General features: G+C 47.7%; 1 protein-coding gene across 2 annotated transcripts; it reads right to left on the reverse strand.

The window, feature by feature from the left end:
- Positions 1 to 2,485: 2,485 nt before the first annotated feature.
- ACER3 (alkaline ceramidase 3) lies at positions 2,486 to 37,356 on the reverse strand. 2 transcript variants are annotated; one of them, XM_081326563.1, is made up of 10 exons: positions 36,699 to 37,356; positions 34,196 to 34,248; positions 32,504 to 32,556; positions 30,070 to 30,151; positions 25,156 to 25,191; positions 17,250 to 17,308; positions 15,469 to 15,570; positions 13,622 to 13,726; positions 11,397 to 11,442; positions 2,486 to 3,089 (listed from the first exon to the last, which is right to left on the reverse strand). In XM_081326563.1, exons 1-10 carry the CDS (start codon positions 36,718 to 36,720, stop codon positions 3,036 to 3,038), a joined length of 612 nt encoding a protein of 203 aa, XP_081182689.1. In that variant the 5' UTR covers positions 36,721 to 37,356; the 3' UTR covers positions 2,486 to 3,035. The 2 variants fall into 2 exon arrangements, with proteins under 2 accessions (XP_081182689.1, XP_081182690.1); XM_081326564.1 differs by lacking the exon at positions 2,486 to 3,089 and adding an exon at positions 11,052 to 11,264 and having other exon boundaries at positions 36,699 to 37,354.
- Between the last annotated feature and the right edge of the window lie 25,768 nt (positions 37,357 to 63,124).

The raw sequence follows: 63,124 nt of genomic DNA on the forward strand, positions 1-63,124 counted from the left end.
TTGCTGGGAACATCCCACTGAGCACGGCTAGGAAGATTGCGGGGGGGGGGGGGGGGAAACACCCGAATTTAGCAGCTTGAGTGGAAGTTGTTAAAAGATCTGCAAAGCCTTCTTTTACGTGGGGTGTCCGCCCTTGGCAACTTTTAAAACTTGTGGACTTCAACTCCCAGAATTCCTCCGCCAGCCATACATGGAATTCTGGGAGTTGAAGTCCACAAGTTTTAAAAGTTGCCCAAGCTGGAGAACCCTGCTTTATTTCCTTAAATGAGAACCCTCTTCCTGGGGAACTGTTTGCCTTCAAAAAGGTCTACTGGGGAAGAATTTGGAGCGAGTCTCTTGGACAAGGCCGACCCATCAGAAGTTGTGGGTGCTCCATCACTGGAGGTTTTTAAACAGAGGCTGGACAGCCATTTGTCTGGAATGGGATTGGGTCTCCTGCCTGAGCAGGGGGTTGGACTAGAAGACCTCCAAGGTCCCGTCCAGCTCTAGTTACTTCTGCTCACTGGAAAACGGGAAACGCACAGATTTCCCTACAAAGGCAAAGAGGAAAATGGTCCTCTTTCATCTTAAGAGGCTAACTTGATTGGCAGGTGACTTAGGGATTGCACCTGAGCAGGACAGGTTGGCTGGGAGCCAGGGGCACGAAACCCACGTAACTCCTTGGGCCCACCTTCTGCCATTGCTCTGCTTACCTGCCTTTAGCTCTGTGTAGTGCAGGGGTCTTCCAAAATGTGGCCCTTTGATGGCTTGTGGACTTCAAAGTCCCAGAATTCCTCAGCCAGGCAGGCTGGGAGTTGAAGTCCACAAGTCATCAAAGGGCCAAAGTTTGAAGACCCCTGACGTAATGTGAGGCAGAAATGCTAACTCAGAAAGAGCTAAACCGGTGTTTCTCAACCTCAGCCATTTTAAGAGGTGTGGACTTCAACTCCCAGAATTCCTCAGCCAGTGTGCCTGCCTGAGGAATTCTGGGAGATGAAGTCCACAAGTCATCAAAGGGCCAAAGTTTGAAGACCCTTGACGTAATGTGAGGGGGGAAATAATGCTAACTCAGAAAGGGCTAAAACGGGTGTTTCTGGCCATTTTAAGAGGTGTGGACTTCAACTCCCAGAATTCCTCAGCCAGTGTGCCTGCCTGAGGAATTCTGGGAGCTGAAGTCCACAAGTCATCAAAGGGCCAAAGTTTGAAGACCCTTGACGTAATGTGAGGGGGAAATAATGCTAACTCAGAAAAGGCTAAAACGGGTGTTTCTGGCCATTTTAAGAGGTGTGGACTTCAACTCCCAGAATTCCTCAGCCAGCGTGCCTGCCTGAGGAATTCTGGGAGTTGAGGTTCACAGGTCATCAAAGGGCCAAAGTTTGAAGACCCCTGTTCTAGGGCCTCACTCTGAAGTGGCTGCACTAATCCACGGGCTTCTTTCAAGCCGTCTCCTCCACCCTGACGCTCCCAGGAAGTGTCGGCTAACATCTTGCCATTAATTAGTTCAACCAATTTGGAAAGCATCACGGCTGGGAAGGAGTCACGAAAGAAGTTGAAAAACAAACGTTTCCCCCCTACCCTGATGATGTTACCTAGTTGAGTCATGAGACGTCTGCAAGGAAACACAGAAGCTCAGAGAGCACCAAGGGCCCCACAGTTCTCCTCCTCCTCCCTTCTAACACTGATGAGGTTACCTAGTTGGGTCATGAAAGGTCTGCAAGAAAACCACCAAGCTCAGAGAGAACCCAGGACTCCTCCATCCCCCTCCTACTTATTGCAAGGTCACAGTAACGAGGAACCAAATACTGAATCCCTTAGAGCAGGGGTCTTCAAACTCGGCCCATTTGTGACTCGTGGACTCCAACTCCCAGAATTCCTCAGCCAGGAATTCTGGGAGTTGAAGTCCACCAGTCATAAAAAGGGCCGAGTTTGAAGACACCCCCCCCCCGCCTTAGAGCAATGAGTCCCCAACCTCGGCCTCTTTAAGACTTGTGGACTTCAACTCCCAGAATCCCTCAGCCAGGAATTCTGGGAGTTGAAGTCCACCAGTCATAAAAAGGGCCGAGTTTGAAGACAACCCCCCCCCCCCGCCTTAGAGCAACAAGTCCCCAACCTCGGCCACTGTAAGACTTGTGGACTTCAACTCCCAGAATCCCTCAGCCAGGAATTCTGGGAGTTGAAGTCCACCAGTCATAAAAAGGGCCGAGTTTGAAGACAACCCCCCCCCCGCCTTAGAGCAACGAGTCCCCAGCCTCGGCCACTTTAAGACTTGTGGACTTCAACTCCCAGAATCCCTCAGCCAGGAATTCTGGGAGTTGAAGTCCACCAGTCATAAAAAGGGCCGAGTTTGAAGACACCCCCCCCCCCCCGCCTTAGAGCAACGAGTCCCCAACCTTGGCCTCTTTAAGACTTGTGGACTTCAACTCCCAGAATCCCTCAGCCAGGAATTCTGGGAGTTGAAGTCCACCAGTCATAAAAAGGGCCGGGTTTGAAGACACCACCACCCCCGCCTTAGAGCAACGAGTCCCCAGCCTCGGCCACTGTAAGACTTGTGGACTTCAACTCCCAGAATCCCCCAGCCAGGAATTCTGGGAGTTGAAGTCCAGCAGTCTTATAGCGGCTGAGTTTGGAGAGCTTAAGCCTTAAGAATTATCAAAGGCAGCATCTTTTGGATCCGACAAGTTTCTTGATCCAGACGGAAGCGTTTCGTCCCAACTATGGACCACTGGACCTCTTATCCAGTCAAAGGACAAATTCACGAATGACTCTTGGGGGTGGGGGGGGGGGAGAAACAAAGCACATATGTTGTTCGTGCCCCGGCACGCCTCCCCGGACCAAGCGCATCGTCGGCTTTCAAAGACCCAAATATTGTGACACAGCTTTAAGGTTGCAAACACAAGGAGAAACCTCCCCGCCCAGGGTGTGTACAGGTGCGTGGAGCTTGATCCGTCATTGTGATCGTTCCTCCCTCTGGGAGCAGAGAAAGAGAGGAAGGGGGGAATCTTGGGGTCGTGCCGAGAGCTTCCAAGGCAGCAGTCGAAGGCCTCCTGTTCCGATTCTTACGGCTTCTTCGTTGATTCTACTAAGAGAACAGGCCAAATCCCAAAGAGAAACTATCGGAAAGGAAGGGTGGGGAAAAAAAAAAAGGTTTTCTTAAGGTTGTCGGGTAAAGACAAAAGAAAAAAAAAAAGGGTGGGGGGAAACTTACTTCCCAGGAGCAGCTCACTGGTTCCTAGCGATCTACACTAATTACAGACAGTCCTCGGCTTACAACGATCCTTTTAGTGACCGCTGGAAGTTACAACGGCGCTGGAAGAAAGGGACTTACGACCCTTTTTTCACACTGGCGACCGCGGCAGCGTCCCCAGGGCCACCTGATCAAAATTCAGAGGCTTGGCGATGGACTCGTATTTATGACGGCTGCCGGGGTCGCGGGATCCCCTTTTGGTGACCTTCTGACAAGCCAAGTCGACAAGGAAGCCAGATCCGCTTAACGTCCCCGTTCCTAAGTTAACAACCGCAGCGGTTCAACTTAACAGCTGTGGCCAAGAAAGGCTGGAAAAATGGGGTAAAATTCACTTAACAACCGTCTCACCTGCCAAGAGAAATTCTGGGTTCAACTGAGGTCGTAAGCAGAGGACCACCTGTAGTTATATCTATATGTTTTATGCATGTACGGTTTTTACCCTAGGGAGAAAGTAACACAGATAGTCCTCGACTTACGACTGCAATAGCAATAGCACTTCTCTGCGGCTTTGCAGCGCTTTTACAGCCCCCTCTAAGCGGTTTTCAGAGTTTGCGTGTTGCCCCCAACTATCTGGGTCCTCGTTTTACCCACCTCGGAAGGACGGAAAGCTGAGTCAACCTGTGTGCCAGTTCAGGATCGAACTGAAGGCTGTGTGCAGAGTTTGCCCGCCCTACTGCATTCCAGCCGTTGTGTCGTCAGGGCTTAATGAGCCCAACATTTCCGTTTCTAAGCAACACATTTGTTAGGTGAGTTCCCCCCCCCCCCCCGTTTTTACGACCTTTCCTGCCACAGCAGGAATTAAGTGAATCACTGCAGCTGTTAAGTTAGCAATCCAGTTGTTAAGTGAATCAGGCTTGGATTGTCAGAAGGACGCCAAAGGGGATCACATGATCCCGGGACACCGCAGTCCTCATAAACAGCAGCCAATTGCCAACCATCCGAATTTTGATCACAGGACCATGTGGATACTATTACACAGGGGGTCCCCAACCCTCGGTCTACTGGGCTGTGGCATGCCAGCAACCGGTCCGCACAAACAAGCAAAACACCAATCTGTGGGACGCAGGCAGCACACAAAACCACACATCCCCTCCGGTCCACGGAAAAACCCCGCTCCACGGAAACGGTGGTCCCTGGTGCCCAAAAGGTTGGGGGCCTCTGTTCTACGTGGCCAGGACATCTTTGAATGGAGAAAGGAAAGGGGAGAGACCTTGATCATGTCAGTGAGAAACGGGCCATTCCTTTCTCGAGAGGAGACCTGCAGATTCGGCCTTCAGCTGGGGGAGACCAGTTATGGCTGGGAAGCTTAAAGAAAACTCCAGTGGGTTAAAAATGGGGGAGTCGATAAGAAGCTAAAATCTTGGTTCTCCTTCCATGTTATCTTCTCTGATTTAGCGCTCTTTATTTCCTATCCTTTCTGTCATTCTGTTAGACCGGGGGTCCCCGGGCCATGGACCGGAACCGGGCCATGGCATGCCAGCAACCGGTCCACACAAACAAGCAAAGCCCCATCCGTGGGATGCAGGCAGCACACAAAAACACACACCTTCCGGTCCGCGGAAAAACCTGTCTCCACGGAACCGGTGGTCCCTGGTGCCCAAAAGGTTGGGGGATCTCTGCTTATAACAGACGTTAAGTGTGAAAAACGGTCCTGAGTCACCTTTTCCGATGCTTTGGTTAACTTTGAACAGTCCCTAAACTGTCGTTAAGTCGAGGACTGCCTGTATCGTCATTCAGCTGGACGCAATGCAGTCAACATCCCCCAAACAAAACGAGATCCAAGCAGATGCTAATTATCCCCAAGGTGCGTTTTTTTTTTTTTTCTCTCCCCCTTTCCAAAAGGCAACTGGACGTTCTTGGTTTTTTTCCTTGAAGACCTTTCGCTTCTCATCCACGAAGCTTCTTCGGTTCAATCCTCCAGGTCAGAGCCGAAGAAGCGAAAGGTCTTCAAGGGGAGGAAAAAAAAAAAAAAAAGCAAGAATGTCCAGTTGCCTTTTGAAAAAAAAAAAAAAAGCGCCTTTGGGACAACCAGATTACTTCCGCTACATCCGATTGTTCCAATTTGGATTAAATCCTGTTCTGATTTTTTAAATAACCTCCTTGGCGAAGAGAGATCGGTGAACACATGAATTCAGGAGCTCCTTCTCCCGGTGAACAGAGCCCGCCAAACGGGTGCGTCTTGTCTAAACATTTGACAAACCTCGACAATTTTGGCCACCTTGGCACTGAATGTGCTTTGTACGTCCCGTTTCCAGCAAAAGGCCATTTGCAGAAATTCCTTTGTGAAGGGGGGGGGGGTTGTTCCTGCTTATTTTTCCCAGGTTTGCATATAGGAAGCGAGAGGATTTAATAGGTCACCAAGCACTGACGTTGCTACAGTTTCAGTCGGCAAAACTGGACTCGTAGATTCACCTGGCCTTTAATGCTGCCGGAAGCTGTTCCGATTTTGCCAGGGTGCGCTTAATCCGCAAGCAATTCCTAAAATTGGTTTCCAGAGACTTTTCTTTTCCGACGTAGTAGTAGGTGAAAGAAGACGTCATAAATTCATGTGTTGTGAACCAAGCTCATCTAGTTCAACGGTGGGCACACATCCTGGCCTTTGACAGCCGGGCTCTCCAAACTTGGTCACTTTTAAGACTAGCGGACTGCAAGGAATTCTGGGAGTTGAAGTCCACCAGTCTTAAAAGTTGCCCAGTTTGGAGACGACCCCCCCACCTATTTGAGAATAAAGATATGGGAGCCCTTTGGGAAATGTCAGAAGTCAGTTGCAGTATTCAAAACGTGAAGTCCATTAAGGACTTGTGGAAAGCAGGTTAAAAGATGTTTATTTTATTTTTAGCATCCATTTTACGAACAACTGAAGGTAAGAGAAATGGCCTGGGTAAGGGTCTTTATAATGCCCTGGGAAGATCACACTTGGAATGCTGCATCCGGTTTTGGTCGCCACAATATGAAAAAAAGAGGTTGAGACTCTGGAAAGAGTGCAGAGAAGAGCAACAAAGATGATCGGGGGACTGGAGGCTAAAACCTATAAGGAACGGCTGCTGGAATTGGGTGTGTCTAGTCTACTCCACGGCTTTTCAACCAGCGGTACGGGTACCACCTGTGGTACGTTGGCACCTGGCAGGTGGTACGGGACTATTCTAGAAAAGTGGTAGTGGGGGAGGGGAATGAACTGACCCGGCGGCAGCACCGCACAAGCCCGAGCGAGAGACGGCTGGAGCTGCAGGGCTGTCGGGGCTCAGCGGAAGCGCCAGGATCAGCGCCAGGATCCAGCTGGAGCTCAACGCTGATCCCGGCGCTTCTGCTGAGCCCAGAAGAAGCGCCGATCAGCCGGAATGTTGCAGCATCTCCAGGGTCTTGTGATTTACATTCAGATGCTTGGCAACCGATTCATATTTATGACGGTCACAGTGTCCCAGGGTCACGTGAAGTGACCAAAACCTGCTGCAACCACCCAGCAGAGGGGGGGGAAAATAAAAACCAAACACCCCCCACCCCACCGCCAATCCTCAACAGAAATGCTCACAACCATGAAAAGCTCGGACAGGAGGAAGAGCGTCGCCGGGCGGGCAGGTGTCTTCCTCAGCTGTGGCTTGGGGGGCACTTTGTTCAGGGCCATTGTGACTTCAAACAGTCACTAAGCGAACTGTTGTAAGTCGAGGACTACCTATACTTCATCACTTTTTTTCTTTTTTCTTTTTTTTTTTTGGTCATCAAGTTTTTGACACCTTGCTAGGCGACTGGTGGTCCTCGGATGTTGCCCTATCCTAAAAGTGGTACGGTGGGTGAAAAGGTTGAAAAGCCCTGGACTAGAGAGGGTTCACCCTATTCTCCAAAGCACCAGAAGAAGAAGCAACGGATGGAAATTAACCAAGGAGAGAAGCAACCTAGAGCTAAGGAGAAACTTCCTGACTGTTAGAACAATTAGCCAGTGGAACTACCTGCCTCCAGAAGCCGTGAATGCTCCAACAGTGGAAGTTTTTAAGAAGAGACTTGGACAGCCCCTTGTCTGAAATGGTATAGGGTCTCTCCTGCTTCAGCAGGGGGTTGGACTAGATGACCTCCAAGGTCCCTTCCAACTCTTGTCGTTCTGCTAGAGGCAGAATTTGCTTCTAAGAAAGCAAATACGTTTCAGTAAGGAAATGGCAACCCATTAACTTAACGTCCCGCCAGTAGTGTTGGCCTGGCCCCTTCGTGTCACATAGGAGACATGCTGTGGACCTTGTCAGTCAAGGAATTTTGACTGGGGGTATCTCCCCCCCCACCTTGAGGAAAAAAAGGCCCCCACCCTTTTGGCCTTCGGTCCGTCCCCCCCCCCGTGGAGTATCACGCTGGAGGTTTGTTACATGTTTTGTGCCAGCCATGGCAGTTCCCCAAATAGGTCATCAGATGGAGCAAAGAGGCTTCTTTGCTCCCCTGCAGCAGCCCCATTGGCGAGAGAGTTTTATGGCTAGGGAGGGGCCGAGACCCCCCATAAATACCTCTGCCCAGGGGCTGCTTCTTTGTTCTGCTTCTCTTTTTCTATCTTCTCACTTGCATGCATTCTCTATCATACAAGCATGGATGCTTCCATGCCATATAGCTCTTTTTATATAACCTATCGATGAATAAAGCTTCATAATGACTGCATCTCTGCATCCTGCCTCTTTTACTTGGAAGCACCTTAACGACCCATCGATCTCTCGTCAGAGCTGCTTTATCAAGGTTGTTGATCTTTCAATCATAACTTTATCCTTATGGCAATTCCATTTTTTATTACTTAGAAAACTATTTCCCTTTTAACGGCTTTCCTGCTTTCGATGCTGTGTGTCAGCCAGGCGGAGGAGGTGCTTCAAAATGAGACTTGCAAACCGATGCATCTAATTATAAAATTAGTAAAATAAAACAAACCAAGGGTCTTCCAACTTGGCCCTTTTACGACTTGTGGACTTCGACTGCCAGAATTCCTCAGCCAGGCACGAGTCGTAAAAGGGCCAAGTTGGAAGACCCCTGAAATAAACCAAACCGATAAAATAAAATTTTATTTTAGGATTTCCTCTGGCTCTGGTTGTTAAGCGATTCCTGCCGGGTTTTACAGCCCCCCCTTTTTTTTGCCCTGGGGTGTTAAGCAAATCACTGCAGTCGTTAAGTGAACCCTGCGGTCGTTAAGCAAATGCCCCCCCCCCATTGACTTCGTTTGTCAGAAGTCGGCTGGGAAGGATGCAAACGGCGATTGCGTGATCCCCCGGCACGTTGCAACCATCATGAATACACGCCTTGGTGCCAAGCACCTAAGTCTTGATCCCATGACCGCGGCGACGGTCGTACGTGCGAGGACTAGTCATAACTTACTTTTCCCAGTGCCGTTCTAACTTTGAGAGGCCACTAAACAAATGGCCTACGTGTGTGTTGCTCCTGGAGGAAAGGTGAGGTCTCCAGTTAAGGAATAAAAAGATCCGCTTATTTTTTTTTTTTACTCTCGGCCTGTTTTGAAGCAATAAAGCCGCGCTGAGCTTTATTGTTTATATATAAAAATAAAAATAAAAATGAAAGATCTGGCCTTTCTCACATAAAAGAGAAGTGGGGAAATAAGAGGCAGTCCTCGACTTACGACCACAACTGAGCCCCACGTTCTCTGCTGTTGAGGGAGATCTTTCTCACGGGGGCTTTGTCCCCGTTTTACGACCTTTCTTTCCCACGGTTGTTAAGCGAGACACAACAGTCGGTAACACACAGCTGGAAAGTCAATCAGGCGTTCTTCCCCCCCCCCTTCCGACTTTGCTGGTTGGAAGGTGGCAAAAGGGGGGGGATCACGTGACCTCGGGACACAGCGACCGTCGTAAGTATGAGTCGGCTGCCCAGCGTCTGAATTTTAATCACGTGACCTCGGGACACAGCGACCGTCGTAAGTATGAGTCGGCTGCCCAGCGTCTGAATTTTAATCACGTGATCTCGGGACACAGCGACCGTCGTAAGTATGAGTCGGCTGCCCAGCGTCTGAATTTTAATCACGTGACCTCGGGACACAGCGACCGTCGTAAGTATGAGTCGGCTGCCCAGCGTCTGAATTTTAATCACGTGATCTCGGGACACAGCGACCGTCGTAAGTATGAGTCGGCTGCCCAGCGTCTGAATTTTAATCACGTGACCTCGGGACACAGCGACCGTCGTAAGTATGAGTCGGCTGCCCAGCGTCTGAATTTTAATCACGTGACCTCGGGACACAGCGACCGTCGTAAGTATGAGTCGGCTGCCCAGCGTCTGAATTTTAATCACGTGATCTCGGGACACAGCGACCGTCGTAACTATGAGTCAGTTGCCAAAGTGTCTGAATTTTAATCACATGACTTTGGAGAGGCCGCGAAGGTCAGGAGCCGGTTACCCAAGCGTCTGAATTTTGATCACATGACCGTGGGGAGGCTGCAATGGTCGTAAGTATGAGTCGGTTGCCTAAGCGTCTGAATTTTGATCACGTGACCTCAGGACATGGCGACTGTCATAAGTATGAGTCGGTCGGTTGCCCAGGCATCTGAATTTTGATCACGTGACTGCGGGGAGGCTGCGACGGACATGAAGTGTGAAAAACGGCCATTAGTCGCTTTTTCCAGTGACGTGACTTCAAACGGTCACTAAATGAATGAGTGTAAGTCGAGGACCACCAATACTTCAAATGTTTCATCAGTTAAAGAATTCGTTTCTTAGAACATGAAGACCTTTTGGTAGGCTTCCTTAACCAAACTGGATTCCAGATTGGGAGTTACAAGTAATCCTGAACTTACAACCCTTTTTTGTTTAGTGACTGTTCGAAGTTACCACAGCTCTGAAAGAGTTAGGACCCTTTTTCACCCTTACGACCATTGCAGCCTCTGCCCAGGGTCACGTGATCCAAATTCAGATGCCTGGCAACTCTGACTTATGACGGTTGCTGTGTCCTGTGGGTCACGCGATCGATCCCCTTTTGGTGAGCTTCCGACAAACAAAGTCAATGGGGCAAGCCGGATTCATTTAACGACCACGTGTTGGCTAACTTAACCCCTGCAGCAATTCGCTGAATAACCATGGCAAGACAGGCAGTAAAATAGGGCAAAATTCACTTCACAAATGTTACACTCAGAGCAGGGGCCTTCAAACTTGGCCCTTTGATAACTTGTGGACTTCAACTCCCAGAATTCCTCAGCCAGGCACGCTTGCTGAGGAATTCTGGGAGTTGAAGTCCACAAGTCATGAAGGGGCCAAAGTTTCCTCCACGCTGGCTGAGGAATTCTGGGAGTTGAAGTCCACAAGTTATGAAGGGGCCATAGTTCCCCCATGCTGGCTTAGGAATTCTGGGAGTTGAAGTCCGCAAGTTATGAAGGGGCCATAATTCCCCTATGCTGGCTCAGGAATTCTGGGAGTTGAAGTCTGCAAGTTATGAAGGGGCCAAAGTTTCCTCCACGCTGGCTGAGGAATTCTGGGAGTTGAAGTAAACAAGTTATGAAGGGGCCATAATTCCCCCATGCTGGCTGAGGAATTCTGGGAGTTGAAGTCCACACCTCATAAAAGGGCCACATTTGAAGACCCCTGACATAATGTGAGGGGGAAATAATGCAGAAAGAGCTAAAACTGGTGTTTCTCAACCTCGGCCATTTTAAGAAGTCTGGACTTCAACTCCCAGAATTCCCCAGCCAGCGTGCCTGGCTGAGGAATTCTGGGAGTTGAAGTCCACAAGGGCCAAGTTTGAAGAACCCTGGGTTAGAAAAAGGTACAATTTTTTGTGGTTGTTAAGTTGAGGAGCACCTGTGGTAATAAATCAAACTACACAGCTGGGATCTAGCCCGCCGTCTTTCAGCTGAGGGGCTTTTCGGATAAAATTACAACTCAACAAATTCTGAGGGGAAAAAAAAAACCAGACACGGTTTATTCTGCTTTGGAATCGCAAACGCAAGCATTCAACGTTATCAATCTTTCAACGCAACGAGAGGAAATAAATAGGTTTCTGGAGGCAGGGCGCCCTTATATCTTCTCCTCAATGTTATATTGACTCTGCAGATTTTATGTATGCCATAACTTTTGTTTTTTTCTACAATAAACAAAAATAAAAAAAATATCACTTATCCGCTACTACAGGTTTGCCCTAAGAAACCTTTAGCTATTGGGGGGGGGGGGGCGTGGGGGAGGGGACACCCGCTGGACAGAGTCCTTAGCAGCTTACCTTGACCTTTGGCCTGTATTTCAGGTAAAGTGTCCGGGAATATAAACTAGAATCAGAAGAAGAAGAAGAGGGGGAGAAAATATTTTTTTAAAAAAACCAAAACATTTTGGTTAAATCATTTTGAGTCAATATCACCGCCTGGACCTCTCTGGAACTCAGCTCCACCTCTGGGACCAGCTGGGAGGCTGTGATCCTTCCTTCCCTCCCTCCTTCCTCCCTCTTTATTCCTTCCTTCCTTCCTTTCTTCCTCCCTCTTTTTCTTCCTTCCTCCCTCCCTCCCTCCCTGCCTCCTTACCCCTTCCTTCCTTTCCTTCATTCCTCCCTCCCTCCTTCCTTACCCCTTCCTCCCTCCTTTATTTCTTCCTTTCTTCCTCCCCTTTCCTTACCCCTTCCTTCCTCCCTCTTTATTCCTCCCTCCCTCCTTCCTTATCCCTTCCTTCCTCCCTGCCTCCTTACCCCTTCCTTCCTTTCCTTCATTCCTCCCTCCCTCCTTTCCTTACCCCTTCCTCCTTCTTTATTTCTTCCTTTCTTCCTCCCTTTCCTTACCCCTTCCTTCCTCCCTCTCTTTATTCCTCCCTCCCTCCTTCCTTATCCCTTCCTTCCTTTTCTTCTTCCCTTTCTTCCTCCCTCCCTCTTTATCCCTCCCTTCCTCCCTCCCTCCCTCCCTCCCTTCATTCCTTCTATTCTTCCTCCCTCCTTACCCCTCCCTCCCTCTCTCCCTCCCTTCCCTCCTCCTTCCCTCTCCAATGTCTGTCCATCCTTCTTTCTTTACTCGCTCGCTCACTCACTCACTCAATTTATTGGCTGCCCAACCCGATCCCAGACGAACACGGGGCCGCTTACAATATTAAAAAATATAAAATCTAAATAAAACACTACAAAAATATAAAACACACAAAACACAATAGCTAAAGGTTGGGGGGGAGGAGGGAGGCAGTAGGATGAACCGGGGGTGGGGGGGTGAGGGAGGTGGGGCCCGTTATTCATCTATCAACCCCCCCCCACCGTGGAAGTGTTAGTAAATTACCTTTAAAGCCCCTCCTTTGGAGCACGGCTTGGGCCCTGGGGAAGGCCGGGAGGGTGGGAGCTGACCTCACTGGGGGCGGTGGGGAAGACAGACCCCAAAGGGCAGGCGTCAAGGCCAGAGAAAGACCCCAACCACCAGAAGGCTGTGCCCAGGCTGATGGGGCCCCCCTGCCGCATGCCTCCTCGGCCAAGCCGGGTGGGGATGGGAGGGTCCCACAAGTAGCCAGGATCCGACAGCCTGAATTACATCCGGAATCAAACCGACAGCCGGGGAAACTCGCCGAGCAGCGGTGTTAACAGAGGCCGCTCTTGGGCCTCCCCAAAACTGCCCACCCTGTAGCAACTCTGGCTTCCGATTAGATTCTCAAAGCTCACAAAAAAAACAAGCCGTGATGGATGCCTCCGGAGGTTCTCTGTCCTCCGGGTCCTGGTTGTCCTCCAAGGTGCTTTTTCGAGGGGCAGCCGGACTTTGGTTTTTCCTGGAGGACGTGAAGCGGGGCCAAGAAGGCTCCAGAAGGCCCGCCTGCACGATCCGGTTGGCCCTGAGAAACATCCGAGTGGCCTCAAGTAACTCTCAGAGGGAGTACTAACGACCAGAGGACTGCCAGGAGGACAAATAAATCCTCCCATTCCTCCACTCGACGAGTAGCGGAAGGTCTTCAAGGAAGAACAAAGCCCAGTTGCCTTTTGAAAAAAGCACCTTTGGGTGTGACAAGGTGTGTGGTATGTGTCTGTGTGCGCATGCGCACGCGCGCAGGTGGGCCGTTCGGGGTTATTTCCGGGAGGGCTCGGTAAGGAGGTGAAAACAATTCTGAGTTTCAGGAACTTACAAAAAAGTACAGCTGATCGGTCTCGGCTGTTCAACGGCCACGAACAAAGACACGATCAAAGTAGCGTCGTAGTATCTTTGGGAAAATGAGTGATTTACACCAGGGGTCCTCAACCCCCCCGGTCCGTGGAACGGTACCGGGCCGCGGCGTGCCAGCAACCGGTCCACACAAAAAAGCACAGCCCCATCCACGGCATGCAGGCAGCACGCAAAAGCACGCACCCCTGGGCCACGGAAAAACCTTCCCCCGTGGAACTAGTCTCTGGTGCCCAAAAGGTTGGGGGCCTCTGATTCACACAACTGTGCTATCGAGGAGGAAGTCTTTCCCCCACCCCGCCCCGCAACCCACAGGAAAGGGAAGGGAACCTACCTGAACAGGATGTGAAGGTAGGAACCGAGTCCCGTGAATATGTGCCACCAAGCGTGAAACTGCGTGACAACGCTCACGAGCGGAGGCAGCCTCTCACGAAACCCCCTGGGGAGAGACACAATCACCAAGTCACACATTTGCTTCCCAAAGGGGAGGAAAGGAGAGGAGAGGAGAGGGAAAGAAGAAGAGAGAAGAGAGGAGAGAGGATTCTTTGAGGGAAGGAAAGGATTGTCTTGAGTTTGACATTGGGAATGAACATCTCCAAAATACTGCAGAACAAACAGATGGACGTTCCTATCGTATCTCCTGAGTGGAGAGAGAAGAGTAGGAGCTAGGCTGATCTCTGGGCGAAGAGGGGTCCAAGGCGGAAGTCTTCCATCCAAAAAGCCCGCCATCTAGCCCAGGCTCCACAAACCTCATGAGGAGGGGGATGCTCTTACTAGATGCCCTACTGGATGAGCAGAGTCCATTCTGTCAAGGGGGTGCCTGATAAATCCTGTGGTTTTCATTATCCTAATTAGTGATCATTAGCAGTTTGATTCGGAACCCAGAAGCCTGCTGATAACCTTCTCAGGGAGTTGAAGCTTCATGAGAAGAAGAAGAAGAAGAAGAAGAAGAAGAAGAAGAAGAAGAAGAAGAAGAAGAAGAAGAAGAAGAAGAAGAAGAAGAAGAAGAAGAAGAAGAAGAAGAAGAAGAAGAAGAAGAAGAAGAAGAAGAAGAAGAAGAAGAAGAAGAAGAAGAAGAAGAAGAAGAAGAAGAAGAAGAAGAAGAAGAAGAAGTGGAAGAGGAGGAGGAGGAGAAAGGTTAGTTGAGACAGGAGGAAAAAGGAAAGTAGAAGGAAGTGGAGGAGGAGGAGGAGGAGGAGAAGCAGAAGAAGCAGAAGCAGAAGCAGAAGCAGAAGCAGAAGAAGAAGAAGAAGAAGAAGAAGAAGAAGAAGAAGAAGAAGAAGAAGAAGAAGAAGAAGAAGAAGAAGAAGAAGAAGAAGAAGAAGAAGAAGAAGAAGAACAACAACAACAACAACAACAACTGGAAGAGGAGGAGGAGGAGGAGGAGGAGAAAGGTTAGTTGAGACAGGAGGAAAAAGGAAAGTGGAAGGAAGTGGAGGAGAAGAAGAAGAAGAAGAAGAAGAAGAAGAAGAAGAAGAAGAAGAAGAAGAAGAAGAAGAAGAAGAAGAAGAAGAAGAAGAAGAAGAAGAAGAAGAAGAAGAAGTGGAAGAGGAGGAGGAGGAGAAAGGTTAGTTGAGACAGGAGGAAAAAGGAAAGTAGAAGGAAGTGGAGGAGGAGGAGGAGGAGGAGAAGCAGAAGAAGCAGAAGCAGAAGCAGAAGCAGAAGCAGAAGAAGAAGAAGAAGAAGAAGAAGAAGAAGAAGAAGAAGAAGAAGAAGAAGAAGAAGAAGAAGAAGAAGAAGAAGAAGAAGAAGAAGAAGAAGAACAACAACAACAACAACAACAACAACAACAACAACTGGAAGAGGAGGAGGAGGAGGAGAAAGGTTAGTTGAGACAGGAGGAAAAAGGAAAGTGGAAGGAAGTGGAGGAGAAGAAGAAGAAGAAGAAGAAGAAGAAGAAGAAGAAGAAGAAGAAGAAGAAGAAGAAGAAGAAGAAGAAGAAGCAAGGAGGTGGAGTCAAGAGAGGCATCAGCCTGGAATCCTTACATTCCCACAAGCTATCCAAGTCCGCCCTCCTTTGAATCCCATTAACTTTTATCTAGTGCCAATTTAGGGCAGACCAGATTCTTGTGGATAGACATGCGCAAGGCATCAGCTTAACTGGAACGTCCCGTGTGGCCCCGATTCTTCCCGCCAGCCCAAAGAGGTCGGAGAAGCCACCGGCCTCTGAAATTCACCTACCTCAATTTCTCGCAGAAAATATTGTCCACGTTCCAAAGGAGGAAGCCCAGCAAAAAGATAGTCAGGGATGTATATCCCAGCCCTCGGAGCCAAGGGTAAACCCTGCAGGGAAGGAGGAACAGATAAAATAATAATAATAATAATAATAATAATAATAATAATAATAATAATAATAATAATAATAATAATAATAATAATAATAATAAAGTTGGAAGGGAACTTGGAGGTCATCTAGCCCAACCCCCTGCTCAGGCAGGAAACCCTACACCATTTCAGGCAAATGGCTGTCCAGTCTCTTCTTAAAAACTTCCAGTGTAAAGGCACTTCATGTTATTCTGCTATTTTGGGGGCAGGTCTTCATTGGGAAGATTCATTTGTATTCTTCGTGGCAGTTTGGGAAGGTGGGGTATTAACATCCTGCCTTTATTATGTTCACAAATCACTCCAGGCAGTACACCCAGTACTCCTTCCTCCTCCTGCTTTCCCCACAACAACAACCCTGTGAGGAGGGCTGAGCTGAGAGACAGAGAATGATTGGTCCAAAAAGCCACCCAGCTGGCTTTCACGCCTACGGCGGGACTAGAACTCGCCGTCTCCCAACATTTCCATCGTAAGGAAGGATGCTGTTCAGCGAGCTTAGTCCCATCTTGCCACCTTTTTTTTTGTTGCTGTGGTCATTAAGTGGATCACTGCCGTTGTTAAGTGAATCTGGCTAACACCACCCCCCGTCCACCACTGACTGGGTTGCCGGAAGCGACCTCGGAATAGCGCAACTGTCTTAAAGGACATGCCAGCTGCCAAGCGTCTGAATACAGATCACGTTACTTATGGGGACGGTGCAATGGTCGTTAAGTGTGAAAACTGGTCATAAGTCATTTTTATCGGTGCCGTTGTAATTTAGAGCAGTCGCTAAACGAATGTTTGTAAGTCGAGGACTACCTGTATTGGGGGCTTAAGAGGCCCAAATACAGGCAGTGCTCGACTTAGAAGCATAATTCGCCCCCCAAATTTCCCTTGCTAAGTTGGTAAGTGGCTTTTGCCCCATTTTACGACCCTGCTTGCCACAGCTGTAAAGCGAGACACTGCGGTTAGCAACGCGGTTGTTAAACGAATCCGGATTCCCCCCATTGACTTTGCTTGTCAGAAGGTCGCAAAAGGGGATGGGGTGATTTCCCCCCCCCCGGACGCTGCAACTGTCATAAGTACATGCCAGTTGCCGAGCCTCTGAATTTTGATCACATGACTGCGGGGACGCGGCAACCGTCGTAAATACGAGTCGGTTGCCAAGCGTCCGAATTTCGATGACGTGACGGTGGGGGAGAACGCTGCGGCGGTCGCCAAGTGTGAAAAACGGTCGTTAGGTCACTTTTTTCCAACGCTGCTGTCACTTTTGATGGTCACTATGCGAACTTTTATAAGTCGCACTCGACCGATAAAGACAGCGCCAAAGCAGCAACACGCGATTTTCCACGGAGAAGGTCCCTGGCGCTTTGCCAGGCGGGGGACTCGTGGAGCAAAATGGTGCTCCAGTCTTACCTTTGGAGCTGGGATGGCAATTACTTTGGAAGAGGCAAGAGAACAGGGGTTGTTGTTGACACACAAACAGCGGCGCCCTAAGCTATCTTTTTTTTTCTTTTCTTTTCCTGGTTACCAAACCCACAGAGCAAATTCCAAAGCAGCAGAAGGCAGGCTGAGCCTTATCGGGAAAATCAGCCATTCAAATTTCTCCCTCTGCAATTTAGATCTGTTGCATAGCTGCAAGGGCGGGTAGCCTTACTTACCATAATACTATATACACAGAGCGTAGGACAATAACAGCCACCAACACCCCATACATAACCTGGGGAGAGAGAGAGAGAGAGGAATTCTGATGAATGTGTTAGTACAACATGGCGCCCGCTTTTCCAGCAAAAGCAGGCAAGGTTACACCTCCTGGGTTATATTTTTACCCAGGGGTCTTCCAACTTGGCCCTTGGATGACTCGTGGACTTCAACTCCCAGAATTCCTCAGCCAGGCACGCGTGCCTGGCTGAGGAATTCTGGGAGTTGAAGTCCACGAGTCATCCAAGGGCCAAGTTGGAAGACTCCTGTTTTGACCCACCCCCCTCAACCAGCTTTTGAATGAAAATTTCATTTCATTATGAACGCAATTTCTTTTTTTTTATTAAAAAGTTTTACAAAAACAAGATTTTACAATATATCCCCAAATCCCCCCCACCCCAAACCCGCCCACTTCCCCCCCCCCACTTCCCAGAGCTAAATACAGGATTATAGTTATAATAATCATATTCTAAATAAAAATTATACATAATATACAATTAACCAAATTCATAATGTGCTTTAACTCCCCTTTAATATAACTACATACAAAGTACCAATAACAATATCCCTCTAAAATCTACTCATAAGCTAAATGGAATTTTTTAGTCCCATATTTATTCTGAATATAATCTATCCATCTCCTCCAAGGGACAAGGGACGCGGTGGCTCAGTAGGTTAGGACGCTGAGCTTGTCGATCGGAAGGTCGGCAGTTTGGCGGGTCGAATCCCGAGTGCTGCGTAGCAGAGTGAGCGCCTGTTACTCGTCCCAGCTTCTGCCAACCTAGCAGTTCGAAAGCACGTAAAAATGCAAGTAGGAAAATAGGGACCACTGCGGTGGGAAGGTAACAGCGTTCCGTGCGCCTTTGGCGTCTAGTCATGCCGGCCACATGACCACGGAGACGTCCTCGGACAAGCGCTGGCTCTTCGGCTTTGAAACGGAGATGAGCACCGGCCCCTAGAGTCGGAAACGACTAGCATGCATGTGCGGGGGAACCTTTACCTTTACCTTTTTATCTCCTCCAAACTGAAATATATCTTTCCTGTGAATGATCTTTCAAGTAAGCAGAAATCTTAGACATTTCTGCAAGATTCGAAACGTTCAACACCCATTCTTCTATAGTGGGCAAACTATCCTTCTTCCAATATTGTCCCACCAGTAACCGTGCTGCTGTTATCATATTCAACATCAAATTGGTTTCTTTAACATCACAATCTACAACAAATGAATGCAATTTCTGAATTCGGCTGAAACGGCAACGCTCCCATTGGGTTTATAGGTTCGTGTTGGAAATGCTAAGTCTTTTTTTTTTTTTTGAACTGAGATAAAACAACCAAGTCGCGTGGAACGTGTTTCGTGGCGAGTTTAGTCACTGGCGTGATTGCATCTCTTGGGTAACCGATAAGATTTAAGATTCTCGCTCATCCAGGTTCAGAGTTTGAGACAACTAGGTTACAGCTGCGACTAAACGCAGCTGACGGACCCCTCGGCTGAAAGGGGTTCCCTGGGTTGTTCCTAAGTGGGAAACCGCACAAAAGACAGGAAGCCACTTTTTCCTTGGGTGTGGGTGTGGAGAAGTCAGCTGAAGAACAGCAGCCCAGAGTTGCTTGATAGTGAGATGGACAGCGTGTAATTTTTAAAATAAATTTGGGGGTCCTTGGAGCTGGTTGCTTTCTTGCAGACGTTTGATTACCAAACTAGGTAACATTGTCAGTGCTAGCAGCAAGTGGGGCTGGAGGAGGAGGAGGAGGAGGAGGAGGAGGAGGAGGAGGAAGGAGGAGGAGGAGGAGGAGGAGGAGGGACTGTTGGTACTTTCAGAGCTTGTTTGTTTTCTTGCAGACATTTCATTACCCAACTAGGTAACATCATCAGGGTTAGTAGGGAGCGGGCTTTGCTCTTATTTTTATATAGTCGTGTCTTGCTCTGTCAATGTTTGTGAGTCTTCTTGGTAATTCCTTGATTAGGCTGTTCTTTACTTTTAGCTTGTTTTGTCTGAGTTGGTGGTTCCTTGACTGGGATATTGTTTACCAGTGTTCATCTTAGTGTTGGAAATTTAATCAATCAATCAATCAATCAATCAATCAATCAATCATCAATCAATCAATGCCTCTGCTAGATCTGAGAGTTGCCCAGTGCCTCCCCTGGATGAATCTGACAAGACCTCCAAGCCAGCCTGGAAAATGGCCTCAATTCCCTGCCACGGTTCAGCAATAGCAATCCGAGCCTGTTGTTTAGGATTTAGGGCAGGGATAGGCAACCTTGGCTCTTTTATGACTTGTGGACTTCAACTCCCAGAATTCCTGAGACAGCCGGGCTGAGGGAAAAGGGAGAGTTTCCAAGCTGAGCCATGCTGGCTGAGGAATTCTGGGAGTTGAAGTCCACGAGTCATGAAGGAGCCATAGTTCCCCCATGTTGGCTGAGGAATTCTGGGAGTTGAAGTCCACAAGTTATGAAGGAGCCATAGTTCCCCCAGGCTGGCTGAGGAATTCTGGGAGTTGAAGTCCACGAGTCATGAAGGGGCCATAGTTCCCCCAGGCTGGCTGAGGAATTCTGGGAGTTGAAGTCCACGAGTCATGAAGGAGCCATAGTTCCCCCATGCTGGCTCAGGAATTCTGGGAGTTGAAGTCCCCAGGTCATAAAAGAACCAAGGTTACCTACCCCTGATTTAGGGGGTAGTAAACAGGCATCTCAACTACAGGCTATCATCAGCCCCATTTAGGCCCTTCCTAAATTCAGCAGAAGTGCCAGGAGCAGCTTCCGCTATTTAACTCCATCCCGTGTTCAACTCCATCCCGTGTTCGTGCAGGGGTGGGAGATGCTGCCCCTGTGTGAAACACATAGGAATAATTCAAGCAGAACCACTCAGGAATATGCAAATGCTTCTCTTCTATTTGTATCTGCTAATTAGTGGGTATTACCTTTGGTTTGTAATAAGGCCTGGCTCTGGGACTCTGCCCGGGGCCTTGGGTGTGTAGCTAAGCCTCCATTATGATTGTACTGACTGTACGGATTTTATCTCGACTATTTATTGCTTTTGTCGTGGCGTGTTTAACTTGCTCTATTGCTTGCAGAGTTGGGCAAGCCCAATAAATTTGCCCCATTTTTACAACCTTTCTTGGCACAGGCGGATCACCGCAGCCGTCATTAACACCGTTCTTAAGTGAATCACTGCATTTGTTAAGTTAGTAAACAGGGTTGTTGAGTCAATCGGGCTTCCCCATTGGCTTGGCTTGTTGCCAAAAGGGGTCCGGTGATCCCGGGACACTGCAGCCATCATAAAGAGGAGCTTCTTTTCCTGTATCTTCTAATAAAATACAGGTAATCCTCAACTTAGGACGACAATGGAGCCGAAGATTTCTGTTGCTAAGTGAGACAGTTATTAAGCGAGTTTCCCCCCCCTCCATTTCACGACCTTTCTTGCCACGGTTGTTAAGTGAACCGCTGCAGTTGATAAGTTAGTAACCCGCTTGTGAAGTGACTCTGGCTTCCCCATTGAGTTTGCTGGTCAGAAGGTCACTAAAAGAGGATCACGCATGATCCCGGGGACGCTACGACCGTCGTAAGTATGAACCAGTTGCCAAGCTTCTGAATTTTGATGGTGATGATGATGATGATAATAGTAGTAGTAAAGTTGGAAGGGACCTTGGAGGTCATCTAGTCCAACCCCCTGCTGAGGCAGGAAACCCTAGATCATTTCAGACAAAGGGCTGTCCAGTCTCCTCTTAAAAACCTCCAGTGTTGGAGCATTCACCACTTCTGGAGGCAGGTGGTTCCACTGGTTAGTTGTTCTCACTGCGAGGAAGTTTCTCCTTAGTTCTAGGTTGCTTCTCTCCTTGACTAGTTTCCATCCGTTGCTTCTTGTCCTGCCCTTCAGGTGCTTTGGAGAACAGCTTGACTCCCTCTTCTTTGGGGCAGCCCCTGAGATACTGGAATGCTGCTATCCTGTCCCCCCTCGTCCTTCTCTTCATCAAACTAGACACCCCCAATTCCAGCAACCGTTCCTTGTATGATTCAACCTCCAATCCCCTGATCCTCTTTGTTGCTCTTCTCTGCACTCTTTCCAGAGTCTCAACATCTTTTTTATATCACGGATGACCAAAACGGGTCACCCAGTGAGACCATGAGGATGCTACAAGGGTCGTAAGTTGGAAAAGACAGCCACAGGTCACTTTTTTCAATGCCATTGTAATTTCCAACGAATGTTTTTAAGTCAAGGAACCACCTGTGTGGATCTACTCCAGGGTGGGGTGGGGGTGGGGGGGGCGTGAATCCTTGTGCAGCTTGTGGCGATATCCTTCAGTGGCCAAAAAGGGCGGTATATAAAACAAACAAATAAATAAATAAATAAATAAATAAATGAAATCTAGTACAGCTTAAGTCCTCGACTTACAACAGTCCATTTACTGACCGTTCAAAGTTACAACGGCACTGGAAAAAATGCGACTAATGGCCGTTTTTTCACACGACGGTTGCAGCGTTCCCTAGAGTCGCGCGATCAGAATTTGGGCACTCAGCAACTGACATATTTATGACGGTCGGAGTGTCCCCAGGGATGTGTGTGTGTGTGTGTGTGTGTGTGTGGGTGTGTGACGCGATCCCCTTTTGCGACCTTCCGACAAGCAAAGTCGATGGGGGAAGCTAGATTCCCTTTAACGATCCTTACGGACTTAAGAACTACAACTGTGGGTATAGAAAGGTCTGTAAAAATGGGGCCGGGGGGGGGAAAGGGGGGGCGCGAAACTCACTTCGCAAATGTCCCACTTAGCGACATAAATTTTGGGCTCCGCTGTGGTCCTACGTACAGGACTGCCTTGTACGACTTTAGGAAAAAAAAATATACAGTCTCCCTCCTCAAATCTGCCGGATTACGAATCCCACAGTGAGCCAACAGAGGCAAAAAAAAAGGCTTAGCAACGTAATGAGAAGACTTTTTAACAAAGTCAACACGCAATAATTGCAAAAGAGGTGCTAATAATTAAAGGGGGAAAAGGTTTCGAGTATGGGGTCCAAGGCTTTCTCAGGGTTATTTTATACTGTGCTTGCTACAGGCAGAATATTTAGAATAACTTAACACTGGGAGGGCAAAGTTTAATTGCTGCTAAATCATGCAAATTCTCTCCCCGCGGCACCAGTCCCACCGTCTCTGCTTGGCTTGGGAAAGTGGATTCGAGACTGCTGAGTGATTTGCTAATGTGGGCATGGCATCGCGGAACACCCACCCAATTATAATTCTGCTGAAAGACAGGTTCCTGTCCTTACCCACCCATGCGAAGGGATTTATTTAGAAATAAATAAAAAGTTAAGTGGGTTAAGTGACAGGTAAGCAGGAGGAAAACTGGAGCCAAGGAGAATTCTAGCCCATCGGTTTATCTGGGTGTTTAGAAATTCAAGGCAATTTTTTTTTCTTCCTAAGGCACAATCCACATCCTCTTCTTGGAAATGAAATTCGATGCAACTGGAGGATTTACTAAGTAAAGATAAAAGTTTACTATGTTTAGCAAACATGTCCGCTACTGGAAAAATGAGCCGGCTATTCGTGTTTTGTATTTTCCCATCTCAAAGGCCAAAAAATAAATTTTTCTCGTATTATTTCCCTCCCCCTCCTATTACTTAGGGGATGGAGGCTAAAACATAGGAAGAACGGCTGACAGAATTGGGTATAGGAGGGGGAATTGGCTGATGGAAGGGCTAGGAGGGGGTGACATGATTGCAGACTTCCAATTTTTGAGGGGCTGCCACAAAGAAGAGGGGGGGGGGTCAACCTCTTCTCCAAAGCGCCCGAAGCCAGGACAAGAAGCAACAGATGGAAACTAAGCAAGGAGAGAAGCAACCTAGAACTAAGGAGGAATTTCCTATCGGTGACAACCATTAACCAGCGGAATGACTTCCTTCAGAAGTCGCGGGTGACCCATCATCGCTGGAGGCTTTGAAGAAGAGACTGCACAGCCACTCGTCTGAAATGGTATAGGGCCTCCTGCTTGAGCAGGGGGTGGGACTAGATGACCTCCAAGGAACTGACACGTATCCACAATGACCCAAGGAATTTCCTGCATTAGGAAAACAGCACGGGACCGGGTGGGATGGGAAGAAGGCCCAAGGCAGGGAGGGGAAATGGGGAGAAGATAGATAGGCGGGCAGGCACCCCGGCTTCCCTGTAGCCGGTCGTAAGGGTGAATAACTGCAGGGCACTGCAGTGGCCGTTAACTGTGGGACCAGGTCGTAAGTAGCCTTTTGGACAGGGCCGTAACTTTGAATGGCTTGACAGCTCATAACTCAAGCACTACTTCTAATCTAGTTAAGATGCTAGGCTCGTAAAAGGAAAGCAATTCATCACAGGAACGCCGGGCTACACCTGCAGATCTGGGGTGTCTGTTAGTCTTTCCCCACAGCCTTAGCTAGGAGAGGCCGATTCTAGCTAAAAGAATCAGATTTAGAACATAGAATAACAGAGCTGGAAGGGACCTTGGGGGTCTTCTAGTCCAGCCCCCTGCTCAAGCAGGAGATCCTATACCAGAGGCCCCCAACCTTTCGGGCACCAGGGACCGGTTCCGTGGAGAGTGTTTCTCTGAGTACTGTAGGGTGCGTGGTTTTGTGTGCTGCCTGCATCCTGCGGATGGGGCTTTGCTTGTTTGTGCGGACCGGTTGCTGGCATGCCGCGGCCCGCTACCGGTCCAAGGACCAGGGGGGTTGGGGACCCCTGCCCTATACCATTCTGGACAAATGGCTGCCTCTTCTTGAAAATCTGCAGTGATGGAGCACCCGCAACGTCTGCAGACCAGCCGACTGATTGTTCTCACTGTCGGGAAATTTCTCCTTGGCTCTGTGTCTGATCTCTCTTTAACAAGCTTCCGCCCATTACTTCTTGTCCTGTCCTAAGAGGTCATCCAATCAACCCTGCTGAGAGCCGCCTGACCACCATCAGTGCAGGGAGCCACCCATTTTAATTTCAGTAAATATTTCTTTTTTTCCTCGCAACGTAACTGGGTGAGCCTTCCGAACGCTTTTTCTTCCCCCCCCCCCCCCCCACAAATGCAGGAAAAGTTGCTTTACGAAATGAAGCCGCTGTCTGCGTTTGAGTAAACGGGACGATCTTGAATTGTGCGTATGCGTGCAACGTGTGGAATTGTGCAATATGGACCTTCCCGGCCCGAAGGTCCACAATTAGTGCAGGTTCGCGTCCCACCAGGCTCAAGTTTGACTCAGCCTTCCATCCTTCCCAGGTAGGTAAAATGAGGACCCAGATTGTTGGGGGCAATTAAGCTGACTTTGTAATAATGCCGCTGGGGGGGGGGGGGAAAGCCCTAATAAGCAGGCATATACATAGAATGAAGGCTACTGCTAAGCACATTGGTTTGTGCTTAAATTGTAAGCCGCCCTGAGTCTTCGGAGAAGGGCGGGATATAAATGGGATTAAAATAAAATAAAATAAAATAAATTATGACGGAATGCCCGGCTGATTCAGTCAACGGAACTGGGGAATCCTGATATTAATATACAAAATTGTATCCAATGAGCATGTGAGCTCTCTAATTGCAAAAGCCCACTTGGACCGACGTATTGCGGGAGGAAGAGTGGCAGAATCTGGGGGCGGAGTCAAAAGAGGAATCAGCCTAGAATCCCTACGTAGTCACAAGGGAAATAAATCCACCTTCCCTTGGATTAAGCTGACCCTTATCTAAGTCTTAGCAGGTGCTGACTGCTAGTTGAGAAGCACAGGCTTTAAAGCAACAAATCGGCAACAAACCACGTGTAGTAGACCTTGTCTTTCACGCCTGACACATATCCACATTGACCAGACTAGGAGATTTTTTTAAAAAATGGACAAGTCAATAACATTTTCTAAGTTGAAACAAGAGATAAACAATTACCTGATGAAATACAGGCTGTTTCCAGTTTAGGTATACCTGCAAAAGGCAAACACAAGATATTATCATCCTCTAGGGACTGATGGATAAACAGTTGGGAAAAAGTCATGGGACACAGTGTGACAACCGCAACAGGAAGGTGGATAGATACGGCGATACCCTCCAACAGATGAATTTATTTTATTTATTTTATTTTATTTAGATTTATATACCGCCCTTTCCCGAAGGACTCAGGGCGGTTTACAGGGCATTTAAAAAACAGTCAATACAAACGTTAAAACAAATTAAAAGAGATTAAATAGAACCCTGAGAAAATTAAAACCCAGTTAAAATTAAAATTAAAAATATTCTCAGCCTGGGCCAGAGAGCTCGAAGAGCCAGGTCTTCAGGTCCCGGCGGAATGAACGGAGGTCGGGGGCTGTCCTAAGCTCCGCAGGCAGCTGGTTCCACAGGGCAGGCGCACCCACTGAGAAGGCCCTACCCCTGGGTGTTACCCGCCGGCAGTCTTTAACCGGCGGCACCCTGAGAAGACCCTCCCTGTGGGAGCGCACAGGACGATGGGAACTTGATGCCGGCAGCAGGTGTTCCCTCAAATATCCCGGACCCTCGCCATGTAGGGCTTTATAGGTCATCACTAGCACCTTGAATCTCACCCGGAGGGCAACCGGAAGCCAATGCAGCTCGCAGAGAAGAGGTGTTACACGGGAGTATCGGGAGACTTAAAGAGGTTAAAACTTGCCGAAACGGCCCGATTGGCTTGTTCGATTAGAGAGAAGACAATATCTAATGTTTAGTGGTAAGTGGAAACCCCCTGATGGTATTTTTGTGTAAAAAAAAAAAAGGGGGGGGGGGAGGGGAATAAACTTTATGGTTTTGACAATTAGGCAAGGTAGAGTACGGAAAGAAGAGGTTCACGATGTGACTTTAGAGAAAGAGGCATAAATGCACTTATTGCTACTGTAAAAATCAGAAGTCACTTCTTTATACCATTTTTTCCCCTTTTCTATTTCTCCCGCTAATCTCTTTTCTTTTTTGCACCTTTAGGTTTTTTTTTTCTTTCTTTCCTTTTATTCTTGGTCATTCTATTTCATTTGGCATTAGTCTTACTCTTTGGTGGTATTATTTATTTATTTATTATTTAAATTTACATACCGCCCTATTCCGGTAGGACTCAGGGCGGTTTACAGGGAAAATTAAAATACATAGCATACAAAATTAAAATCAGTTAAAACTATGATTAAATTACAGTCCCTGAAGTTAAACTAAAACCCAATTAAATTAAATTAGTTAAAACCCCTCAGTCTGGGCCAGACAGCTCGAAGAGCCAAGTTTCCAGGTCCCGGCGAAGGTCGGGGGCAGTCCTAAGTTCCGGGGGAAGTTGGTTCCATAGGGCCGGCGCGCCCACAGAGAACGCTCTTCCCCTGGGAATAACCCGCCGGCACTCCTTAACCGGCGGTACCCTGAGAAGGCCCTCCCTGTGGGAGCGCACAGGACGATGGGAAGTTGATGCCGGCAGCAGGTGTTCCCTTAGATAATCCGGACCCAAGCCATTTAGGGCTTTATAGGTCATTACCAGCACCTTGAATTATTAGTCTTACTCTTTTGTTTAAAATTGTTTATCTCTATATCTCTATAAAAGGTAAAGGTAAAGGTTCCCCCGCACATGCGTGCTAGTCGTTTCCGACTCTAGGGGCCGGTGCTCATCTCCGTTTCAAAGCCGAAGAGCCAGCGCTTGTCCGAGGACGTCTCCGTGGTCATGTGGCCGGCATGACTAGACGCCAAAGGCGCACAGAGCGCTCTTACCTTCCCACCGGAGTGGTCCCTATTTTTCTTCTTACATTGTTATGTGCTTTCGAACTGCTAGGTTGGCAGAAGCTGGGACGAGTAACAGGCGCTCACTCTGTTATGCGGCACTCGGGATTCGACCCACCAAACTGCCGACCTTCTGATCGACAAGCTCAGTGTCCTAACCCACTGAGCCACCGCGTCCCTTATCTATATCTATATCTATATCTATATCTATATCTACCGTATTTTTCGGACCATAAGACACACTTTTTTCCCCCAAAAGTGGGGGGGAAAATGAGGGTGCGTCTTATGGTCCGAAGGTGATCCGTATGGTCAGCCCCAACCTCTGCAAGTGGAGCACGAATCGGCACGTGCTGAGAAACGCCGATCTCGCGCTCCTGCACTCTCCCTTGCTCGGTTTCAGCTTCCCTTGCTAGAAAGCAGGCTGAAACGGAGTGAGGGAGATTGCCAGGAATGCGAATCGGCTGATCTCGCGCTCCTGCAATCTGCCTCGTTTCAGCCTGCTTTCTCTTGTAGCAAGGGAAGCTGAAACCGAGCAAGGGAGTTTGCAGGAGCGCGAGATCAGCCGATTCGCATTTCTGGCAATCTCCCTCACTCCATTTCAGCTTGCTTTCTGCAAGAGAAAGCCGGGCTGCAGGGCCGCCTCCGCGGGTGCTGCTCTAATGCAGAGAGGGAAGGACAAAGAGGGAAGGAAGGAAGGAAGGAAGGAAGGAAGGAAGGAAGGGACAATGGGAGAGGGAGGGAGAGTAAGAGAGCGAGAGAGAGAAAGAGAGGGAGAGATAGAGAAGGAGAAAGAATTTTTTTTCTTGTTTTCCTGCTCTAAAAACTGGGTGCGTCTTATGGTCCGGTGCGTCTTATGGTCCGAAAAATACGGTATATCTATCTCCCTAATTACTTTACAAATACGAATCCCAGGTATATCCATATTAGCAGTAGAAAAATCATCGACCTCCTTCTACTGCTAATATATATGCCAAGGCACATGGAATGCTGTTACCTTCCCACCGACGTGGTACCTATTAATCTACTGGCAATTGCGTGCTTTCGAACTGCTAGGTCGGCAGGAGCTGGGGCAAGGAACAGGAGCTCACCCCATCGCATGGAGCTCAGGACTCAAACCCGGGCTACCAGCTTTCCAACTGACAAGCTCAGCGTCTTTAACCGCTGAGCCATCACGCCCTCTTGTCTAGCTAGCTGGAAGTTAAAATATATCCAGAGGGGTTCATTTCTTACGCTCCCGGATGGATCTGCAGCAATCATAAATTAAAATATACCTGAGATGACAGCTTAGGACAATGTGTGTCTCAACCGTGACAACTTAAAAAGTTGTGTGGACTGCATGCCGGTAGAGGAATTCTGGGAGTTGCAGTCCCAAGGTTGAGAAACATCACTTTAGAGCACATTACATTACTTTACTGCTGTGTGGACCAGTACCGGGCCACGGCATGCCAGGAGCCGGTCCGCACAAACAAGCAAAGCCCCATCCGCAAGATGCAAGCAGCACACAAAACCACGCACCCTCCGGTCCGTGGAAAAACCTCTCTCCACGAAACCGGTCCCCGGTGCCCAAAAGTTTGGGGATCTCTGCTTTAGAAGAGGAAACCAAGCTACCGAGATGTGTCCTTCTGCATTACTCGGGCCACATTTTATCCCCTTTCTTCCCCCCCCTTTTTTTAAAAAGTAATTCTTTACTCAAAGCCCCCGCCTGCCGCCCCTGGCCGCCATGATGTCTACGATAATTCCTAGACACTCACTGGTCACATTAACACTACAATGTTTACTGACTCACTTATTTTCTGGTCTGAACCAAAAGTTGAACAAATTAGTCATTAACTAAGCAAGGTGGGTTAGCCTGACACATTAAGACACACACACACACACATACACACACCCAAGTTAATCACGGTTCAAATTAAACAAGCCTAGCAAACTCTGGCAAGGCAGCTGTTTAAATCTTCAATCTTCAGGAAGGTGTCAAGAGAGAGATGGAAGGAAAAGGGCTTGGCAGACCCAGCCTTTGTGAAGTTATGATTCCCCTCCTACAAACTATAGATCAGTGTTGTTGTTGTTTTTCAACCTCTACAACTTTAGGCTGGATGGACTTCAATTCTCAGAATTCTCCAGCCAGTCATGGCTGGCTAAGGAATTCTGGGAGTTGAAGTCCACCACCACCACCCCAGCTTAAAGTTTGAAGAGGTTGAGAAACTCTCGTTTAGGAAAATTCACCATTACTGCAACAAAACAAAGCAGGCTTTTTTCTATACCACAGTACAGGCAGTCCTTGACTTACAACCATTTGTTTAGTGAGAGTTTAAAGTTACAACAGCACTGGGGGGAAAAAATGACTTAGGACCGTTTTTCACACCGCTGTTGCGGCATCCCCACGGGCACAGGATCAAAATTTGGTCGCTTGGCAACTGATTCATATTTATGATGGTTGCTGTGTCCCCGGGGATACATATGATCCCCTTTTACGACTTTCTGACCAGGACATGGAAGCCAGATTCCCTTGACAACCGGGTTACTAATTACTTAACAACCGGGTTGCAACGATTCACTTTAGTGTGGGAAGAAAGGTCACGAAATGCGGCAAAACTCACTTAATAAGTTAGTGGCGGACATGATGCTAAATGAAATGGTAATAGGGTTTCCTGGCTGAGCAGGGGGTTGGACTAGATGACCTCCAAGCTCCCTTCCAACTATTCTATTCTATTCTATTCTATTCTATTCTATTCTATTCTATTCTATTCTATTCTATTCTATTCTACTCTACTCTACTCTACTCTACTCTACTCTACTCTACTCTACTCTACTCTACTCTACTCTACTCTACTCTATTCTCCACTTACGACCAACTGCAGTGATTCACAGGGATTTGTCTGAAATGGTATAGGGTTTCCTGCCTGAGCAGGGGGTTGGACTAGATGACCTCCAAGGTCCCTTCCAACATCATCATCATCATCATCTTCATTATTTTGAGCTCAGTTATGGTCGTTAAGTCGAGGACTACCTGAAATGCAGACGAGAAAGGAACACCAGAGCACCGTGTGCAAGCACCCCATCCTCCTTATAAAAACAGCCTGGGTAAGAGAAACCTTGCTTACTTACTATGCTAACACCAATGCTGTAGGTGAGTAGTAGGAAGATGAGAGGGTAGTTGACTGTTTTCTTGTGCTTGAAACATTCGTACCTGAAACAAACACACAAACGAGGATTAAGGAGTCCGAAGGAAGACAAAAGAAATCCTTAATGCACAAGGCTTTCAAACAGAAGCTTTTCGCGAGACTGGGAGCCACAAAACACTCCGTGGCCACTTTAAATTCTCCGTGGCATGTAGGATCCAAATAGTAAGGGGACTCGGTTGCAAGTTCCTGCTGATGCAGGATGACGATGATTCACTAAATTGATAGGCCGCCCGTCTCTGTCCAAAGTGACTCTGGGTGGCTTGCATTTTTTTTTTATTCCATTTATATCCCGCCCTTCTCCGAAGACTCAGGGCGGCTTACAAGCTTAGCAGTAGCCTTCATTCTATGTATATGCCTGCTTATTAGGGCTTTCACACACACCCCAAGCGGCATTATTACAAAGTCAGCTTATTGCCCCCAACAATCTGGGTCCTCATTTTACCTACCTCGGAAGGATGGAAGGCTGAGTCAACCTTGAGCCTGGTGGGACTCGAACCTGCACTAATTGCAGGCAGCTGGTGTTACTTAAGGAGGCATTAGCCCACTGCTCCACCAAGGCTCATTATAATAAAAACATAGGCACGTATGAAAACAAATACCCAAACAATTAAAATGTCAAAAGAATACAGGCTGAATCTGGCGGGAGGTGGCTCAGATTCTGCCAGTTCCTTGTACGATTCAGCAGAAATGCTGAGAATTTTCAAAGCCGTGGTAATATGGGAGGGGAAAAAAAAAACAAACCTTAAGGTTACGCCTTTTCCAAATGAAGGTGATCTGAAATAGGAATAAAATATTCCTGCCTGCAGATAGATCTCTGCGTTATACAAACTCGGCAAACTTGTTTCAGTAAGAGGCATAAACTATCTTCGTCATTCTTAAAAGAACACTCAGAACAAAAGAATGTTTTGTGCTTCCCCCCCCTCCCTTCTCTAAAATTAGATCCACGTACAATAAAGCAAGAGGCAAAGTATATTAAGAAAAAACTGCTTCACCTTACCAAAAGCATTGTTTTATGAAGAAATGCTCTCTCCCCCGCTTATATTATATTAACCACTATAATAAAGAAGGAGAGACCCCGATGATTGTACATTTTAGTACAGCTTAAGATTAGAGGGGGAAAAAATTGGAAAATCAAACGTTCAAAGGACATTATGGGCTTTGCAGTTCCATCAAATTGTCCCAAGAGCACAGACTTTAATGTTTTGATAAATTTAGTACTGAAGAAACTCATCATCAGTTTATTGGGGGAGAAAAAAAAGTGGTTTCAGCAATTTTAAAGAAAAAGGGTTGAGTTTATTTGGGAGTTACTGGGGGAAAAAAATAGGATGTCAAATACAGATGGTTATTCTTCTCTCAGAGTTACCAATGTCCAGAATCAACATTCAATTCTCTAGCCGCTTTACTTTGCAGAAAAAAATCAATCTAAGTGTGAAGGCTAAAAGTTATTTTTTTAAAAAATCAAGCAAGTGAAAAGTACGTTTTGTGTAAAGAAATCTTAGGTTTCTTTGTTGGCATAAAAGTTACAGCCAGCTGGGTGACTTTGGGCCAATCACCAGGAGATGGTGAGTTCTAGTCCCAACTTAGACATGATAGCCGGTTGGGTCAATCACTAGGAGATGGTGAGTTGTAGTTTCACCTTAGCCATGAAAGCCGGCTGGGTGACTTTGAGCCAACCACCAGGAGATGGTGAGTTCTAGTCCCACCTTAGCCATGAAAGCCAGTTGGGTGACTTTAGGCCAAATCACCAGGAGATGGTGAGTTGTACTTTCACCTTAGCCATGAAAGCTAACTGTGTGACTTTGGGTCAATCAGCAGGAGATGGTGAGTTCTAGTCCCAACTTAGACATGAAAGCCAGTTGGGTCAATCACTAGGAGATGGTGAGTTGTAGTTTCACCTTAGCCATGAAAGCCGGCTAGGTGACTTTGAGCCAACCACCAGGAGATGGTGAGTACTAGTCCCACCTTAGCCATGAAAGCCAGTTGGGTGACTTTAGGCCAAATCACCAGGAGATGGTGAGTTCTAGTTTCACCTTAGCCATGAAAGCTAGCAGTGTGACTTTGGGCCAATCACCAGGAGATGGTGAGTTCTAGTCCCAACTTAGACATGAAAGCCGGCTGGGTGACTTTGAGCCAACCACCACCAGGAGATGGTGAGTTCTAGTCCAGCCTTAGCCACGGAAGCCAGTTGGATGACTGGGCCAATTACCAGGAGATGGAGAATTCTAGTCCCTCCCTGCAAATTCAGTACTGTACCTCCAATAGCTATTTCAGCACCCATGTCTATGCGAGTGAAATAAAATTTTAAGTCTGTGAATTGTTAATCAGTCATGAAAGAGAAACGGATGACAGATACTTACAGGCAGTAGACAAAAACGCAACAACTGTAGATCATGGGTAGCTCGTCCAACAGCTGCAAACAGCAGAACAAAAAGGTTATTTGTGCGTAGAGAAAAAAATTCAAAGAAAGATGGCGGGCCCAAATCAAAATGGTCAGAGCAGGACAGCTTTTACTGAAAACGGTCAGCATTATTATTATTTTAATGAGGGAGGGAGCTAAGAACTGCAATGGAGAAGAAGATGCATAGAGGTTGGACCCAAAGTTTTCCATACTGGAAGACTGCTGGTCCCCTCCTTTTCATTAAACTAGACCAGGGGTAGGCAACCTTGGCTCTTTTATGACTCGTGGACTTCAACTCCCAGAATTCCTGAGTCAGCATGGCTCAGCTTGGAAACCTCTCCCTTTCCCCTCAGCATGGCTGGCTGAGGAATTCTGGGAGTTGAAGTCCACGAGTCATAAAAGAGCCAAGGTTGCCTACCCCTGAAATAGACCTGCCCAATGCCTGCAATTGTTCTTCGTATGTTTCGGCCTCCAGTCCCCTAATCATCTTTGTTGCTCTTCTCTGCACTCTTTCCAGAGTCTCAACATCTTGTTTACCGTATTTTCCGGCGTATAAAACGACTGGGTGTATAAGACGACCCCCTACATTTCCTGTTAAATTATAGGGTTTGGGCTATACGCACCGTATAAGACTACCCCTCTTCCAACGCACACCAAATAAAAATTAAAAACATCAGATTTGATTTTAATATGGTAATTTTAATTCAAACGCTTATGACATGCAGGTACTTAGTAGGAAAACTGTCACTTATAAACATAAGGCTGTTTGTCATCAAACATGTAAACATAAAACAGTGCAAGTGGATTAAACTTTTCCTAATTCACTCTAAAGCTTTCCCAAATGGGAGATCCGCTCCAGGTTTTCCAGCCAGCCCGCCCAGTTCCTGAGTCAAATGTGTCCTTAGAGGTAAGCAGCTGCTCTGGCTGCTGCATTCCCCACCTGCCTTTCAAGTTGGGATAGACTGCAGCTGCTCTTCAACTTTAGAAGGAAAGACGCCCAGACCCCAGCCTGTAAAAAATCACAGACTGCAGCTTCTTCTCCAATTGGTCCTGCTTTCCCTGCGCAGACCTAATGGGAGATCTGCTCCAGGTTTTCCAGCCAGCCCTGTCCCTAAAGTTTCAGCACCGGGCATATAAGACAACCCCTGACTTTTGAGAAGATTTTCATTGGTTAAAAAGTCATCTTATACGCCAGAAAATACGGTATATTGTGGTGGCCAAAACTGGATGCCGTATTCCAAGTGTGGCTTTACCAAGGCCTTATAAAGCGGTACCAACACTTCACGTGATCTTGATTCTCTCCCTCTGTTAATGCAGCCTAGGACTGCGTTGGCTCTTTTGGCAGCTGCAGCACACGGTTGGCTCCTATTTCGGTGACTGCCCACCAATTATGTGTAGGCAGATTTTATTCTAGATTAGTCAATCCTCCTATATTGCTGTCTGGACTCCTGGATAAAGTATTTTAACTATCCACAGCAGTTGTTACTGGCATCTTTGGTCACTAGGAGTTCAAAATAATAGCCCATAATCAATCCAAAGCAAAACGCGCTATGAATGCACCCCTATCAACCAACCAGGGAAGCAAAACGGATCCAAGCATGTCCCTTTCCCACGGACACAAAAGGTGCATACTTTTTCAAGGGCTACTGACCTGCATTTCATACTTCAGGGTCATGTGGAAGCACCAGGAGCCCAGGCCCACGGCTGAAATCCAAATAAGAAAGGATTATATATATATATGTTGTATGTAGTATGTTTAGGTGTGCGTCATGTATGTGTTTCACTTTGAGAGCGGGCAACTAAATTTCATTTTTGAAGTGTCCCGTTGTAACCACAGTAAAAAAAAAATGAAATAAAGGTTATCTTATCGATGAGAGGAATTCCACATAGGTGACAGAATGAAATGCATATGCCCTCTCACCAATAAGGCGACTCTTGAGTGGCTTACCAATGGTAAAAGGATGTATGCAGGTAGTTCTCTACTTACAACATTTTGTTTAGTGACCGTTCAAAGTTAACAGCAGCACTAAAAAAAGTGACTTATAACCGTTTTTCGCACTTAGGACTTCGTAAGTAGAGGACTACCTGTAGGTTGATCTATTGTCACACGGAGTCCTGGAAAATACAGGTAGCCCTTGCTATACCAACCACAACTGATAGATTGATAGATTTTTGGCTCATCACAGCCTGTTGCTGAACAGAACAAATTTTGGCTCTCTTCTTGGAACAGAAGTGGATAGGCTGGTTGACTGAGCCAAGTCTTTGCCCTATTTTAGAAAGTAAATTACTTCAAGGGTTGTGGCCAGGGCGTTATCAGAGCCTAAAGCAGGGGTAGGCAACCTTGGCCCCTTCATGACTTGTGGACTTCAACTCCCAGAATTCCTGAGCCAGCATGGGGGAAACTATGGCCCCTTCATGACTTGTGGACTTCAACTCCCAGAATTCCTCAGCCAGCATGGGGAAACTGTGGCCCCCCTCATGACTTGTGGACTTCAACTCCCAGAATTCCTCAGCCAGCATGGGGGAACTATGGCCCTTTCATGACTTGTGGACTTCAACTCCCAGAATTCCTCAGCCAGCATGGGGAAACTATGGCCCCTTCATGACTTGTGGACTTCAACTCCCAGAATTCCTGAGCCAGCATGGGGGAAACTATGGCCCCTTCATGACTTGTGGACTTCAACTCCCAGAATTCCTCAGCCAGCATGGGGAAACTGTGGCCCCCCTCATGACTTGTGGACTTCAACTCCCAGAATTCCTCAGCCAGCATGGGGGAACTGTGGCCCCCCTCATGACTTGTGGACTTCAACACCAAGAAGAACAACTTTTAAATTCTTCTTAAAGAACTCAAGAAGTACTTTTGAAGAAGAGATTGGACAACCGTTTGCCTGAGATGGTCTAGGGCAGGCATGTCAAACTCATGACGTTGTGTGACGTATTGCAACTTTCCCCCCATTGCCGGCAATGGGGTGGGCGCAGTTCTGGCATGAGGGATTCGGCCCACGGACCGGCAGTTTGACATGCCTGGTCTAGGGTCTCCTGCTTGAGCAGGGGGTTAGACTAGAAGATCTCCAAGGTCCCTTCCAGCTCTGTTGTTCTGTTAAGAAGGGTGGACTTCAACTCCCAGAATTCCCTAGCCCCAAGGTAGGCAACCTTGGCTCTTTTATGACTCATGGCCTTCAACTCCCAGAATTCCTCAGCCAGCATGGGGGAATTATGGCCCCTTCATGGCTTGTGGACTTCAACTCCCACAATTCCTGAGCCAGCATGGGACAGCTTGGAAACCTCTTTCCCCTCAGCATGGCTGGCTCAGGAATTCTGGGAGTTGAAGTCCACGAGTCATAAAAGAGCCAAGGTTGCCTACCCCTGAACTAGACATACCCAATTCCAGCAATCCTTCCCAGCTGACAAACAAAATCAGTGGGGGAAGCCAGGTTTGTTTAACTAGTGAATGTTTCGCTTAACGGCCATGGCCAAAAGACTTATGGAACCCAGTGCGACTCACTTAATGACCGCATCGCTTAGCAACAGACGTTCTGGAGCCAATTGTGATTGGAAGTCAAGGACTATCTGCACAGCAAAAGGATGGGGGAGGAAAAACTGGAGGGACAAGCCAGCTGGCAGGCTTTGTTGGAAGCATGAAAAATGGAGGTTAAACAATAATATACCTCACTCTACTCCATCACTGCTCCCCCCGTGTGTCATCAGATTTTAATGCTTAGCTTTAATTTATGTTTTAATATATAAACACATTTTTCCGACGGTAAGAGAGCCCAGAGTTACCCTGTGGTAAGATGGGTGGCCAATAAATTTTAGAAAAAAATAAATACCTATATACATAGACAGATTAGACAGGCAGGCACGCAGCTAGGCAGACAAGACAGACAGACACAAAAATGTCCTGAAATTCTAAACAGGTTTTTTTTGGGGGGGGGGGGGGAAAGCTGTTGGATACAAAAAATTTCCTTAGAACAGCTCACATTATTCTTCACAGCTCACATTATTCTTCAGGGCTGAAATGTCACCCTCTTCAAGCCGCGTTTCGTGCGTGGGCACACAGGCTGGGCATTCAAACTCAAAGATCCCGCTAAAAAAAAAGGCGAAGCAAAACCGTCGGATGGGACGCCGTCGTAGAAGGAAAGCAGCCCACGTACCTGTGACACACAAGTATGCCATTATATAGCGCTTCTCAAGGCCGTCTTTGAAACTCTGAATTGCACCGTAGATGGGAGGGAGGATGAAAATCAAGTTGCTGACGGTGTTCCCTGCAGAGAAAAAACAAAACAAATAACAAAAAACAAAGCACAAGGCATGAACAAAACTTTAGAAGATTATTACAGCCTATTCATTAAAAAAAAAGGACATTTCTGAGAGGAGAACTAGCCAGGCTCTCCTAAGGCCCTGTCGGCTCTTTTCCTACAATTAGGCCAGGGGTAGGCAACCTCCGCTCTTTTATGACTCATGGACTTCAACTCCCAGAATTCCTGAGCCAGCATGGGGGAACTTTGGCCCCTTCATCACTCGAGGACTTCAACTCCCAGAATTCCTCTGCCAGCATGGGGGAACTATGGCCCCTTCATGACTTGGGGACTTCAACTCCCAGAATTCCCGAGTCAGCATGGGGGAAACTATGGCCCCTTCATGACTCGTGGACTTCAACTCCCATGGCCCCTTCATGACTCGTGGACTTCAACTCCCAGAATTCCTGAGCCAGCATGGGGGAACTTTGGCCCCTTCATCACTCGAGGACTTCAACTCCCAGAATTCCTGAGCCAGCATGACTTAGCTTGGAAACCTCTCCCTTTCCCCTCAGCATGGCTGGCTCAGGAATTCTGGGAGTTGAAGTCCATGAGTCATAAAAGAGCCGAGGTTGCCTACCCCTGAATTAGGCAATGTATTGTAGGTTATAAATACATAAATGAATGACGGGGGAGGAGGGGAGAGCAGAGAAGCTTCGAATGACCTCAGCGGGAGCGGCGGTAGACAATATATATTTCAGTCACCTTTGACAACAAAATCATTCCCTTTACAAAAGTAAGGGAAACGAATTGTTGTTCTTCCCCATTCCGCATTAAAAGAAACCGGTGCAGTCATTTTTAAAAGCGGTTTTATGAACCTTGGCTAACAGGCAGGACAATGAGGTCATTTTAAGTGGTGTTTCAACCCATTTTTAAACATTTGGGGCGGGGGGGGGAAATATATTTTTTTAAAAAATTGCTGCCTACTCCCAAAGGTTCTGGACAGCTAACACAAGATAGTCCTCGAATCACGACCGAAATTGAGCCCCAAATTTTCACTGCTAAGCCAGGCCGTTGTTAAATGAGTTTTTTCCCCCCATTCTACCTTTTTTTTAAAAAAAAAAATCACAGTTGTTAAGCGAATCACAACGGCCATGAACTGAACCGTACGGTCATTAAGCGAATCGAGGGCTTCCCCCACTACTGACTCGGTTCTCGGAAACCGAATGGGACGGTTGCAAAAGGGGATCGCGTGAACCTGGGACACTGCAGCCGTCGTAAATACACGCCAGTTGCCAAGCGCCCAAATTTGATCATGTGACCTGGGCGGGGTGCTACATGAATCGTTAAGTGTGAAAAAAATGCTCATAAGTCACTTTTTCAGTGCTGTTGTAACTTCATACGTCACTAAAAGAATGTAAATCGAGAACCCAGATATGTTGACTTTGTAAACTGCTTGGAGTAAAGCACTATATAAGTCTAAGTGCTCTTTCTTTCTTTCTTTCTCTCTCTCTCTTTCTTTCTTTTCTTTTTTCTTTGTTTCCTCTTTCTCCTTTCCCTTCTTCTCTTTCTTCTTTCTTTCCTTCCCTTTCTTTCTCTTGTTTTTCTTTCTTCTTTCTTTCCTTCCCTTTTTTCTTGTTTTCCTTCCTTCCTTCCTTCCTTCCTTCCTTCCTTCCTTCCTTCCTTCCTTCCTTCCTTCCTTCCTTCTCTCTCCTTCCTTCCTGTGGCACAGTGTTTAGAATGCAGGATTGCAGGCTAACACACTGCCCACAGCCAGGAGTTTGATCCTGACCGGCTCAAAGTGGACTCAGCCTTCCATCCTTCCGAGGTCGGTAAAACGAGGAGCCGGATTGTTGGGGGCAAATAGGCCGACTCTGTAAACTGCTCAGAGAGGGCTGTAAAGCGGCATATAAGTCTTAAGTGCTATCGCTATTTACCTCTATGAGAGCTATGTTTGCCACCTTGCATCGACCAAACTATATAAAAGCTGGGATAAAAATCTAATAAAAATAACAACAACAAGAACAATATCCAGTCGTAGAAATCAGAGATCAGGCACGTATAATTTTAGACCTCGTTGCTTTCTCTCCCTTGCCGGGTTCTGATGACGAAACACTTTTCAAAAAGCCACACTAAGCAACTCGGCGTAATCTCGACACCTTGTGATGTTGTGCTTGTGGGCGGTGATTAAGAAAGTATACCATCAAACTATCTGGGGAAGTATAATTAACTCCAAAGTCAAGTAGCCACAGAGATGACGTTCAACTGAGCTCTAGACGGATAAAAGACCGGGAGGAAAAGGCCGCAGGAATAACATTTACGGGATTGAGCAAGGGACCCCATTGTCTTGCAAGCTCGCTTTGATGCAAATTTCCTCTCTTCCCAAGCGGGGAAACTATGGAGGATATTTCTAGCTCTGGACTGAACGATTATCGGTAGCCCTGGACTTAAGCAACAGTTCGTCTTCATGACCCTCCAAACTTACAACGGTACTGGGGGAGAAAAAAGCGACACGAGTGTTCCTCACCCTTACGACCGTTGCAGCGTCCCTGGGATCACGGGATCAAAATTCAGACGCTTGGCAATTGATTCGTATTTATGACCGCCGCGGCGTCCCTGAGGTCACGTGATCCCCTCTGGCGACCTTCTGACCAGCAAAGTCAACGGGGAAGCTGGCTTCGCTTAACTGCCTTTCTAGAACCGGGGATGCACGACGGTTAGGATGCAGAATTGCAAGCTAATTCACTGCTCGCTGACGGGAGTTCGATCCCGACCGGGTCAAGCTTGACTCGGCCATCCATCCTTCCGCGGTCGGTCAAAGGAGGACCCAGATTGTTGGAATCAACAGGCTGACTCTGTAAACCGCTGAGAGAGGGCTGGGAAGCACCGGGAAGCAGCCTATAAGTCGAAGGGCTATTGCTATCGCTACTAAGAATCAGAATACCGCTGGAAGGGACCTTGGAGGTCTTCTAGTCCAGCCCCCTGCTCAGGCAGGAGACCCTATACCATTTCAGACAAATGGCTGTCCAGTCTCTTCTTGAAAGCCTCCAGTAGATGAAGCACCCACAACTTCTGGAGGCAAGGAGTTCCACTGGTTAATTGTCCTCGCTGTCGGGAAGTTTCTCCTTTATTTATTTATTTATTTGTTTTATATACCGCCCTTCTCCCGGAGGACTCAGGGCGGTGTACAGAGCAATAAAGTAAGAATACTGTACAATAAAGCAACAGAGTGAGAAAATTGTAAAACCCAAATCCATCAGGCCAGGCCGGCTTGTTGGAATAGATAAGTTTTTAGATCACGCCGGAAGGAGCGAAGGTCGGGGGCCATCCGGATTTCAGCTGGTAAGCGGTTCCAAAGGATTGGCGCACCCACCGAGGATGCTCTCCCCCTGGGGGTCACCAGCTGACATTCTCTGACCGGTGGCACCCTGAGGAGGCCCTCTCTGTGGGAGCGCACAGGACGGAGGGACGTTGACGCTGGCAGTAGGTGCTCCTGTAGGTAATCTGGACCCACGTCATGTAGGGCTTTGTATGTCATCACTAGCACCTTGAATTTCACCCGGAAGGCAACTGGAAGCCAGTGCAGCTCACGGAGCAGAGGTGTAATATGGGAGTATCGGGAAACCCCCAAAAGCATTCGTGCAGCTGCACTCTGCACCAGCTGAAGCTTCCGAGTGGTTCTCAAGGGCAGCCCCATGTAAAGAGCGTTGCAGTAGTCAAGACGAGAGGTCACAAGTGCATGGGTGACTGTACGCAAGGCATCCAGGTCCAGATAGGGTCGCAGCTGGTGCACCAGACGAACCTGAGCGAAGGCCCCTCTAGTCACAGCTCCTATATGATCTTCTAAGGAGAGCTGTGAATCTAAGAGGACGCCCAGATTGCGAGCCTTATCTACGGGGGGTAGTAACTCGCCCCCGATATTAAGAGATGGAATACTCTGAATACCCTGACATGCCGGTATGTACAGCCATTCAGTCTTGTCCGGGTTGAGTTGAAGCCTGTTCCTCCCCATCCATTCCCAGACCGCTTCCAGGCAACGGGACATCACGTCGAGGGCATCACTGATGTGGTTTGGGGTCGAGATGAAAAGCTGGGTGTCATCAGCATACTGATGATAACCCACTCCAAAACCACGAATGATCTCACCCAGCGGTTTCATGTAGATGTTGAACAGGATCCAGGTTGCTTCTCTCCTTGAGGAGTTTCCATCCGTCGTTTCTTGTCCTGCCCTCTGGGAAGCTAACTTAACTAACAACTGTAGTGACTCAGTGAAAAAAGATGTAAACCGGGGCAAATTTCACAGCTTAGCAACCGCAATGTAGGCCTCAATTGTGAATGTAAGTTGCGTTGCCCAGATAGGCGCACTCACTTCTCGCTTGTCAAAACAGGAAAGCGGTCACGGGGCGATAAGAGAAAAGCTGAAGCACTTGTCACCTAGGCTGGGAACGCAACCCTGCAGGAAAACAACCAAGCTCAGAGAACTCAACAACAACGCCTCGACAAAGCCACAACTGCAAGCAAAGAAGGACTCAGATCATCAGCCACTTCTATCACGGTGAGCTGTCCACCCCGTCAAGAGATAGAGACTGAACAATTGGAAGTTTTAGGAGGCTAATGGATTTTTTTAAAAAAAAAATTTGCTTAACAGAACTGGTTACTCATCGTTGGAAACGGTTTAAATTTAAATTTAGAAAGCTTTTTTTTTTAAAAAAGAAAAAAGACATATAAGGCTGCCCAGCTCAAAAAACATGACACTGGGCAGTGCACGGCCAAAACCAAACCAAACCAATAAACCAACCACCGGTCCCCATGTAAGATGAAACGTATACCGGGTATAAATACAGAACATAAAAAGGCAACCCAGCAACAGAACAAAACGGGGGGGAAAATTCACATTAATGTATAAATAATATCATCGCTGGGTGTTCTGGATAGAATTGCTAACAAATTCACAACCTACAGCTTGAGCAAAATATAGTAATAATCAGTCTGGCTGTAAAATACTGATCTCGTTTCAAAATACGCTGGCTTTCAACTTCAGATGGCAAGATTAAATCCAGTTTTTGAGTCTTATCAACCGTACAAAGCAACCTCGGCTCTTTTATGACTCGTGGACTTCAACTCCCAGAATTCCTGAGCCAGCCATGCTGAGGGGAAAGGGAGAGGTTTCCAAACTGAGCCATGCTGGCTGAGGAATTCTGGGAGTTGAAGTCCATGAGTCATGAGGGGGCCAAAGTTTTCCCCACGCAGGCTGAGGAATTCTGGGAGTTGAAGTCCGCAAGTCATGAAGGTGCCACATGTTCTGAACCAGCCCTCTTCTAGCAAACCCCTATTCAAAAGAAGAGACTGGAGAGCGTCCAAGGCTAAAAGGCTTCTGCCAAGATTTAATTACGCAGTTAACAAAAACACTAGAGCTTGTCTTCTCAAGCGGAAAAGTTGCTTTCAGCAACCAGCCCCTCCCCAAACACTCCTTTTATAGAGAGCTCAGGGCGTGGTCTCCCGAGGAGTCCCATAACCTTTCTTTGTTTGTTCCTGCTCGACTGCCTCCTGCGTCGGGCGTCCTTGAACAGGGCCAGCTGTGGGTCATCATCCTCCGCACTCTCGGGCTCACGCAGCTGAGAAGAGGTCCCCGGCTGAGGACTCTGCAAAGCCTCCAAACCATCATCAGCCGGTTCGTCTCCCTCCTCCCCCTCATCTGAGTCCTCCGATACATCGGACCCGGCTGTCGGACCCACAGGCTGGCCCTGAGTCACAACACTATCCCGCACCGCAGGGCCCTTCCCCCGGGTCTGCCGATCCGGATGCGGTCGGGATGGGAACTGTTCGTGAAACGCAGTCACCAACGCAGGGGCATGAACGGCGGTCGCGTCTTCCCATGTGAAGTCCTCCGGCCCGTACCCTTTCCACTCGATCAGGTACTGGAAGCGACCTTTCAGCCAGCGGGAATCCCTGATGCTGGCGACCTCGTACTCGGGGGTGCTGCCTCCATCACGAGTTCCTGATGGGGGAGGTTCCGCTTGGCGAAGTGGACAGGCCGGTTGTTCGGGGACCAACAAGGACCGATGGAAGACGGGGTGCACGCGCAGGGAACGTGGCAGAGTTAAACGATAGGCGACCGGATTGATGACGGCCTCGACTGGGAACGGTCCAAGGTAACGGTGGTCCAGCTTCTTCGCCGGCCGAGTGGATGGTAGGTCCCTGGTGGACAGCCAGACCCGATCCCCCACCGATAGTGGAGGCGTATCCCTTCTCGACCGATCGGCGAACCTCTTGTAGTCGGCCTTGGCCTTCCCCAGCTGCCGTCGCACCAACCGATGGATCGCCTGTAACTCCGCCATGAATTCGTTCGCTGCCGGCTCCGGTGAGTCCACGGGAGAAAGGGGGAAAAACCTGGGGTGATAACCCACGTTGGCCAAGAACGGTGTCATCTGCGTGGAGGTGTGTTGCGAGTTATTAAAGGCAAACTCGGCTATGGCCAAATAGTCCACCCAATTGTCCTGCTGCAGGTTAACATAGCAGCGCAGATACTGCTCTAAGATGCCGATGACCTTCTCGGTACCCCCGTCGGTCTGAGGATGATGCGCGGACGAGAGGCAAACCTTAATGTCCAACGCCCGCATCAACTCCTGCCAGAAGCGGGCTGTAAACTGGGCCCCCCTATCGGAGACGACCCTATCGGGAAGGCCGTGCAGCCGGAACACCTGTTGGATGAACATGCGACTAGTGGCGCGAGCTGACGGTAAGCCGCGACAGGGGATGAAGTGCGCCATCTTGGTCAACATGTCCACTCCACAAACACTGTCGTGAAGCCGGAGGATGGGGGTAGATCCGTCAGAAAGTCCATGGACACAGCCCCCCAGGGTCTCTTGGGCGTTGGCAAAGGCTGCAGTAAACCAGGCGGGGCCCCTGTCGCTGACTTGGCCTGCCTGCATGGGACGCAGGAGGTGACATAAGACTGGACATCGTGTCGGACTCGGGGCCACCAGAAAGTACGGGAGACCAGGTTCAGAGTCTTGAACAGGCCAAAATGCCCCGCAGCCGGGTTATCATGACATTGGCTGAGGACGAGTCCCCTGAGTGGCCCTCCTGGAACATAGAGCCGGTCACGATAATACAGGAGTCCATCCGCGACCGACCAAGGCGAATCTGGCCCCACCTCTTCCTTCCGCTGAGCCACCCACGCCTCCTGCTGCTGCGCCTCCCGGATCCGAGCCCGTATATCCACCGGCTCCCGCACTGCAGCAAAAGACTCGACGGGGATCACTGTCCTGGGCGGAAGCTTGTCTTCCACTCGGGTGTACTCGGGCTTCCTGGACAGAGCATCCGCTCTCTGGTTGTGCCCGCTTGGTATGTACCGCACCCGGAAGTCAAACCTCGCAAAGAAGAGGGACCACCGGATCTGGCGTTGATTCAAATTCCGAGCGGTCTGCAGGCTTTCCAGATTCTTGTGGTCCGTCCGGACCTCGATCTGATGCCGCGCCCCCTCCAGATGATGCCTCCAAGCCTCGAACGCCGCCTTGATGGCCAGCAGCTCCTTCTCCCAGATGGTATAGTTGCGCTCCGAAGGGTTCAATTTCCGAGAGTGATACGCGCAAGGGAAAAGGGTACCGCTGGGCGTCGTTGCCTGGAGTAACACGGCCCCAATGGCAATGTCGGAGGCGTCCGCCTCCACGACAAATGGCCGTTGCGGGTCGGGATGTTTCAAGATGGGCTCCTTCATGAAGGCGTCCTTCAAAGCCTGGAACGCCTGTTGTTCAGGGGCGTTCCACTGGAACCGAGTCTTCTTTTGCAGGAGCCGGGTGAGGGGGGCTGTCAAGGCAGCAAAGCCAGGGATGAATGTCCGATAGTAGTTGGCAAATCCAAGGAGTCGCTGAACGTCCTTCACGCGACGCGGGGGTTGCCAACTCTGCAATGACTCGACTTTACTCGGCTCCATGGCGATGCCCTCAGGAGAAATGCGGTGACCCAGGAAATCGATGGTCACCTGATAGAACTGGCACTTCTCCAACTTGGCAAACAACCGATGTTCCCGGAGGCGCTGCAGGACCTGACGGAGGTGCTGATGATGCGCTTCACGCGACGGGGAGTAAATCAGGATGTCGTCCAGGTAAATCACGACAAACTGGTCCAACAGATCCCGAAAGATATCGTTCATAAAATGCTGAAACACAGCGGGGGCGTTGGTCAGGCCAAACGGCATCACCGTGTACTCGAAATGTCCATAGCGAGTACCAAACGCCGTCTTCCACTCATCACCCGGCCGAACCCTGACGAGGTTGTAAGCTCCACGCAGGTCCAGTTTCGTGAAGATCCTAGCCTCCCGGAGTCGGTCCAAGAGCTCGGGGATGAGGGGCAGCGGGTAGCGGTTACGCACCGTGATGGCGTTGAGTTTCCGGTAGTCACAGCAAAGCCGTAACTCGCCCGACTTCTTTTTGACGAAAAGCACGGGCACAGACACTGGCGAGGACGAGGGCCGGATGAAACCGCGAGCCAAATTCTTTGTCAGGAAGTCCCGCAATGCAGCCAACTCGGGCTCCGACATGGAGTACAAACGCCCCACTGGGAGAGGCGCATCAGGGACTAGGTCAATGGAGCAGTCGTAGGGCCTGTGCGGGGGTAATTGGTCCGCCTCTGACTCGCTGAACACGTCAGCAAAGTCGGACAGTTCGGGAGGCAAGGAAACCCCTGGGGAACCCTCCACCTGGCCGGCACAGATATGGCGGGTGTGGTCCACGCACTGCAAACTTGGGAAGGTGACCAAGTTCTGAGACCAATAGATCTGTGGATCATGCGCCCGGAGCCACGCCAGTCCCAAGACCACGGGGAAATGCAGATCCGAAGTGACGTAGAACTGGATGGCCTCCACATGGGTACTGATGGCCATACACACGGGTTGCGTGGCGGCCGTAATAGGCCCGGACAGGAGCACTCGACCATCGATGGTCTCCACAAGCATGGGCGGATCCACTGGACACTGGGGAACAGCCCATTTGGCCACGAAGGCCGAGTCCATAAAGTTAGTGGTAGCCCCAGAGTCAATTAAGGCATGGACCGGAATCCCCTCTGGCTTGCCAGGAAGGATCAGACGTGCCTCCAAAATCAAATGCCGTGGAGGTTCACAGGCACCGTCGGAACGGCGTCGCTCGGCGTGGTCGTTGTGGGTTGCCCGATCTTTCACACCGTCTAGATCGGGCTCGGGCCGTTTCCCGACAGCAAAGCAGGGGACTTTCTCGGGGCAGGCTTGGTCACTGACGCCCGCTGACGCTTCTTCGGGCAAGAAGCAGCCAAATGTCCAGGGTCCCCACAGTAAAAACACAACCCCCCCGATCGTCGTCTGTCCATTTCCGTCACCGATAGACGGGACCTGGCGGCACCCAGCTCCATTGGCTCCTCCCTCTGGACTGGGGGCTCACGCTCAACAGGAGCGGCAGGGGTCTGTGGGGTAGCACGGCGACTCTTTCGCTGCTGCAGCCGGGCATCGATCCGCAGACAAAGATGGATCAGCCCATTCAGGTCTGAGGGAATGTCCACGCGGGCCAGCTCATCCAACATCTCCTCCGACAAGCCATCCTGGAAGGGATCCACGAGCGCAGCCTCATTCCAGGCGGAATCCTGGCTAAGCAGCCGGAAATCGCTGATGTAGGCCTGTAGGGGGCGCTGACCCTGCCTCAAAGCTTTCAGGCGTCGGGTGGCAGTCTGCGCCTTAATTGGGTCCTCATACATGAGGCGCATATGGTCACAAAACCCCCCAAAGTTATCCAACAATGGGCTAGGCTGTGCCAACAGAGGCGTGCCCCAACGAGCTGCATCTCCCGACAGAAGGCTCAACACGAATCCCACCTTATCTCGGTCAGTGGGGAAATCAGCCGCCCGCACGCTGATAAAAAGCTGGCATTGTCCCAGGAAGGCAGGAAACAGTTCTGGATTACCAGCAAATTTATCCGGCATAGCTATCTGACATTTCCTCCTGGGTGGGGGTGCAGCATGTACCTGAGCTTGCAGTTGTGCCACCTGAGCTGCCAGCAAAGTGAGTTGCTGGGTGAGCTGGGCATTCTCGGCAAGAAGCTGCTCCATCGTAGTAATAAGGGGTGGGTGGCTGAAAGCAAACTGTTCTGAACCAGCCCTCTTCTAGCAAACCCCTATTCAAAAGAAGAGACTGGAGAGCGTCCAAGGCTAAAAGGCTTCTGCCAAGATTTAATTACGCAGTTAACAAAAACACTAGAGCTTGTCTTCTCAAGCTGAAAAGTTGCTTTCAGCAACCAGCCCCTCCCCAAACACTCCTTTTATAGAGAGCTCAGGGCGTGGTCTCCCTGTGCCTCCTCCCGAGGAGTCCCATAACCTTTCTTTGTTTGTTCCTGCTCGACTGCCTCCTGCGTCGGGCGTCCTTGAACAGGGCCAGCTGTGGGTCATCATCCTCCGCACTCTCGGGCTCACGCAGCTGAGAAGAGGTCCCCGGCTGAGGACTCTGCAAAGCCTCCAAACCATCATCAGCCGGTTCGTCTCCCTCCTCCCCCTCATCTGAGTCCTCCGATACATCGGACCCGGCTGTCGGACCCACAGGCTGGCCCTGAGTCACAACACCATAGTTCCCCCATGCTGGCTGAGGTATTCTGGGAGTTGAAGTCCCCAGATCACGAAGGGGCCATAGTTCCCCCATGCTGGCTCAGGAATTCTGGGAGTTGAAGTCCGCGAGTCATGAAGGAGCCATAGTTCCCCCATGCTGGCTGAGGAATTCTGGGAGTTGAAGTCCACAAGTCATGAAGGGGCCATAGCTCCCCCATGCTGGCTCAGGAATTCTGGGAGTTGAAGTCCATGAGTCATGAGGGGGCCAAAGTTTTCCCCATGCTGGCTGAGGAATTCTGGGAGTTGAAGTCCACGAGTCATGAAGGGGCCATAGTTCCCCCATGCTGGCTCAGGAATTCTGGGAGTTGAAATCCACAAGTCATGAAGGGGCCATAGTTCCCCCATGCTGGCTGAGGAATTCTGGGAGTTGAAGTCCACGAGTCATAAAAGAGCCAAGGTTGCCTAGCCCTGGTATAAAGCCATAAATATTCTAAAACTGAGAAAGCAGAAAGGTTAGCTTCTTGAATGTGAACTTATCTAGCGTTTTGTTAATTCTAGAATTCTCTTTGTAGGCAGGTTACACTTCAGATTCTAGCGAGCGCTTCAAGTAATCCTCGAATTAAGGTCACAACTGAGCGCGCAATTTCCATTGCTAGGCAGGACGGTCGTTAAGTGAATTTTGCCTAGTTTTACGACCTTCCTTGCCACAGTTGTTAAGTGAGTGTGCCTCCCCCGTTGACTTTGTCAGAAGGTTGCAAAAGGGACACTGCAACTGTCATAAAATAGGAGCCGAGTTGCCAAGTGTCCGAATTTTGATCGTGTGGCCGTGGAGATGCTGCAATGGTTGTCAGTGTGAAAAACGGTCATAAGCCCCTTTTTTCAGTGCCTTTGTCGTTAAATTTTATTTTATTTTTATTTTATATCTTAATTCCATTTATATCCCGCCCTTCTCCGAAGACTCAGGGCGGCTTACAAGCTCGACTTGGGTTGCAAGTTGAGAATTATGCATTTGCCTTTCAATTCCAAAACAAGCACTTTAAAAGCAAAACCTCGGTTAAGATGCTAAGGATTCTATTTCTCTCCCTCTTTTCGCTGTCGGCTTTACGCTGACACCTTTGACATAAAATGTGTACACCAGAACTGCTTTAATTTTAGTCCTACAGTCATTTTTCAATGGGTGCGCGTTCTTTGTTTGGCCTGACAACGAAGACGGCAGAAATCCCAATTATCTCAATGGGGACTTACTTGACTTAAATATCTCAAAGACTTAAAATGGCCACTTAACATCAAAGATGTCATCCAAAAAAAAAAAAAAAGCACAAGGCGGCCATTTTTTCCCACACTAACACAGAAAAGCTCAGATCGCCCAAGGAACTGCTGATTCAGTTCTACAGAGGAATTACTGAGTCTGTCATTTGCACCTCTGTAATTGTCCATTTTGGCACAGCAAACAAACAACAGACACAGACTTCGGCGGATAGTTAGAACTGCAGGAAAAGAAAAAAAAAACTATTACAACCAGCCTGCCTTCCACTGAGGGCTTATATTCAAAATACTGGAAATTTTTAAGAGACTGGACAGCCATTTGTCTGAAATGACATAGGGCCGTGGTAGCGAACCTATGGCACGTGTGCCACAGGCGGCACGCAGAGCCCTCTCTGTGGGCACGCACGCCGTCGCCCCAGTCCTAGGCCCTCAGCTGGGTTTTATAAAATCTTTTCGCTTTAGGCCTCCGCCGCCGTGTGCAAAAAAAAAAAAAAGTTCAATCAATCAATTTCAACTTGACTCAGCCTTCCATCCTTCCCAGGTAGGTAAAATGAGGACCCGGATTGTTGGGGGCAATAAGCTGACTTTGTAATAATGCCGCTTGGGGGGGTGCGTGTGAAAGCCCTAATAAGTAGGCATATACATAGAATGAAGGCTATTGCTAAGCTTGTAAGCCGCCCTGAGTCTTCGGAGAAGAAGGGCGGGATATAAATGGGATTAAAATAAAAATAAAATAAAACTTCTCGTGGGGGGAAAAAAAGTTCTCGCAAAGTTGGAATTGTTTGATTGAACTTTTTAGTCCCACCCAGTCTGCCGTTATCACCGCAGGCACGCCCACCCATATGCCCACCCAATTGGCCATGCCCACCCCATGGGCCACGCCCACCTAGACACTGATGATACATAAGTGGGTTTTGGGTTGCAGTTTGGGCACACAGTCTCTAAAAGGTTTGCCATCACTGGTATAGGGTTTTCTGCCTGAGCAGGGGGTTGGACTAGATGACCTCCAAGGTCCCTTCCAACTTTATATTATTGATCATCGCACAGTAAGCTAGATGTTCAGACTGGATTTAGCACTTTTGTCTACCTATCAAGTCTTTACCAAGGACCTTGGGATAGGCAGATGTGGATGTTTGATGGTATTATAGATATTGTCGCAGGATGGAAGCAGTTCCTAGTAAGGCCGCCTTTCGCAATTGACTAATGGCGAATTTGTCAGTGCCAACAGTGTCCAAGTGGTGCTCCAGTTATTTTGGGATTGCACCCAAGGCGCCTATTACTATTGGCACTACCCTTGCTTGCCTTTGCCACAGTCTTTCTATTTCTATTTGTAGGTCTTTGCATTTTGTTATCTTCTCCAGTTCTTCCTCGTCTATTCTGCTGTCTCCAGGCGCTGCCACGTCCACTATCCAGACTTTTTCGTCTTTCTTATCGGCAATTGTTATGTCCGGGATGTTATGTTGTTATTACTATTACTATATTATACGAACCAGAAAGAGGGCTGAGATAATATCAACATCCTCTTTCAGCTCATCCCCTCAGATCGTCGCTGTGTAGCTTTGCATGCTAAAACAATTAAGACACAAAGATAGTTCCCGTTCCCAAACCCACCCACCCCCAGTGACATCACTCTGCTAAACAACTACTTCCCACAACACTGTCTCATGCCTCTGGGATGTCAAACCACCTAGTAAGGCTGTATTACTATTATCCTCCTCACCTTTCCTATTAACCTGTTTCCTTAGCTTCAGATAGGATGCTTTATTCTGCTCCGATCTATAACAGAACAGAATAGCAGAGTTGGAAGGGACCTTGGAGGTCATCTAGTCCAGCCCCCTGCTCAGGCAGGAAACCCTATCCCATTTCAGACAAATGGCTGTCCAGTCTCTTCTCGGAAAAACTCCAGTGTTGGAGCATTCAGAACGTCTGGTGTTACTTTGATTAATTGTTCTGTCAGGAAATTTCTCCTTAGTTCCAGGTTGCTTCTCTCCTGGATTCGTTTCCATCCGTGGCTTCTTCTCCTGCCTTCAGGAGCTTTGGAGAATAGCTTGACTCCCTCTTCTTTGGGGCAGCCCCTCAGATACTGAAACACTGTCATCACGTCACCCCTAGTCCTTCTTTTCATTAAACTAGACGTACCCAATTGTTGTTTGTATCTTATGATTTATGTTGACTGCTTTTAATTAAGTATCCTATGACTGTCACCGAGTGTTGTTATTTCAAGATTTACGATGATGGTATCTTAGGATTATGATCCTGACTTATCACTAGTTGCTTATACATGTATAAGCAACTGACAGCTTCTGCACCGGAGGCAAATTCCTTGTGTGTCCAAACACACTTGGGCCAATGAAGAATATTCTATTCTATTTGCACAGTTGCAGCAGACGGTTGGGTGCCTGTTGGTATTGCAGAGATAAGAGTGTGAAGGAAAGAGGCATCTTCAGCTCTCTAAAAACAGAAATTCTTTTGTCACTCCAAGAGGCAGCCCACGGACTCTCCATCCATTGCACACTGCATCCATTCCAAGAATGGGGTCCTCCGTCCACTGGGGTCCACTACAATGGGGGGTCCATTAGATGAAGACCTAGATGCATATCACACATTAAACATGGTGCCTCGTTTTGATTCCAGGTTGTTGAGTCACTTTGGGGGGGGGGGGCTCTGTTGTAACCTTAAACCAGGGGTCTTCAAACTCGGCCCTTTTATGACTTGTGGACTTCAATTCCCAGAATTCCTCAGCCAGTGTGCCTGGCTGAGGAATTCTGGGAGTTGAAGTCCACAAGTCATAAAAGGGCTGAGTTTGAAGACCCCTGCCTTAAACGATTGCTAAGCCCTGGTGGTGCAGTGGTTAGGATGCAGTATTGCAGGCTAACTCTGCCCACTGCCAGGAGTTCGATCCTGACCAGCTCAAGGTGGACTCAGCCTTCCCTCCTTCCAAGGTCGGTAAAATGAGGACCCAGATTGTTGGGGAGGGGGGGGGAAAGATGCTGACTCTGTAAACCGTTTAGAGAGGGCTGTAAAAGCACTATGAAGTGGTATATAAGTGCTATTTCTTTTTTTTTCTTTCTTTCTTTCTTTCTTTCTTTCTTTCTTTCTTTCTTTCTTTCTTTCTTTCTTTCTTTCTTTCCTCTTTCTTTCTTTCTTTCTTTCTTTCTTTCTTTCTTTCTTTCTTTCTTTCTTTCTTTCTTTCTTTCCTCTCTCTGTCTCTCTCCCTCCCTCTCTTCCAAGGTCAAGAAAATGAGGACCCGATTGTTGGGGGGGAGGGGCACGATGCTGACTCTGAAAACCTTACAGAGGGCTATAAAAGCACTATGAAGTGGTTTATCAGTCTAAGCGCTATTGCTAAGCCATCGGTCATTAAGCAAGGACTACCTGTATTCACACGCAACACACACAAAGCACTAAACCTAGGGATTTTGGATGAAAGGGGGAAAGGCTTAAAAGAGGTCAGGGAGTAACAAATGGAGGACCCAATGATGCAGACAAGGGCCTGCCTTTGATTTTTGTGCCCTCATATGCACAACGACACCACACCACGTTCGGTTACCTCCCAAGTGATATTTATGCCATAAGAACCTCTGAGAACAGGGTGTTAACCATTTTTCACAGGCCAATGCAAACTAATTTGAGGATTTCGTTACTGTTGTTCTTTCCCTGCTGTGATGGATCACAAGATATCGACAAGAATGACAAGAGGGGAGGGAAGGACTTAATTCCAGACATACTGTCAGCCCGTTCAAATATGCTGGCAGTGACTTCCTCAGAGTACTCTCAAGTGTTTGCTGATCTCCGTGGAGAAATGAAGTCTGACTCTTTTGTTTCCCACAGCCAGCAACTGACATTCTGGATTTCCAGCCTGGTTTTAGGAGCCTTCCCTAGTTGCCTTCGAAGCAATGAAGGCAATCTCAATGGGACGGGGCAGAGGAAAAAAAAAAAGTTTTGCTATGGTGTGCCTTTGAAGCACACCATGGCAAAACTTTTCTTTTCCCTGCCCCGTCCCATGAGATTGCCTTCACCTCATCTTCAGACCATGAATAAGTCTAGGCAAAAGAAGGACTAGGGGTGACATGATAGCAGCGCTCCAGTATCTCAGGGGCTGCCCCAAAGAAGAGGGAGTCAAGCTATCCTCCAAAGCACCCGAAGGCAGGACAAGAAGCAACGGATGGAAACTAACCAAGGAGAGAAGCAACCTGGAACTAAGGAGAACAATTAACCAGTGGAACTGCTTGTCTCCAGAGGTGGTGAATGCTCCAACACTGGAGGTTTTTAAGAACAGACTGGACGGCGATTTGCCTGAAATGGTATAGGGTTTCCTGCCTGAGCAGGGGGTTGGACTAGATGACCTTCAAGGTCCCTTCCAACTCTGTTATCCTGTTTGCACCGTGGTCAGAAGTAGGGAGACACTTAGCATTGCTTGAGAGAAAGGAGAGGAGGCACATGAAGGGAGGGGGAATACGTTGCTTATCACATTTTCACACACACACACACACACACAAAAGCATCTACACCCACCCAGCCTAATCTGTGGTTCTGAGGAACGGCAGGAAGAGCAGTTTGCAGGCAGACTTAACAAGATGGGGAATTAAGCACTGCTACGCTGTCACAGTATGGCAGTGAAAGCTGGACCATAAGAAAGGCTGAGCGCCAAAGAATCGAGGCCTTTGAACTGTGGTGCTGGAGAAGACTCCTGCGAGTCCCTTGGACTGCAAGGCGATCAAACCAGTCGGTCCTACAGGAGATCAACCCTGACTGCTCTTTAGAAGGCCAGATCCTGAAGGTGAAACTCAAATCCTTTGGCCACCTAATGAGAAGGAAGGACTCCCTGGAGAAGAGCCTAATGCTGGGAAAGATTGAGGGCAAGACAAGAAGGGGACGACAGAGAATGAGGTGGCTGGATGGAGTCACTGAAGCAGCAGGCGTGAGCTTAAATGGACTCCAGAAGATGGTAGAGGACAGGAAGGCCTGGAGGAACGTTGTCCATAGGGTTGCGATGGGTCGGACACGACTTCGCAACTAACAACAACAACAACGCTGTCACAGTGTAATATCATTCCCCAATAAATGTTTGCTGAGGTTCTCAATCATCCAGCTCTTGGTTGTTCCAAAGGTGCTTTTTCAAAAAGGCAACTGGACTGGTGTAGGTGTTGCGTGTGCGTGTATGTATGTACACACGTACGTATCTGGCATGCGTATATGTGTGTGTTATGCATGCGTATGGGTAGATATGTGCTTTCTTTTGACAGCAGGCAACAGAATCTTATTTTTAGTGCGAGGCCGTGTGCTCCCAGGACAAAATCACGACAAAGGTCATCTTATCTATCTTGCTAATGCACTTTAGGTTCAGCAGTCGAATGTAAAATGTACAGCCGTGGCCAAAATTGTGGAAACCTTTTGGGAAAAGAGTACAGCAAGGAATGCGGCCTTTGGTTTAAGTTTCCACCAATTTTTTTTTCTTCTAATTTCTTTATAACTGTGGCCTTGTTTACTTAATAATGCTATTTTACATCGCTTTCTGGGCGACCGGTCAACTCTTTGCACCGTTCCTTTAATTTCACGACGTTTTACAAGCTCGCTAAACGAAAGAACACAGAAAATCCAACCAACTTGATAGCCATCTCACATAACACACTGGCAAATGTCCTCCTCTCAGCTTCAATACACGACATCCATAACCGGATCCTACTGCGATCTGATTGGCTCATTGCCAAAACAAGATGACACCCGATTGGCTCTCTAAACACTCGTGCTCATTGGCTACCATCAGAGGAAGGAAAGCTACCTGAGATCAACCTAAGCAAGTTGTGCTTCCTTTTTCTGCTTATTTGAAGACAGTTGAAGAAACTTTGCTGCATTACGTTATTGATTAAATTATCTTTCCATTGATATTTTGATTTTATGGTACTATTCCCCTCAAAAAAAGTGGTGTTATTAGCCATCAACCCTCAAAAATACACTTTTCCCAAAAGGTTCCCACAATTTTGGCCACTACCGTATAGTGCTCATTCTTGACTGACCATAACCCCCTAATTTTGCCAATTAAAAATTACACAATGAAAACTGAAAATGGGATTAGCAAATAGCGAAACTCAGGGCTGCAATCATTTCTCAGAACGCTCAAGTCTATATTTGGCATAGTTCACATGTTTTTTTTTTTTTAAAAAAGGACTGAATCATGAGAGAAGCAAAATTGCAAACCAAACCGTATCTCAGGAAAAATAAAGGCAAAAATATCTTGGCTTTCTCAAAAATATCTTGGCTTTCTCATGGCTTAGGCCCGGGATATTTGCAGGACCGTCTGCTGCCAGGAAGAACTTCCCATCACCCGGTGCGCTCACACAGAGAAGGCTTCCTCAGGGTGCCGTCGGCTAGACAATGTCGGCTGGCGACCCCCAGGGGAAGAGCCTTCTCTGTGGGAACGCCGGCCCTGTGGAATCAACTTCCCCTTGAGCTTCAGACGGCCCCGGATCTCCGGTCCTTTCGTCGCGACCTCAAAACATTTCTTTTCCATCAGGCTGACCTGGACTGACGATAGGTTTTTTTTTAAAAAAAAAATGTTTTTAATATTTTATCACTGGGGCTGGTTAGTTTTATCTTTTTTTTAACATTTGTATTATTGTGTTTTATTGTTGTTAGCCGCCCTGAGTCCTTCGGGGAGATAGGGCGGCATATAAGTCCCAATAATAAATAAATAAATAAATAAAGATGGTTCCTAATTCCATCTCTCAAATGCTGCCTCCACGTTTCAGTGTGTGTGTGTGTGTGTGTGTGTGTATGTATATGTGTGTATATATGTGTATGTGTATGTGTACTGATGAAAACAAATAAGTTTGAAATGCATATCAGTCTCCCTTTAATTCTTTGTTAGCAATCTAAAAAAAAAAATTACACAAACATGAGCTGTCACTGTTGTGACTACTGCCTGTCGATGGCCTTCGGTTAGGCCGAAACAGGAAATAAAGATTTGTCCCATGTTTGGGGCCTAGCAAGGTAATCTAAAATAGTTAACAAGCATTTAACATATATATGTCTGTATGTATATATGTGTGTGTATGTATATATGTATATGTACGTTTGTATATATATATACAAGGCTCTTCGGCTTTGAAATGGAGATGAGCACCGGCCCCTAGAGTCAGAAACGACTAGCACGCATGTGCGGGGGAACCTTTACCTTTTATATATATATATGTGTGTCTGTGTGTGTGTGTGTGTGTGTGTGTGTGTGTATAACACAGAGAGAGAGAGAGCCTGTGGCCTAGGGGTTAAAACAACTGCTTAAGACGCAGTCGGCCCAGGTTCGAATCTCAGAAGGGTATGGCTGACTGATGAGAACAAATAAGTTTGAAATGATCATATCGGTCTCCCTTTATTCTTTGTTAGCAAGCAAAAAAAATTTACACAAATATGAGCTGCCACTGCTGTGGCTACTACCTGTGGATGGCCTTGGGCTAGGCTGAAACAGGAAATAAGATTTGTCCCGTGTCTGGGATGAAGCAAGTGTATTCTGAATGCTTAACAAACATTTAACATTTATATATTTATATATATATATATAAAAGGTAAAGATAAAGGTTCCCCCACACATGCGTGCTAGTCGTTTCCGACTCTAGGGGCCGGTGCTCATCTCCGTTTCAAAGCCGAAGAGCCAGCGCTTGTCCGAGGACGTCTCCGTGGTCATGTGGCCGGCATGATTAGACGCCAAAGGCGCACGGAACGCCGTTACCTTCCCACCGGAGTGGTCCCTATTTTTCTACTTGCATTTTTACGTGCTTTCGAACTGCTAGGTTGGCAGAAGCTGGGACGCGTAACGGGCGCTCACTCTGTTACTCGGCACTCAGGATTCCACCCGCCTGATTGACAAGCTCCGCTTCCTAACCCACTGAGTCACCGTGTGTACACACACACACACACACACACACACACACACACACAGATGCATGTGTTTTGCACGTGTTTTCCCATTTCTATGGATTCAGAAAGTCATAACCCTATTAAGTGACATATGACCAAAACTGAGCCCAAATTTTCTGTTGCTAGGTGAGACAGTTGTCAAGGGAGTTTTTGCCATATTTTATGACCTTTCTTCCCACTGTTGTTAAGTGAATCACTGCAGTTCTTGGTGACACAGTTGTTAAGCAAATCTGGCTTTTCCCGTTGACTTTTGCTTGTCAGAAGGTCGTAAAAAGGGATCACGTGATACCAGGACATCCATAAATACGTGCCAGCGGCCAAGTGTCTGAATTTTGATTATGTGAACACAGGAATGCTGCAATGGTTCATTAAGTTTGAAAAGCTACTAAGTCAATTTTTTCCCCAATGCTGTTGTAACTTTGAACAGCCAGTAAACAAATGGTTGTAAGTTGAGGACTATCTGCAGAGCTAAAGTCAGAGCTACCCCCAGAAATCGTGGGTGCTCCATCATTGGAGATTTTTAAGAAGAGACTAGACAATCACCTGTTTGAGATGGTATAGGTTCTCCTGCTTGAGCGGGGGGCTGGACTACAAGACCTCCAAGGTCCCTTCCAGCTCCTATTCTATTCTATTCTATTCTATTCTATTCTATTCTATTCTATTCTATTCTATTCTATTCTCTATTCTCTCCTATATTCTATTCTATTCTCTATTCTCTCCTATATTCTATTCTATTCTATTCTATTCTATTCTCTATTCTCTCCTATATTCTATTCTATTCTATTATTCTATTCTATTCTATTCTATTCTATTCTATTCTCTATTCTCTCCTGTATTCTATTCTATTCTATTCTATTCTATTCTATTCTATTCTATTCTATTCTATTCTCTATTCTCTCCTATATTCTATTCTATTCTCTATTCTCTCCTATATTCTATTCTATTCTATTCTATTCTATTCTATTCTATTCTATTCTATTCTATTCTATTCTATTCTATTCTATTCTATTCTCTATTCTCTCCTGTATTCTATTCTATTCTATTCTATTCTATTCTATTCTATTCTATTCTATTCTATTCTATTCTATTCTATTCTATTCTATTCTATTCTATTCTATTCTCTATTCTATTCTACTCTACTCTACTCTACTCTACTCTACTCTACTCTACTCTACTCTAAAAAAGATGCAAAGTCCACTTAGGACCTTTTGGATTACCTATGCATGAACTGTGCTAGCTCTTCGTATAAAGATATGAGCACATGAAAAACCTCAGGTCTTATTTCCAGAGATGCAAAAACCCTTATGGTCTGTGAACTTGCCAAAGCTATGTGAGAACTTCCCTTTCCGAAGGTTACTCGGTGGCATAGAAGATCCACAGGACATGTCATTAAGACCTGTGATGTACCGTAATTCTCAGGCAGATAGATGGGTGTAGAGCAAAAAAAAAAGAGTACAAAAAGAAAAGAAAAACTGACATCCTTCTGCTTTTTCAACACAAGGGTATAAAAGGTCACACCAGGCCATGCCCAAATGTTCAAGTACCGAAATGACTACTCATTAAAAGTCCAACCTAGTCTAGTTGAACCACAAGTATTAATGCTACAGTATTTGTTTCTCTATATATTGCCTTTATCTCCTGCCTTTATAGGCAGTGAACATAGGTAAGACTCCTTCCTCCATGGAGAAATACCCCAGAACAACTATCTGGTAAAGTAAGTTGGGCTGAGAAAGAGTGACTGACAGCCCAAAATCACTCAGCAGGCTTTCATGCCCAAGGCGGGACTAGAACTCTCCATCTCCAGACAAGTGGCCCAAAGTCACCCAGCCAGCGGGACTAGAACTCACTGTCTCCTGGTGATTGGCCCAAAGTCACCCAGCTGCTTTCATGCCTGAGGTGGGACTAGAACAGGGGTCTTCAAACCTGGCCCTTTTATGACTTGTGGACTTCAACTCCCAGAATTGCCCCCGCCACAAGTCATAACAGGGCCAGGTTTGAAGACCCCTGATATAGACTTTTAAGACAGGGGTGTCAAACTCAATTTCATTGAGGGCCGCATCAGCATTGCGGTTGCCCTCAAGGGGCCGGGTGGGTATGGCCAGGGTGGGCGTGGCCTATTGGGTGGGCGTGGCTAGAGTGCGTATGGCCTACTGGGTGGGCGTGGCCAGCTCTACATCGTTGGCATCAAGGGTGCCTATGGGGGCCTGGGCAGGAGTGGGACAGATCTGAGGGTCTCTGGCAGGAGGAGGGTCTCTGGGCCAGGGCCAAGGCAGCGGGGGCCGTTCCCTCACTGTTTCCAGGATGGCTTCATGGGCCGCATGAAACCACTTCGCGGGCCGGATCCGGCCCCTGGGCCTTGTGTTTGACATGTCTGCTTTAAGCCAATTGCAGCTTAGCTCTGAAAAAGTAACGCCGTGGCTCAGTGGGTTAGGACGCTGAGCTTGTCGATCAGGTCGGCAGTTTGGCGGGTCGAATCCCGAGTGCCGCGTGCTAGTCGTTTCCGACTCTAGGGACCGGTGCTCATCTCCGTTTCAAAGCCGAAGAGCCAGCGCTTGTCCGAGGATGTCTCCGTGGTCACGTGGCCGGCATGACTAGATGCCAAAGGCGCACGGAACGCTGTTACCTTCCCACCGTAGTGGTCCCTATTTTCCTACTTGCATTTTTTGCGTGCTTTCGAACTGCTAGGTTGGCAGAAGCTGGGACGAGTAACAGGCGCTCACTCTGTTTACGTGGCACTCGGGATTCGACCCGCCAAACTGCCGACCTTCTGATCGACAAGCTCAGCGTCCTAACCCACTGAGCCACCGCGTCCCTTGATAACAATAATAGATATAGCCAAATAGAGTAAACGATGTTAAATTTTCAATCTATAATATTTTTCTTAGTAAAATAAGGTAAAAAAAAATAAGTATCACATTTCTTTCTCTCTAGCCATTGATAAAATTTATTCCAGGTTGTATAGTAGACTAAATGCTCTTTTTCTTTAATCTCTAAGGTTAATCTATCCATTTCTGCCCAGTCTAGTATTTTCCTGATAAGCATTTCTTCAGTTGGTAAACTCTCATTTTTCCAGTATTGGGCATACATAATTCTCGCTGCTGTTAATACATGTAATATTAAATACCCTCTTTATCATAATTGGGATCTTTCATTCCTAACAAAAACAATTCTGTCCTGCCTGTTTTTGAAAACCTCCAGTTTCCCATTACAAATTAAGAAGAAGGAAAATAATAACCATCTTGTGAGTCCTGATTCTGAAATGCAGAGACTTTACAAAATTTCACTATCATGAAAAAGAGTTGGGACTTTTTCATTTCTGGATTCAGGGAAAAGAGTCTACAAGTGATGCAAATGTTCATAGCTGTGGTGACGCAGTGGTTAGTATGCAGGATTGCAGGCTAATTCACTGCTCATTGCCAGCAGTTCGATCCTGACCGGCTCAAGGTTGACTCAGCCTTCCCTCCTTCTGAGGTCAGTAAAATGAGGACCCAGATTGTTGGGGGGAATTATGCTGACCCTGTAAATCATTTAGAGAGGGCTGTAAAGCACTGTAAAGCGGTATATAAGTGCAAGTGCTATTGCTATTATATTCCTGACCTCCAAACCTGGGATTTTTAGAACAATGATGAGTCCGTGATTCCTGGACAAGTTGGGGGGAAAAAATTAAACATTAAGTTCTAATAGTTAGCTACACTAAACTCATGGGACAATCTAGCAAAGGGGACCAAGTTCATTCCCAGACAAATCATAATCCTACTTATTTACAGAATACAGAATTGGAAGGGACCTTGGAGGTCTTCTAGTCCAACCCCCTGCTCAGGCAGGAAACCCTGTACCGTTTCGGATAAACGGCAGTCCCATCTCTTCTTAAACACCTCCAGTCTTGGAGCACCCACAGCTTCTGGAGGAAGCCATTTCATTGGTTTACTGTTCTCGCTGTCAGGAAATTTCTCCTTAATTCTAGGTTGGTCCTCTCTTTGTTAAAATCTCCCAGCCAGCTTTTCATGCCGAAGACGGGACTAGAACTCTCCATTGCCTGGTGATAGGAGCAAAGTCACTCAGCTGGCTCTTATACCTAAGGTGGCACTAGAACGCACAGTCTCCTGGTGATTGGGCCAAAGTCACCCAGCCAGTTTTTCAGACCTAACGTCATGGTTCCGACAGGTGACACTCTTCAAAAGAACTTCGAGGCATTACCTTAAACCAGGGGTCTTCAAACTCGGCCCTTTTATGACTCATGGACTTCAACTCCCAGAATTCCTCAGCCAGCATGCCTGGCTGAGAAATTCTGGGAGTTGAAGTCCATGAGTCATAAAAGGGCCGAGTTTGAAGACCCATGCCTTAAACAATCTTTTATTCAAGAAACATAGTATCGGCACTACATAGTCGAAGCCAAAAACTGAATTCCTCTCCCCTGGGCACAAAGTAGCAAAGCACAATTCCCTCCTCCAGTACACAAGTCATAAGTCCTCAGGGAATAGGGCGGTATATAAATGTAACTAAATAAATAAATAAATCACATTCCCCAATTAGCTTGAAGCACCGGGCTTTCTCCCCAGCTCTCCAGCCTGGCAAAACTCTCTCAACTCTGGGCCCGATGACCTTGGGTTCCCACGGCTGAGTTATTATTGTTATGACCACATTCCCCCTCCCAGCATCACCTAACTCTAAAAGCAACAGAGGGAAAATGGCTGCATTTCCATCTGTTGTCAAAGCAAGAATGTCCGATGTTGGCAGCGTTGACATCTAACGTGAGACTAGAATAATAATAATAATAATAATAATAATTTTATTTGTATACCGCCCTTCTCCCGAAGGACTCAGGGCGGTGTGCCATCCGGAGCTCAACCGGAAGATGGTTCCATAAATCCGGCGCGCCCACAGAGAACGCCCTGCCCCTGGGGGCCACCAGTCGACATTCTCTGATCGGTGGCACCCTGAGGAGGCCCTCTCTGTGGGAGCGCACTGGGCGGAGGGAGGTTGATGCCGGCCGCAGGTGCTCCCTGAGGTATTCCGGACCCATGCCATGAAGGGCTTTGTAGGTCATTACCAGCACCTTGAATCTCACCCGGAAGACAACTGGGAGCCAATGCAGCTCGCGGAGCAAGGGTGTAACATGGGAGTATCGGGAAACTCCCAACACAACTCTCACGGCTGCATTCTGTACCAGTTGGAGCCTCCGAGTGGTCCTCAAGGGCAGCCCCATGTAGAGAGCGTTGCAGTAGTCCAAACGAGAGGTCACGAGCGCATGAGTGACCGTGCGCAAGGCCTCCCGGTCCAGATAGGGCCGCAACTGGCGCACTAGGCGAACCTGGGCGAAGGCTGTTTCCTAGTTTGTAGGCCAGCAGCTGAACCACTATGCAAAACCGACTTTCTTTTTGATGGGTCTTTAAGGGTGTTTGACCTCAGCTCCCTGCGTGGCACAAGCAAGTCATTTCTATCTTCGAACTGAAAAACAGAAAATGGGCACGTAACAGCTTGCTTACGCCTGTAATTCCAGGCTGAGTCTCACTCTGAGATAATCCAATTCCAAATGGGACTACAGTAGTGGCCAAAATTGTGGAAACCTCTTGGGGAGTTTAATGAAGAGAAGGACGAGGGGTGACATGATGACAGTGTTTCAGTATTTGAGGGGCTGCCCCAAAGAAGAGTTGGGGGTCAAGCTATTCTCCAAAGCACCTGAAGGCAGGACAAGAAGCAATGGATGGAAACGAATCAAGGAGAGAAGCAACCTGGAACTAAGGAGAAACTTCCTGACAGTTGGAACAATTAACCAGCAGAACAGCCTGCCACCAGAAGCAGTGAATGCTCCAATGCTGGAAGTTTTTAAGAAGAGACTAGACAGCCATTTGTCCAATATGGTATAGGGTTTCCTGCCTGAGCAAGGGGCTGGACTAGATGACCTCCAAGGTCCCTTCCAACTTTATTATTATTATTATTATTATTTTTTTATTATTATTATTATTATTATTATTATTATTATTATTATTATTATTATTATTAGTGTATTTTTGAGGGTTGATGGCTAATAACACCACTTTTATTTTTGGAGTAGGACCATAAAATTATATATCAACGGGAAGGTAATTTAATCAAGAATGTAATGCAACAAAGTTTGTTCAATTAATCTGTACTGTATTCTATGAAAAGGTGTGGCCAAATAACCAGAAAAAGGAAGCACAACTTGCTTAGGTTGATCTCAGGTAGCTTTCCTTCACCTGATTGTAGCCAATGAGCATGAGCGTTTGGAGAGCCAATCTTGTTTTGGCAATGAGCCAATCAGATCGCAGTAGGATTCGGTTATTGATTGTCATGGATTGAAGCCGAGAGGAGGACATTTGTCAGTGTCTTATGTGATCACTATGAAGTCGGTTGGTTTTTTTTGTGTGTGTTCCTTTCATTTAGCGAGCTTGTAAAACGTCATAAAATTGAAGGAACGGTGCAAAGAGTTGACTGGTCGCCCAGAAAGCGATGTAAAATAGCAATATTTAAGTCAAGGGTCTTCAAACTTGGCCCTTTTATGACTTGTGGACTTCAACTCCCAGAATTCCTCAGCCAGGCATGCCTGGCTGAGGAATTCTGGGAGTTGAAGTCCCACA

The sequence above is a fragment of the Vipera berus genome, assembly GCF_964194415.1.
Source record: "Vipera berus genome assembly, chromosome: 4".
Classification (NCBI taxonomy): Eukaryota; Metazoa; Chordata; class Lepidosauria; order Squamata; family Viperidae; genus Vipera; species Vipera berus.

Coding starts and splice junctions, on each gene's coding strand:
- ACER3 (XM_081326563.1), bottom strand. CDS start 36,720: ATGGCATACTTGTGTGTCACAG. Junction 15,571..17,249: donor TCTGTGTATATAGTATTATG/GTAAGTAAGGCT, acceptor CCTTCCCTGCAG/GGTTTACCCTTGGCTCCGAG. Junction 11,443..13,621: donor TACCTTCACATCCTGTTCAG/GTAGGTTCCCTT, acceptor TTCTGATTCTAG/TTTATATTCCCGGACACTTT.